Source organism: Macaca fascicularis, chromosome 14 (genome assembly GCF_037993035.2).
Source record: "Macaca fascicularis isolate 582-1 chromosome 14, T2T-MFA8v1.1".
NCBI lineage: Eukaryota > Metazoa > Chordata > Mammalia > Primates > Cercopithecidae > Macaca > Macaca fascicularis.
Window position 1 is genome coordinate 113,548,323 of NC_088388.1, and position 72,089 is coordinate 113,620,411.

At 37.4% G+C, this 72,089-nt stretch overlaps 1 protein-coding gene across 1 annotated transcript; it reads left to right on the plus strand.

Moving 5' to 3' along the window:
* Nucleotides 1-14,862: 14,862 nt before the first annotated feature.
* LOC102130781 (NXPE family member 2) lies at nucleotides 14,863-38,449 on the plus strand (the record flags this gene model as incomplete). Its single annotated transcript, XM_074015748.1, has 5 exons — nucleotides 14,863-14,988; nucleotides 29,127-29,860; nucleotides 35,047-35,119; nucleotides 37,175-37,382; nucleotides 37,767-38,449. Coding segments are annotated over 5 exons (1,677 nt in total), but the record flags the coding sequence as incomplete, so codon positions are not given.
* Nucleotides 38,450-72,089: the final 33,640 nt, after the last annotated feature.

Below are 72,089 nucleotides of genomic sequence, written 5' to 3' on the forward strand. Positions count from 1 at the left end.
AATTAGAATGTCGTGGTTATAAGCCCATCACATCTTGATGATCTATTAACAATGATGTTCTGAACTTGTCCAAAGTTTTAAAATTCTATGAACATAGCAAACCTGATTTCAATTCCACTTTCAGTCATACTTCGTGAAAACCATCCATATGCCAGTCCTTAATATATCATTTCTAAAAAGGAAGGAGTTTGAAAAGCCTGAGGTTCTCAAAGCACGCAAAGAGATATGTACCTTTTAAAGTATTTCAACAACTTCTCTGAAGCCCACGTAGTTAACATCAAATATTAGTAGGACAGGACGGCAAGAACTAGAACAGACTGCTAAGAGTCAATGTAGGTGGAAGATAGTTCAGCAGGTTAAATAATTTGTAATCTGGAGTCAGAAAGACAGTGCATAGGTGGCAAACATCCACAGATAAAGTCAAGGTCAGATTCCAGGGACTTGGAGAAGGGCTAAGACTGTTCAGGTTAAAAGTTTCTCCTTGGAACTGTCCTTTCCTATCACATTACTGTCACTACTTCAAGCTAATTAAAGGTGCCATTTATTGACCACCTACAATGCACTAGGACCTTTGCTTGCACTGAAACAGTTGTCTCCATGACAAATCTGTGTGCAGTTATTATCACTCTTATTTTACAAGTGAAGAGACTGAGGTAGGGGACAGGGGTAGGAGTTGAATCTACAGGTTTCTGATTCCAGTGCCCTTACTTCCAACTATCCTGCATCTTATGAGAATCCTTCCAGTATTCAGGTTCCTTTGGCCCTAACACACATTTTCCCAGACTTCTGATGACTCTCCACATCTTTAGACAGCCATGCCATCCTTTCCACTGACCCTCTCCTCTCTCTAAGGCTCTCACATTTTTCTCCATTTTGCTTTTTTGAAAGCTATATACCTTTGCTACCCTATAGCAGATTCATTCCTCTTTAAACCATCGTCTTCCTGGACACACAGCAGCATTTTCATTTTTACAACATTTCTTGCTAGCCTGGGGCCACTTCCAGGGCCTCCTTTAAAGTAAAGTAAAAGTCCCACACATCCAGAATTACCCCAGTTCGGGGGTGAAAGATTTTTTTCCCCTAAAGGTAATTCAATTTGATTATTACTATCAAAGTATAAAATGTGTATCCTCACATCAGTATTGATTTGTCTTAAAATATTATATATGAACTTTCAAACAAAAGATAATTCTCCTTTTTTCAGAAATGGTAAAATGGCATAACAAATTAACTGGATTGATAGTCAAGAGACCAGTTCTATCTTAAATCTGTTGTTTAATAGGATATATGGCCTTAAATCATATAAGCACTTAGTACTTTGGTTTTTTGATCTGAAATATTATTCAAGGCTTCACAAAATAATTTCTTCACAAAATAATTTTTAAAGAGGTATTAGGGTCTCAAATTGCTAGTGTATGCACATGAGAAGCTTTTATAAGCTAGAATACCAGGTTGTCTTGGAATGCTCTCTTAGAGTATTAGTCTTTTCCTTGTATTTGCAACATTTGAACTGAATTTTTATTTCAGTCATAATGGACAGAACTACCAAAGGTAAAACAAATATTACCCTTCAGTCACAATACACACACTTCTCTATAGCATATATACAAAAAAAAAAAAAAAAACCCTGCACACACCCACACACATATATCCATACCCATAGCCCTCAGAAACACAAACACAGGTTTGAACATTAATGAACATCTAACCTTCTCACTTTTAAAGTATGTTTCTATTTTTCTTTCATTCATGCAACAAAATTTTACATGTGCCAGGTGTTGTTCTACCTGTGCTGTGATGGCCATGAGGTCCAGTGAGTTATCTGTATACACGAAGATATTAACATGAAGATCCAGGTCCTGATTGACAGACAGTGATAAAACTGGTTTTGTTCTTTTAGAACGTATCTTTCTGAACTTTTTAAATTTATTCTTTTCACATTACAAATAGGAAGTTGAGAAAGAGTAGCAGAGTGAATTTAAAAAGGTGTTTTTAATAAATGTAGTTGTATTTAATCACTAGACAAATTTCTCTAAAAATGTCCATTTGAAGCTTAATTCTGAAGTAACAGACTTCTAAATGTTAATTCAGTTGGAGGTTACCATTAATTAAACATGCAACACCAAAGAGGTCCATAAATTCTTGGATACTCCACCCTCTAAGAAGTGGAACCCAATTGCCCTCCTCTTGAGTAATAATGGATTGGTCTTGCTTCTAACAAATATAATTTGGTGGAAGTTATGACATGTGAGAGTAGGTCATAGATGGCATTGTGATTTCCTCCTTGCTTTCTCTCTTGGATTACTTGCTTTGGGGAAAACCAGCTGCCACATCATGAGTACACTCAACAGTCCGTGGAAAGTGGCAAATAACTGAGACCTTGCTAACAGACGGCAAAGAACGGAGGCCTCCTGACAATAGCCATCTGAATCAGCCATCTTGGAAGTAAATCTTCCAGCCTCCGCCAGGCCTTCAGATGATGAGCGTATCTCCAGCTGCCATATGGACAGAGACCTCATTAGAGGTCTTGAGCCAGAACCACCCAAACAAGCCACTCCTAAGTTCTCAACTACACAAACTATGAGATAATAAATGTTTGTTGTTTTAAATTACTAAGTTATACAGCAGTAGATAACTAATACACAGAGGATACAGAAACAAGCAAACAAAAAATTGTGACAAGCACTATTTACAACAGTGAGGTTGAGGTTCTACAGGCACACACAGAAGGAACCTCAGCGTTTCTTAGGGAAAAGGATGTTCAGGAAGTGTTCTTGGAAAAGACTGAATACCTCTAGATAGATGGATAGTGTGCCTACTCTTAAGCTATTGGCCCTCAACTCCAAACTACTTTTCTGTGCTCTGTTTTGTGATTCTGTGGCTGGGACTCCGCAAACTTTAGCTGCTTTCCTATTAGGGTCTATGTTAATTAAGGGACACTAGAGGGAGACTTCTGGAGGAAGATAAGGGACAGGCTCCTGCTTGTCTCTTTCCTATTTCTGCTAGTGAATAGGCTAACGTACCAGTTAGAGTTCTCCAGCTAAACACAGCCATAAGGTATGTAAGGGCACATGGTATTCTAAGATCTGCCCAGAGCAAGTGGGGAAAAGGAACAAACTAGGAAGATAAATGGGAGTGGGCAGAGACCATGACTTATCTTTATATTTTCTTTATAAAATATTAATAAGTTGCTTGTTAATCTTTAGTGAATATTGTAAATATAGAAGCCGAGTATTAGGACAGCATTTTTGGAATGGTGAAATAAGAAGCTTGGCAAATCCTCTCCCTGAAATAACTGGACAAAATCATCAAAAACAATCATTGCAAAACTCTGAAAAGGAACCAAAGGTGTCCAATAAATCAGACAACACTTATTTAAGAACAATGACTGAATTTTGATGAGAAGAATGGAATCTCTGTGATTTTAACTTGGGGCTGCTCCCATTCCACTCCAAGCTCTACAGAGTGGTTTCCGTGAGGAATGGTAGCCTGCTGCAAGTGGAGGAGACTGATCAGATTTAGAGCGCCACAGAAAATTCCCATGCTCTGGAATGATTTCAAAAACAATAGAAATCGAGAGATGACTTCCAGCCAAAATGTGAGAAGCTCTGTGGACCCCTCTCCCCAGTGGAACACTCAAAATTGATACACATTATAAAACAAACAATGATTTAAAGTCTTTGGAAATTATCCCAAGGGCATACAGCAAATGAATAAACCTTTTTTAAAGAAAATCTTCTATATCTCAGTAAGAATAGAAAAAGACTGGAAACTGAGCCACCAAATCCTTCCATTCTCTCCCTCCAAGCCCACAAGTTAGCATGACAAAGCTCTACTCTGGTGGGTGCAATCAAGAAGACTTCATCTTCCCTGACCTGCCAGTCAAGAATATCTTACCTGAAGGGATAGTCCACTAGCATTTCTCATTCCTTCCAATTCTGTGTTGCAGAGGTTCTATTCTACCCAAGAATGACTGAGAAGTCCTGGACCCTCTTTCTCTACCCAGCCCCTACTTATAGAGCAGAAGCACTTTTCTAGGTTTGACGGACTGAGAATACGAAGCTCCAGTCATTCTCACTTCAGCTCACTGGCTGGGAGAGAAAGGCCAAGAAGACTTATGTGTAAAGCTAGAGTGTCACTCTGAGAAATGGGCCACTGTCACTGACTTCAGTTCTGGCAGAAGTTTTGCCCAGGAAGAGAGGCAAGTCATAGCAACAGAATGTTCCACAGATTTTTCCAAGGGTACTGACTTTATTTGGAGCAGACTGAAGGGAATTTCAGTCCTAAAGAAACTCTTCCAAAGATAATGGGGATACTGGTTGTAGGCAATTAATTATGCCTAGTGTTCCATTATTGGAACGCTAAGCATGTGGGAGTTATTTATATCCTACTGCTTGAGGTCATCCTCAAGGTCTGATTGCAAAAATTCAAAACGTTGCAACCTCAGGCATAAATGGGTTAAGAGCAAGCTGGCAGCTCCTTGAGAGCAACAAGCAAAACCATAAACCAACTAATTTACCAGAGGAAACTGCACAAAGACATAGCTAGGTAGAGCCCTATAAAATTAGAACAAACCTCAAAGACTGGTCTCAAAAACTGCCCCTCAAAGGAGCCTATATTTAATTTATTTAGACTATAGAGCAGTTTATGCCCCAGGACCTTGTGGGAAACAATGGAGCAATCAGCCAGGAATTAGTAGAGGCTAACAGCTAGGTATGATACCAACAGATGGAGAGAGCTTAGAGAAATCAAAATAAGACATGGTCAAAGAGAGCCTTGATAAAATCACGGTTATTCCAAGATGATTGTGTGCATGCCCAAGCCTTTACTTTCTGAGGAGCAACATCAGAGACTATGCACTTCTGGAGAAATAGACTTTACTAAAATAGTCCAGCCTAATTACAAACAAGCAGATGAAGCGCAGTGGCTCACATTCTGTAATCGTAGCACTAAAGTGGCCCTTGTGGTAGGATCCCTTGAAGCTAGGAGTTTGAAATCAGCCTGGGAAACATAGCAAGACCTCATCTCTACAAAAAATTAAAAAATTAGCCAGGCATGGTGGTGCACACCTAGTCCTAGCTACTTAGGAGGCTGAGGCAGGAGGATCACTTGAACCTAGGAGTTCAAAGTTACAGTGAGGTATGACTGTACCACTACACTCTAGCCTGGGAAACAGAGTGAGACTCTGTCTCTATAAATGAATAAATAAATAAATGTAAAGCAAGCAAACAACAATATCAAGTTCCATAGAGTGGAGACCAGTATATAAATTTGCTACAATATTTTATCTGAAATATTCAGTTTTCAACAAAAATTATAAGACATGCAAAGAAACAGGAGAGAATGACCCACAAACAAGAGAAAAAGCAGGCAACAGAAACTGCCTCTGAGAGGGCCAAGCTGTCAAACCAAGTCAGACAAAGACTGCAAAATAGTCAGTGTAAATATGTTCAAGGAATTAAAGGAAGGCCTGCTTAAAAAAAGAAAGGAAATTATTATGACAATATCTCATCAAGGAGAGATAGTAAGGACAAATATATATATATGGACAAATATGTATATAATATAATATATTATAATTATATATAATTTATATATATAACATAATTATATATATAAATTATATATATGTAAACATCATAAATTGAAATTCTGGAGTTGAAAAGTATAATAACTGATATGAAAAGTTAACTAGTGAGGCCGGGCGCGGTGGCTCAAGCCTGTAATCCCAGCACTTTGGGAGGCCGAGACGGGTGGATCACGAGGTCAGGAGATCGAGACCATCCTGGCGAACACCGTGAAACCCCGTCTCTACTAAAAAAAAATACAAAAAAAAAACTAGCCGGGCGAGGTGGCGGGCGCCTGTAGTCCCAGCTACTCGGGAGGCTGAGGCAGGAGAATGGCGTAAACCTGGGAGGTGGAGCTTGCAGTGAGCTGAGATCCAGCCACTGCACTCCAGCCCGGGCTACAGAGTGAGACTCCGTCTCAAAAAAAAAAAAAAAAAAAAAAAAAGAAAAGTTAACTAGTGATACTTAGCAGTAGATTTGAACTGTCAGAAGAAGAAATCAGCAAACTTGAAGGTAGATCAGTAGAGATTATGCAGTCTAGAGAGAAAAATAATAAAAAAATCAATAGATCCTTAGAGAAATATGGTAGAAATTTAGGCACAGCAGTAGAAACATAATGGAGGAATTAGAAGGAGAGTATAGGGAGAAAGGAGCAGAAAAACTGAAGAAATAATGGCTGAAAATTCCTCCAATTTAATGAAGAACATTAATCTATATATCCAAGATACTTAATAAAGTACAAGTATGATAGTGTAAAGAAATCCACACCCAGACACATCATAGCAAAAATGAAAGTCAAAGTCAAAGTGGAAATTTGGAAAGCAGCAAGAGGAAAATAATTTATCACATACCAGGTAACCACAATAAGATTAACAACTGACTTTTCTTTAGAAACAGTGGAACCAGAAGGCAGTAGGATGACATATTCAAAGTGCTGAGAGAAAAAAATAAAAGGAACCTGTCAACAGAATATTTTATCTAGCAAAACTGTCTTTAAAAGTGAAGGGGAAAAAGAGAAATTCTCAGATAAACAAAATTGAGAGCATCCATAACCAACAGATCTGTTTTACAGGAAATAGCAAGGAGAATTCCTCAGTTTGAAAGCAAGTGACCACAGACAGTAATTTGAATACACAAACAGACAAACACACTGTATTAGTCCATTCTCACACTGCTATAAAGACATACCTGAGACTGGGTAATTTATAAATAAAAGAGGTTTAATCAGCTTGTGTTTCTGCAGGCTGTATGGGCTTCTACTTCTGAGGAGGCCTCAGAAAACTTACAATCATGGTGAAGGCAAAGGCGAAGCAAGCACATCTTCACATGGCTGGTGGGAAAGACATAGAGAGAAGGAGGAGGTGCTACATACTTTGAAACAACCAGATCTCATGAGAACTCTATTATGAGAACAGCAAGGGGGACGTCCACCCCCATGATTCAATCACTTCCCACCAGATTCCTCCTCCAACACTGGGAATTACAATTCAACATGAAATTTGGGTGGGGACACAGAACCAAACCATATCATACACAAAAAGCAACTATAGAGCATAAAAACCATGAATAATAAGAATCTACTGTACAAGTTAATTGCTAGAACAATCCCTAATTTTTTTCAAAAAATACAGCAATAATGAAAGGAATTAAGATGTTACACTAGAAAATATTCACTTAATGCAAAAGAAATCAGTAAAGGAAGAACAGAGAAAAAAGATACTAGATGCATATTAAAAACAAAAGGTAAAATAACTATTTTAATGATAATACTTAATGTGAATAATGGATTAAACAATCCAATCAAAAGGCAGAAATTGCCAGACTGGTTAATGTGACAAGATCCAACTAGCATATGCTGCCTACAAGACACATACTTTACATTTAATGATACAAGCAGTTTGAAACTAAAAGGATGGAAAAAAGATATCATTCAAACAGTAATAATAAGAAAAATGAAGTGGACAAAATAGACTTTAAAACCCATAACGTCACCACAGATAATGAGGAACATTTTCTAACGATAAAAGTGTCAATACATCAGGAAGATATAATACCTAGAAAAATATAAGCATTTAACAATATAGACCTAACATATATAAACCAAAACCTACAGAAATGAAAAAAGGAATAGACAATTCAACAATAATAGTTAGAGACTTCAATATCATACTTTCAATAATGGTTAGAACAACTAGACAGAATAATAATAAGAAAACAGAAGACTCCAAAATTATAAGCCAACTAGACCACATAGATATCTATATAACATTCTACCCAACAACAACAGAAAACATATTCTTCTCAAGTACACATGGAATATTCTCTAGGATAGACCATATACTATGCCATAAAACAGCCTCTCTCTCTCTCTCTCTCTCTCTCTCTCTCTCTATATATATATATATATATATATAAAATATATAAAATAATTGAAATCATGCAAAATATACTCTGTGACTATATGAAATGAAATTAGAAATCGGTAATGAAAATAAATTTGGAAAATTCACAAATATATAAAATTAAACAACACACTACTAAATAATCAAGGTGTCAAAGAAGAAATCACAAGGGAAATCAGAATATACTTTCAGATGAATGAAAATGAAGGTATTAACAAACCAAAACTTATGGGATAAAGATAAACTAGTGACTAGATGGAAATTTGTGGCTGTTCACACCCATATTAAACAAGAAGAAAGATCTCAAATCAATAACCTGACATTTCACCTAAGGACACTGGAAAATGTAGAGCAAACTAAGCATAAAGCAAGCAAAATAAATAAAATATAAAAATCAGAGCAGAAATTAATAAAATAGAGAATAGAAAAACAGGACAGAAAAATCGTTGAAACCAAAAGAAGCCCTTTCAAAAGACCAATAAAATTGACAAACCTTTAGCTAGAATAACTCAGAATAAAAGAGAAGACTCAAATTACTAAAATCAGGAATAAAAGAGAAAAAATCCCTATTGTGAAAGAAAATAGAATCTTGGGACCCTTAACTCTCTATGCCAAGGAGAAAGTTAAGCTTGGGAACTGAGTCATGCAATACTGCCTTCCTTTTGTTCCCAAAGATCTATAATTTCACAACTCTATGTGAGAGCCTCATCCGTAAACTGGGTTCCCACAATGATAGGAAGCCACATATCTCCCCAGATAGCCTCCCTCAAATTGCTCATGAGGAAATTCTTTGTGAATTCCTAAATCCTTCAGGATACATATCGCTCCTATAAACTAGCCCGAAACCAGAATTCTGTTAAATCTCACCCTGACAATGTCATTTATCAGCTTATCTTCACAAGTGCAGGATAAAGACAAGACTAGAAATCATCCCAAAGATGATGATGGGATTAGATGATATTAAAAATTTCAAAGGGAGAGAAGGGGCCTCCAGGGGCTGGTGGACGTTGCTTAAAAACAAACAAAGAAACAAACAAGCAAGTAAACAAAACCTGCTAAGGGATTAAAATGCCTTGGTAGTCTTTTATTTTAAAAATTCATGCATATGTTGCATTTCCTAGCATGCTATGCTGAAGTTTAGACTAACAAAAATGTTTGAAATTATTTGCCAACCAAATAACCTTAATTTTCCCTCGAAAAATCATTAAATAAAAATAACACAATGGGAAAAATGTGCTTCAGTAATTATGATGTGGCTCAGACACACATTTATCATCAAGTGTTTATGGAGTTGAATAATTTCACTTAGCTACCTAAAGACTAGATTCCACATTAGGAGAGAATCCTATCGTATGTGGTCAAAGTTGTTATCACTTTAAAATGGATTTTAGAGCCATAGAATGTTTTATGCAAACCTCGTGGCAACCACAAAGAAAAAACTTGTAGTAGATAACATAAAAGATAAAGAGGAATCGAAACATACCACCCCCACCCCCAAAAAATCAAATCACAAAAGAATACAACAAGAGAGAAAGAATGGCACAAAGTAACTATAAAGCAGTTAGAAAACAATGAACAAAACTGTTTAACAAAGAAAAGCCAGCACCTGATGGCTTCTCTCGTGAATTCTAGCAAACATTAACGAAGAAATAATGCCAACTCTTCCAAACAATTGAAGTAAAGGGAATACTTTCAAATTCATTTTAGATGACCAGCATTGCTACAATATCAAAGCCAGACAAGGACACTAGGAGAAAAGATAATTATAGACTATCATCTCTAATGAACATAGATGCAAAAATCCACAAGAAAATACTAGCAAACTGAATTCAATAGCACACTGAAAGAATGAATCACCATAATCAAGTGAGATTTATCCCTAGGATGCAAGGATTGTTCAACATACACAAATCTATACGTGTAATCCATCACATTAACAGAATACAGGACAAAAATCATATCATCTCAAGAGATAAAGAAAAAGCATTTGATAATATTCAATGTCTTTTCATGAAGAAAAAATCTCTAAAAAATTGAGTATAGAAGGATTATTAGAAGGATTATACTCCAACACAATAAAGACTATATATGACAAACCCACAACTAACATCATACTCAGTGGTGAAAATCTAAAGGCTTTTCCTTTGAGACGAGGAATAAGAGGATACCCACTCTTGCTATTGCATTCAACATAGTACTGAAGTCCTAGTCAGAATGGTTGGGCAAGAGAAGGAAATAAAAGGCATCCAAATAAAAAATGAAGATGTAAAATGGTTTCTGTTTGCCGGCAACAGGAGCTTATATGTAGAAAACTCTAAAGACTCCACCAAAAAACTGTTAGAACTGTTGAACAAATTCCGTAAAGTTGCAGGATACAAAATTAACCACAGAAATACATAGATTTTCTATATGCTAACAATAAACTATCTGAAAAAGAAATCAAGAAAACAATCCAATTTACTATAGCATAAAAAACCCTTAGGAATTAATTTCATGAAGTAGGGAAAAGATCTGTTTGTAGAATAATATCCTGTGTTCATGGATTTGAAAAATTAATATTGTTAAAATGTCCATACTGCCCAAAACATTCTACAGATTTAATGTCATCTTTATCAAAATTCCAATGGACTTTCTAACAGAAATAAAAGTAATAATTCTGAAACTTACATGGAATCACAAAAGACCCCAAATAGCCAAACTAATCTTGACCAATAATATCAAAGCTGGAAATATTAAACTACCTGATTTCAAAATCTACTACAAGCTCTAGTAATCAAAACAGCATGGTAAGGACATAAAAACAGATACATAGAAGAATGGAACCAAATACAGACCCCAGAAATAAATCCACTTATTTACAGTCAACTGATTTTTCAACAAAAGTGCCAAGAACACACAATGGAGAAAAGACAGGCTTCTCAATAAATGGTGCTGAGATAACTGCATATCCACATGTGGAAGAATGAAACTAGACTCTTATCTCACAACATATTAAAAAAATCCAACTGAAAATGGATTAAAGACTTAAACATAGGACCTGAAATTGTAAAACTGCTAGAAGAAAACGTAGGGAAAAATCTCTTTGATATTGGTATGATCACTGAGGTTTTTCGTGATATGACCCCAAAAGCACAGGCAACAAAACAAAAAATAGACAAAATGGGATTACATCAAACTTAAAAACTTCTGTACTGCAAGGGTGACAACAGAATAAAGAGACAATCTATGAAATGGGAAAAAGATTTGCGAACCATACATCTGATAAGGAATTAATATTTAAATTAAATTTAAAAGAACTCAAATAAGTTAATAGTAAGAAAACGAATAATCCAATTAGAAAATGGGAAATGGGGCCCGGGCGTGATGGCTCACGCCTGTAATCCCAGCACTTTGGGAGGCTGAGGCAGGCGGATCACGAGGTCACCAGATCGACACCATCCTGGCTAACACGGTGAAAACCCGTCTCTACTAAAAATACAAAAAATTAGCCGGTGAAAACCCGTCTCTCCTAAAAATACAAAAAATTAGCCGGGCGTGGTGGCGGGCGCCTGTAGTCCCAGCTACTCAGGAGGCTGAGGCAGGAGAATGGCGTGAACCCGGGAGGCGGAGCTTGCAGTGAGCCGAGTTTGTGCCACTGCACTCCAGCCTGGGTGACAGAGTAAGACTCCATCTCAAAAAAAAAAAAAAAAAAAAAAAGAAAAAAAGAAAATGGGAAAAGGAGCTGAATAGATATTTCTCAAAGAAGACATTCTAATGGCCAAGAGGTATACAAAAAAAAAAAAATGTCCAGCCTCACTAATCATCATGAAAATGCAAATTAAAACTATAATGAGAGCTTACCTCATACCTGTTAGTATGATTATCATCAAGAAGACAAAAGATAAGTGATGGTGAGGAGGGGGAGAAAGGGAATACTTGTACACTGTTAATGGGAATGTAAGTTAGTACAGCCATTTTGGATAACAATATGGAGATTCCTCAAAAAATTTGAAATGGAAATACTGTGTGATCCAGCAATCCCACTAATGGGTATATATCCAAAGGAAAGAAAGTCAGTATTTAAGAAGATATCTGCATCCCATGTTAATTGCAGCAATATTCACAGTAGCAAAGACATGGAAACAATGTTAAGTATGCATCAACAGATGAACTGATAAAGCAATTGTGTCATATATACACATAAACAGTTGGGTGTTGTTCAGCCTTAGAAAATAAGGAAATCTTGTCATTTGCAACAACATGGGTGAACCTGGAGGACATTATGCTGGGTGAAATGGGCCAGTCACAGAACACGGAAAAAAAAATACTGCATTATCTCATTCACATGTGAAATCAAAAATGTCAAATTCATACAAATAGAGCAGAATCATGGTTGCTGAGGGGCTGGTCAGGGAGAGGGGCAAATAGGGGATGTTGGTCAGAAGACTCAAAGTTTCACTTTACACAGGATGAATAAGTTCTAGAGATTTATTGTACAGCATTGTGTCTATAATTAATACTTTTTTATTGCATACTTGAAAATTGCAGAGAGTAGATCTCAAGCGTTCTCACCACACAAATAAAAATAAGTATGTGAGGTGATGGATATGTTAATTAGCTTGATTGTAGTAGTCACTTCACAATGTCTGCATATATCAAAACGTCACATTATACACTGTAAATGTATACATTTTTTCTTTGTAACTGTACCTCAATAAAGTTGAAAAAAATTGTGGATGCACTATTATAACTGTCATAGCACTGCAGCACAAGGCAGAGGAGAAGAACATGCCTTATAAGGAGTGAGGAATAATTGGCAGGATCTATATCTTTTTTCTTTCAATAAATTTCTTTAAAAGTTATCTACTGGATCTCTGAGCCAATCTCCAATATGCTGTGATTTCAGTTCTGATATCCATGCTGTTATATAGACATGGAGGGATATGTGGTGGCTAGAGGCACTGGCTTAGATGCAAACAAACAAATGCTATGTGTATATAAATATATATATATATATGAAATATACACATGATATATCCATATTTATATCTAGATAGCTATCATCTCTCTATATCTGGATATAGAGATCTATATCTAGACACTCTCATGCAGAGCAATGCATACTGAGTGTGGCTCGTGTGATATGGTGGTACCAGGGCCACCTGGCTAGTAGTTGCACTGTGACCACTGAAGATCAGTGTCATACCCACATCCGCAGAATTTGCTCTTTTGGATTCTCTTACCTTGTTACATATTCAAGTTGCAGTGAGATTTAGACCTGTGGCTGTTCCTCTTGTGGCCTGAGATTTAACTTAAATCGTCACTGTTGGACTGCTTGATGTATGCAATGGTTTAGAGCAAGAGAAAGTTTACAAAGAAAGCACTCCAAAAATTGAGAGGACCCAGCTGAATCAATTCTCAGGCCTTCAAGAACTGTGGACTCGGGGCTTCTGTTTTTCTTCTTTCTGATTTTTCAGTTACTCCTCCTGCTACCTTGGAGGTGACTAATCCCACGTGGAAACCATACGAAGGCATGAGCAAGGGAAGTGCACTCTGTCTATAAATAAGTAAAACCTCAACCAGAGGTGACCCAGTGCTGCAATTAGTTGTCCAGTCTCTAAAAACAAACTTCAGAGCTTCCTCATGGCATTTTTCTTCTGGCTCTGTGGTGTGGGTTGGGCAGGAACAGATCATGAAAAGGAGGTGTATGATTCCAGCTGGCACGCTGTGGCCACAAATAGGATTTCAGCTTTTGATCAATGAAGCTCATAGGGAAACTCCAACCCTAAAATAAATGCAAAGACTGCTTTAATCAAGGAGAGTCTCTGGACAACTGTAATTCCTGTGAGAACATGAGAAGATGATGGAGAAAATATTCATCCATAGGTGTGGTACTTTCCAACTCTTACTGGCAAGCTAACGTCAGGGAAGGGAGGGGAGAACTATAGACCATTTGGTGTTTTTCAGATGGTGTGATGCAACCCTTTAGAGGATAGTAAAATCATTTTACTTGGACGTAAAAATACTTTTAAAATAGAATACAATTAAATGGAATAAAACAGTAACTAGAAAAAAATCATAGTGCATTGTAGATAAGTATTGTTTTATGAGTTTTTTGCGGGATGTGTGTGTGTGTGTGTGTTTGTGTGTATGCATTCATGTGTCCTAAATTGGGATTTGGTATGATGTGTTTTTTTTTTTTTTTGGAGAGGGGGTTGTTTGTTCTGGTTTTTTACTGTGGGTCCTGGTCAAAAACGTTCGGTAAAGATTGCCATACTTTAGCTCTTTGCCACATACTTTTGGCATTCTGGGTTTTAAAAACTAACACTAAAATTCTAACCACTCAACACTGAGCTTTTTTAAAGACTAACTTTTACTCTTTTTGGCAGTGTTAATCAACTGCATTGGCTTGAGGAGATAACTGAGGTGGCAACAAGCTGCCTAAAATAGTAAATGGGAGGTTTATAATGAAGCTCTTGGAAGCAGATAAGACCAGGGAGAGAGGACACTAGACAACACGTGTGTGCTTGTGTGTGTGTGTGTATCAGAGAAAGAGATTTAGAGACCACGATTCACTAGAGGACACGGCGGGGGTAGGATGGGGGTGGGGGTACTGTTTTTTCTGGTAAATAATCTAAAACCTTGCTGTCCATGCTGAGACCTCAACAAGAAAACAGGTTCCAGTATGTGATGTGACTCCAAACCCAAAGAATTAACCTGAGCATCAGAAACCAAGAGTCCTTCTGGGATTTTTGTTCCCTATCTCAGGGAAACACTTTGTTTCTGATTGACAATAGAAGATATAAAGGAACTTTTGGAAAATCCAGGATAACATCACCTTGTTCTGGAAATTACTGAAGAGGAACCAAAGTATATGGAGCTATGTCGTGCTTATTTGATTTAATGTGATTATTTCTCCTGTCCTCTCTTATAGGATACTCACTTTGTTTCCAAATGCCATAGCTCGAAAATTACTGCTGATGTTGATATTTATCTTAATTTTCTGGGTCATTTACTTGGCTTCAAAAGACCACACAAAGGTAGGAAGCTTCCTTTTTAAGAATTTCACAGAAGGTCACAGTGACTTCATTTGAATGACCCCCTTTATCATGGCAAGAAATAAAAGTTAAAGGCATATCATCTTAGCAGGAGAACGTGGATCGGGGGTTCACTGTTCAGCATAAATCCCTTTGGCAATGCATACTTTATCATGGCAAGAAATAAAAGTTAAAGGCATATCATCTTAGCAGGAGAACATGGATTGGGGGTTCACTGTTCAGCATAAATCCCTTTGGCAATGCATACTTTATCATGGCAAGAAATAAGTTAAAGGCATATCATCTTAGCAGGAGAATGTGGATCGGGGGTTCACTGTTCAGCATAAATCCCTTTGGCAATGCATACATTATTATTACTATTTTAAATGGCAATGTATAGATTATTATTGTTTCTCTTTAGAAAATGGCAGATGGATTTGTTCCATCTCCGTACTACTTGGCACTGTAAACATCCAGCCTCAAAATTCTCTCCTCCTCCCTTGGCCTCTGAGATTTCAAACTAATTAAGTTTCTGTTTCAGTCCTCTGCCTTTTTCACAGGGGTTTTCTTATTCTTTAAGTAGTTTAGTGTCTTTTGACTCTTCCCTTTGTAAGTTTTTCTTAACTCACCTTGCTTCCAGTTTCTTTTCTTCCCGACCATTTAGTACAAACATAATCTTTCAGAAATTCTGCTTTCATCATCTCCCGGTCCTGATCAAACGCTTTCACCAATGACAATATAAAGAACAAACTCCTTTGTTTAGCCATTTGAGGCCCGTTTACATTTGAACCCAGCTACCTTTAAAAGTGTCTCTCTAACCTTTGTCTAATGCAGACTTACCTCCAAGCTTCAAACAAGAAGCGCCACAGTCTAGGGCATTCAGCCAGTAATATGAACTGGTTAAAAAAAAAAAAAAAAAAAAAAAAGGCTTCAGAGCACAGCGCAGGAGGTTTCTTTTCCTGGGGCCTCTCTATAAATATGTATTCTCTAGATTTCTTCCTCTGATCCTCTTCTCTTCTATGCTTGTACCTTTTAGTTCATTTGCCCAGGTCCTATCCACTACCAATATTAGTGTTTCACAAAGTGAGGTCTGGGAGCCTTCTGCCCAGAACACCTGTGTTTATTCCTGTGCGTAAAATGCAGATTCCTGAGCCATACTCCAGAACTACTGTAATCTCAGTATTAACAAGCTCCTCAGCTTGTTCTTAAGCATGCTAACATTTGAGAATCTCTGCTATATCCTTCCAAGGCTGAAACCTTTTCCCAGCCCCACTCTTGAATATATACTATTCATTGGATATCTCCACCTAAGTCTTCCACTAGCACTACCAACACAAAAAACACACACACCAAATTTATAATCTGTCTCACCATCATCCCCTAATAAAAACAAAACAAGCATACAAAATCAAATAGAAACAAATTCTCTACTTTTATCTCTCCAGTCTTAATAATTGTTGCCATAGCCTGTGTAGTCAATCAAGCGAAAACTCCCTCCACAAGCTATCAGCCATCAAGTCTTATCAATCCTACCTCCAAAATGTCTCTCAAGTCTGTCCTTTTTTCTCCATCCACATTGTCTTTCTTTAGACCAATACTTTATCATTGCTCATCTAAATTGTTGAAATAGTTTTCCAATTAATTTCCCTGCCTCCAGTCTCAGCCTGCTCTAAGCATTCATTCAACAGACATTTGTTAAGTGTATATTGTGTGTCAGGCACTGGTCTAGGAATTAAAGATACAGAAATACAGGACATCATCTTTGTGTTCAAGAATCTGAAAATTTATTTCTAAAATGAAAATTTGAATATGGTACTCTACCTTCAGTGGCTCTTCATGCAGCATGTGTATGGCCCAAACTCCTTGGCACAGTGTTTTATTGGACTCATTTAAATAAAGGGCACAGAAACTCACTAGGCCTGGTCCAAGACATCCTTGCACTGGCTGTTTTCTTTTTCTTCCCTTTCTCCAGGTTTCCATGTAACTTCCACATAGTTCTTACTTCCTTCAAGTTTTTTTCATCTTCTTGATTTAACACCAGACACATCTCCACTCCCACCTCTTAGCATTCCCCTTACTCTGAATGTTTTTTAACATGGCAATTATAATTATTACTGATAACATACATTAAGTGATATCAGAATTATAGGAGTTTCCCATAATTTTGGAATACATACTAATAACATATTTACACAAATGCAGTGCAAAGAAAACTAAACACCATTTTATATTTGACAATGCTTCCTGTATAATTTTTATACCAAATAAGACAAACATGTCATTTTTGGACTTTAGGGGACCTATTAGTAATATCTTAAAGGATTAATAAGGTCAGAAAAAGACATAATTTATAATTTGAATTTGGAAAGTTTGTCAAATATCAAAGGTTTAAAACACTTGATATTACAAAATAGGATCACAGGTCATTGTAAAATAAATCATTCATTTACCAAACTGATAACTCAAGGATTTTTTAAAAAAGCAAAACCTTCATTCTTTGAGAGAGGAGACTTAATTTTCCAAACAACAAGCCCTAATAAAAACAGCAGGAAGCCAATTAAATTTATTTTCCAAAATTTTATAAACAATCTATAAAATTATCATCCTGATCATAAGATATAACTTCCATAAGTCTTTATAACCTTTATTAAGGAGTAGGTTAATGCTTCAAGAAAACCTTGTTAATCTGACATAGGGACCCACATGCTGGTCTTGCATCAGTGTGCCTTTGACATTAATGATTAATTTATAGAGAAACTGATCTTATTTTATCTTTTAAAATTGGCCCTTATAATCTCATATGCCCACCTCTTCCAAGATAGTCCCTGAGCCTTGAGGAGTTGAATAGCTTTAATTTCTAGCCCTATGTCTCAGGAATGCAGTTAATTTTGATTGGCATCTTCTACCAGGCCTGAAGATTTAATTGCTGTCAGAGCTTAAGTTTAGTGGGACTTAGTGTTCTTTTTAGACCCAGAAGTCAAAGCCCTGTAACTCAATGTCACAAGGACTTTAAAAGCACATACAGGAAGATACAAGGATGCAATAACATTAATTAAAATTTTTTTAATCTCAATTTTTTCCTGAGCAAACCAAACTTAATAATAGTGGCATAGGAATTATTTTGATAAAACTTAAAATCTGTTATCCAGTTACCAAAGGCAAAAGAAAAGACCTTTTGTAGTGCATAGAATATTATGGTGGAAGAAGACATTTCCTTTAAACCTTTAAGAAAACATTGCTAGCATCAGGCCAAAAGAAACAGAACCCGAGCAGGAAAATAAATAAATAAATAAATAAATAGAACCTTATATGAACTGAAAATGAGTTGAAGGGTAGTGTTACTATTTCATGTCTTTTAAAAGGGGAGAGAAAACCAAAACCTGTGAGATGCAATAAAAGTTGAACTTTGGGTTAAAATTAAAAAATTAAAATATCTTATAATTTATTAAGGGTGAATAAACCCTTAAGAAAGTTTCATTGTTCTAATCAATTCTATTCTTTAGTGTATAAGTGAGGTTTTTTTAACATCAAACCTGATCTATAGAAAGACCATCATATTTTCCCTTTAATCATAGAGAACTAGATCATTTAAAAGTTTTCAAGTTTTAAAAAATAAATCCTCTTATTGTCACTTACACAGGCTGTTCATGACATGCTTGGACTTTCTGATTTGTCCTGAACATCCCTTTTCCTTTAACAACCAATCATTTTACTCTAGGACTAAATTTACCATAAAATTCTTTCTTGTTTGAATTATTTTTTGTAGTAGTACTTTTCACTTTCTAAAATAATATATGATTTACTCATTTATTATGTTCATTGATTATTGTCTATCTTTATCTAGTATATAGTAACATTTATAGAGTCAAAGTTTTTTTTTTTTTTTGAGATGGAGTCTCACTCTGTCACCAGGCTGGAGTGCAGTGACGCAACCTCGGCTCACGGCAACCTCCGCCTCCCGGGTTCAAGTGATTCTCCTGCTTCAGCCTCCTGAGTAGCTGGGATTACAGGCACATGCCACCATGCCCAGCTAATTTTTGCATTTTTAGTACAGATGGAGTTTCACCATGTTGGCCAGGATGGTCTTGATCTCTTGACCTCATGATCCACCCGCCCTGGCCTCCCAAGAGTCAAAGATTCTTATAAGTGTTTATTGGTATCACAAGTGCCTAGAACAGTCTCTGGTACATAGTAGATACTTAATAAATAACTAGTAAATAACAAAATAAAGAAAGACTGTTCAGTTATCTGGGTGAGAGGTAATGGTGGCCTGAAATAAGCTATTAACAATAAGGATAGAGAAAAGTCAATGAATTTGGGCTATAATTGACAGTAATTGTGATTGACTATGGGAGGTAAAGAGGCAAGTTTAACCAGGAGTTACATTCCAAGTTTGTACAACTGCATGGCTGGTGATATAATTCACTGAAGTATTGACCAGAGTAGGAGAAATAGTTGGACGACAAAAGATGGATTTAGGTATGAACAGTCTAGGTTTGGTTCATTTTAGGTCAACCAAGTGGAGATGTTGTAAATATAGATCTGAAGCTGGGAAAGACCTGGCTTAGAAAAACAGATTTAAGAAACATCAGAATACAAATGGCAGCTGAAGTCATTGTAGTCTGTGACATTTCCTTGGATGAGCTATAAAGTGAGAAGAAAAAGTTGCTAGTGATATAATCCTGAGAAACAAAATAAGCACTGGGCTGAGGAGTTAGTGTTAGTGGAGAAGGTACACATGGGATGGAAGAGGACCCTTGAGAAACTTAATTGGTAGAGGTGAGGAACTGATGAAGGTTAGAATAGCAATTAAAGGGGGAATCAGAGGCTCAAAAAAATTTCCTTTTTGTAATGTGGGAGATACTTGAATACATTTTAATTCATATGGAAAAAGGCTAATAGAAGAAAGTAGGAAGTAGAAAAGAAAAAGTGTGATTACACATGTTCGGCAGTGTGACAGGAAGTTGAATTGCTAAGTGATTACTCTTACAGTTCTCTAAAGCCAAGAAGCTTCAAGAGCAAAGAAATTTAGGTATTGGAGGAACTGCCTCCGGGGATATTGAAGTCTACCTGGAAGATGTCAAGACTTCTCGTGATTAAGACTAGGAGTCAAGTTCTTCATGATCTTCTGTAAATGAGTAAAAGAATCCAGTTGGTCAAAAAATGACAGAGAAGAGGAGGATTAGGTAGTAATTGGTGACAGTTGGTCAGATATATCATGGAGAACAAGATATCTTAGGGTCTTCTGAAAAAATGTATATCCCTTAATGTATATAAATCTTTGAAATATCTATGTATTTGAAATGTGTGTGCATATGTGTGTGAAACCCTGGTTTTAGTCCATTCAAGCTGTTCTAAAAGAATGCCACTGACGGAATGGCTTACAAGCAATATAAATTTACTGCTCACAGTTCTGGAAGCTGCAGAGTCCAAGATCAAGGCACCAACATATTTGGTGTCTGATGAGGGCCTGCTTCCTTGTTCATAGATGGGTATCTTTTCACATGTACTCAAATGGTGGAATGGGCAAAGGAACTCTCTGGGGTCCTTTTTGTAAAGTCACTAACTTTATTAATGAGGGCTCCATCCCCATGATCTAATCACCTCTCCAGAAGTCCCATCTCTTAATACCATCACATTGAAAGTTCAGTTGTAACATACAAATTTGGGGGAACCACAAATATTCTATCTATAGCAACATTGGAGATTAGGTTACAACATGAATTTTGGGGAGATGCAAGCATTTAGTCTATGGCAATTCTAGTGTGTGCATATGTGTGTGTGTGTTTAACAGGTTATTAAATAATGAAACAACTGGGCCTCACATGAAATTGAGCACTAAATGATGATCCTGGCCCTGCTACTACTATTTTAAAGAGACTTTCCTCCTTCTGTGCCTAATTTTAAGGGTCTAGCACAAAACTTTTTGTTTTTCCTTGCTCATATTTGTGGCTCATATGTTGCATAATTCTACTACATAATATTCATGACATGACAAAAATCATAGAAATAAATAACAGATACATGGTTGCCAGAGATTAAGGAATGGGAGAGGGTGAGGGAAAAGTAAGCATGGTAAAAAAACAGCAACATGAAGGAGAGGAAATGTTCTGTATCTCGACTATATCAGTTTCAATATGCTGGTAGCAATATTTTACTAGTTTTGCAAGATGTTACCATTGAAAAAAACTCAGTAAAGGGCACATGAGATTTCTCTATAATTTATTTTTTTCTAAATACTTTTATAATTTTTAAAATTTTAGATTCAGGGAGTACATGTGCAGGTTTCTTATATGGTTATATTGCATGATGATGTGGTTTAGGCTTCTAATGCTCCCATTGCCCAGTAGCAAACATAGTACTCAATAGGTAGTTTTTCAATCCTCACCATCCTCCCTCCCTGCTTTTGGAATCCCCAGTGTTTATTGTTCTCATCTTGGGTCCATATATACCCAACGTTTAACTCTCACTCATAAGTGAGAACATGTGGTATTTGGTTTTCTGTTTCTGTGTTAATTCATTTAGGATAATGGCCCCCAGCTGCATCCATATTGCTACAAAGGACATGATTTTGTGCTTTGTTTTGGCTGTGTAGTATTCCATGGTGTATATGTACCACATTTTTTTATTCAGTCCACCATTGATGGGCACCTGGGTTGATTCTATGTCTTTGCTATTGTGATTAGCACTACAATAAACATACAAGTACAAATGTCTTTTTGGTAGAACAATTTCTTTTCCATTGGGTACATACCCAGTAATGAGATTGCTGGGTTGAATGGCAATTATATTTTTAGTTATTTGAGAAATCTTCAAACTGCTTTTCACAATACCTGAACTAATTTACAGTCCCACCAACATTGTGTAAGCAATTATTTTTCTCCGCAACACTGCCAACATGTGTTATTTTTTGACTGTTTAATAGTGGCCATTCTGACTGGTGTGAGATGGTATCTCTCTGGAGTTTTGATTTGCATATCTTTGATGATTAGTGATGTTGAGCATTTTTTATGTTTGTTGGCCAACTGTATGTCTTCTTTTGAGAAGTATCTGTTTGTGTCCTTTTTACTGGGACTATGTGTTTTTCCTGTTGATTTATGCTCCTTATAGATTCTTGACAGTAGTCCTTTGTTGAATACATTGTTTGTAAATATCTTCTACCATTCTGTAGCTTGTCTGTTTGCTCTGTTGATTGTTTTGCTGTGGAGAAGTTCTTTAGTTTAATTCTGTCCCAATTATCAATTTTTGTTTTTGTTACATTTGCTTTTGAGAGCTTAGCTATAAATTCTTTGCCTAGGCCAATGTCTAGAAGAGTACTTCCCAAGTTTTCTTCTAGGATTTTTGTAGTTTGAGGTCTTATATTTAAGTCTTTAACCCATTTTGAGTTAATTTTTCTATATGGTAAGAGGTGGAGGTCCAGTTTTATTCTTCTGCACATGGTTAACCAGTTTTCCTGCACCGTTTATTGAATTCCCCAGTGTTTATTTTTGTTGACTATATTGAATATTAGTTGGTTATAGGTGTGTGGCTTTATTCCAGGGGTCTCAATTCTGTTCCATTAGTCTATGTGCCTGTTTTTGTACAAGTACCATGGTGTTTTGTTTACTGTAGCCTTGTAGTGAAGTATAAAGTTGAACAATGTGATGCCACTAGCTGCATTCTTTTTCATTTAGGATTGCCTTGACTATTTGGGCTCTCTTTTGGTTCCATATGAATTTTAGAATAGTTTTTTCTAATTTGGTGAATACTGATGTTGGAATAGCATTGAATCTGTACATTGCTTTGGGCAGTATGGACATTTAAATGATATAGATTTTTCTAATCCATGAGCATGGGATGTTTTTCCATTTGTGTTGTCTATGATTTTTCTCATCGTTGTTTTGTAGTTCTCCTTGTAGAGATCTTTCACCTCCTTGGTTAGATGTATTCCTAGGTATTTTTTGTAGCTATTGTACATAGGATTGGATTCTTGATATTTTCTTAGCTTGAACATTATTGGTTTATAAAAATGCTCCTAATTTTTGTACGTAAGTTTTGTATTCTGAGACTTTGCTAAAGACCTGTTTATCAGGTCTAGGAGTCTTTTGGCATAATCTTTAAGGTTTTCTAGGTATAGAATAATATCATCAATGAAGAGAGATAATTTGACTTCCTATTTTCCTATTTTGATGCTTTTTATGTTTTTCTCCTGCCTGATTACTCTGGTTAGGACTTCCAGTATGTTGAATAGGAGTGGTGAGAATGGACATCCTTGTTCCAGCTCTTAAGGACAATGCTTTCAGTTTTTGCCTGTTAATTATGATACTGGCTATGAGTTTGTCACAGATAGCCATGATTATTCTGAGGTGTGTTCCTTTGATGCCTAGTTTGTTGAAGGTTTTTATCATAAAGGGATGTTGCATTTTTATTGAATGCCTTTTCTACATCTATTGAAATGATGATATAGTTTTTGTTTTTAATTCTGTTTACATGGTGAATCACATTTATTGATTTGCATATGTTAAACCATCCTTGCATCACTGGAATAAAGCCCACTTAATTGTGGTGAATCAACTTTTGATGTGCTGCTGAATTCAGTTTGCTAGTGTTTTATCAAGGAGTTTTGCATCTATATTCATCAGAAATATTGGCCTGTAAGTTTGTTGTTGGTGTTGTGTCTTTGCCAGATTTTGGTATCAGAATGATACTGGCTTTGTAGAATGAGTTAGAGAAGAGTTCTTTCTCCTCGATTTTTTGGAATAGTTTTAGTAGGATTGGTACCACTCTTCTTTGTACGTCTGGTAGAATTCAGCTGTGAATCTATGTAGTCCAGGCCTTTTTCTGTTTTTAAACAGTTATTATTATGATTATTATGATTTCTCAAAGGCTTTGTTCATTTTTAAAAATTATTTTCATTTTTAATTTTTTTTTTTGAGATGGAGTCTCTTCATTTTTATTTTTATCTGAGTGGTTCATTCAAAAAACTGGTCTTTGATCTCTAAAATTCCTTCTGCTTAGTCTTTTGTTAAGGTTTCCAACTGTATTTTAAAATTCCTTTAGTAAATTTTTTAATTCCAGAAGTTCTGTTTGGTTCTTTCTTAGTACACCTATGTCATCTTCCAAATCTTGGATCATTTTTTCTGGCGCCTTGTGTTGAACTTCAAATTTCTCTTGAATCTTGGTTAGTTTCCTTGCCGTGCACATGCTGAATTATATACCTGTCATTTTAGATATTTCATTCTAGTTAATATACATTGTTTGTGAGTGAATGGCATCCTTTGGAGGTGATGAAATGCTCTGGTTTTTTGTATTGCCAGAGTTCTTACACTGGTTCCTTCTCATCTGAGAAAGTTGACACTTCTTTTCTTTCCTTTGAATTTGCTATCATTTGGATAGGGATTCTTGATTTTTTCTTTTGTTTTTTTCTCGGGGGTATGGCTATGGTGTATGTTGTGTATGATAAAATGGCTTTGTTTCTTGGTGCTTTCAGGGTGCCTAGGCTCTTTATGGGCTCATTGGTTACAGATAGGTTGCAGTGGCTTTCTCAGATATTGCTTTTTGTAGCAATGTAATTTTGTTTGGTGGTGTAATTCAAGCAGCAATTTAGTGTGTGGCATTTAAGAGTAACAGCTGGAAGCTAGGGGCAGCAACAGAGACAAATTGGGAAGTGTGAAACACGCCCTCTCCTAGCACACATGCACCTTCAGTGGTGGTGGAGACACTGGGGAAGCTGTCTCTTTCAGTCCATGCTCCCCATGCCCTGATAGGAAGAGCTGCTGCTAAGTCTACAACAGTACACTGAGAAGAAAGGTGGGGGTGAGCGATGACCTCCTCTCCACATGCACTCCTGGGCTTTGGTGATGCCACCTTCAGCAGCTGGTACCATGCTTGCATTTTCTTTGGCCCAAGGGGGGCTTTGGTGAGCTGTGCTCCCCCTTCCCTTAGGGGCAGATAGTGCTGAGGGTTAGATCTAGGGAAAGTGAGGTCTGCCTCCCTTCTACTTCTTGGAGCTGATGGGCACTATCCCCTAAATGGCCAAGGGAGCAGGCTGGAACACCAGGATTGACACACACAGACTGGTTCCAGATTGCAAAGCTGTCCCTGGCTATAAGCCTCACCACCCAGGAGAAACCCTGGTTTCAGAAACTCTCCTCCTGCTCCAGGCCTGTGACAGGAAAAAGACTAATTCCAGTGCCTACTGCTGGGGAACTCTCCGCATTCACCACTCAATTCTCACTGTGGGTACCCTTCTGCCTTTCCAGAGCAAATGCTGTAAACTCCGGCCTGAGCCCAAAATGCCTGCTGTGGTCACCACTGCCAAGTGGCCAAACAATGTCTTTAAATGCTCAAAATGGATCTATGGCTTGGTTTCTGTTATTAGTTTTGGAAAAATTTCAGTCATTATTTCTTCAAATATTTCTTCTGTTCCTTTCTCTTTATTTCTCTTTATTCTCCTTTTGGTATTCCCATTATGTGTATTCATGCCTATTGTGTTTGTCCCACGGTTCTTGGATATTCTGTTCTTTCTTCATGCTTTTTCTCTTGTTTTTAGTTTGGGAAGTTTCTGTTGACATACCTTCAAGCTCTCTTATTTTTCACATGACTATGTTCAGTCTGTTCATGAGATCATCAAAGATGTTCTTTATTCTGATGCAGTGTTTTTTTATTTCAGCATTTCCTTTTGATTGTTTCTTAGAGTTGCCACATCTCTACATGCATTACCCATCTGTTTCCACTTGTCGTGTATTTTTTTTTTTATTAGAGCCCTAAGTATTAATACCTCAATCATAGTTATTTTAAATTTCCGGTCTGATAATTTCAAAATCTCTATTATAACTAAGTTTGGTTCTGATGCTTGCATTGTTCCTTTAGACTGTATTTTTTTTTTCTTCTTGTGTGCCCTGTAATTTTTATCAAAATCTGGATATGACATAGTTGGTCAACTGGAACTGAGATAGGCCTTTAGTGTGAGCTTTTATGTTTATGTGGTTAGGAGTTAGGCTGTGTTTACTGTTTACTGTAGATATTGTCTCAGAGGCTACAATTTCCTCCAGTTTCCATCTTTATGTCTCTCCTAGAGACTTCATCCTTGGGTGTTTCTAGGGACCCCTTTTTAAATAGGGTCTGAGACTTGCAGTGCTTTTCGCTATCATCTTCTGTTTCTATACAGAATTCCTATTGAGTTGGTTGTAAGATGTGCAGGAGGGGAAGCATTCTGTAGTACTGTGATTTATTCTCAGTATTTTAGTTAGCTTATGCCCTTAAATGGTGACCTTCACAAGTGCTTGTCAGCTTCCCGTTTTCCTATACCCACGTCAATCCTTAGGTGAAATAAGAAGGCCAGATGGGGGCTGGGTTTGGGTATTTTCCTTACCCCAGGTTGATCAGGTTTTGGCAAAACCCAACTTGGTTAGGCTCTAGTAACCTAGTTCCCCTTGTTCTCCTTGTTAAGGAGAACAGAGAGTTCTGGTACATTTAAAAATAGTGGCATTGGAATTAGAAAAAGAGAACAAAGAGAAAACAATTATTAAAATGGTAGACTTAAATCAAAGCATATCAATAAGAACACTAAATATAAATAGTCCAAACACATCAGTGAAAACACAGTGACTGTCAGAATGTATAAAAAGAAGAAATCGGCCAGGCACGGTGGCTCATGCCTGTAATCCCAGCAGTTTGGGAGGCCAAGGCAGGCAGATCACGAGGTCAGAAATTCAAGACCAGCCTGACTAACATGGTGAAAGAACGTCTCTACTAAAATACAAAAAAAAAAAAAAATTGCCGGGTGTGGTGGGGCACACCTGTAATCCCAGCTACTTAGGAGGCTGAGGCAAGAGAATTGCTTGAAGCCGGGAGGTGGAGGTTGCAGTGAGCCGAGATTGCACCACTGCACTCCCCTGGGTGACAGAGTGAGACTCCATCTCAATTTAAAAGAAGAAGGAGAAGGAGAAGGAGAAGGAGAAAGAAGAGGAAGAAAGAAGAAGGAGAAGGAGAAGGAGAAGGGGAAGGGGAAGAGGAAGAAGAGGAAGAGGAGGAGGAAGAGGAGGAGGAGGAGGAGAAGGAGAAGAGGAAGAGGAAGAAGAAAGAAGAAGAAGAAGAAGAAGAAGAAGAAGAAGAAGAAGAAGAAGAAGAAGAAGAAGAAGAAGAAGAAGAAGAAGAAGAAATAATAATAATAATAATTAGGTGGGGCTCAGTGGCTCAGATCTATAATCCTAGCACTTTGGGAGACTGAGACTGGCAGATTCCTTGAGCCCAAGAGTTTAAGACCAGCCTGGACAACGTGGTGAAAATACAAAATTTACAAAAAACTTTGTACAAAAAATACAAAATTTACCCAGATGCTGGTGGCTCACACTACCTGGGAAGCTGAGGTGGGAGGATCACCTAAGCCTGGTAGATCAAAGATCCAGTGAGCTGTGATCATGCCACTGCAATCCAGCCTAGATGACAGAGTGAGACTCCATATCCAAAAAAAAAAAAAAAAAGAAAAGAAAAGAAACCAACCATAAGCTAACATCCATTTTAAATATAAAGATATAGGTAGGCTAAAAGTAAAATGACAAAAATAGATATACCATGCAAAACCTAACCAAAATAATGCTTGCATGAATTTATTAATATCAGACAAAGTAGATTTCAGAACCAGGAAAATTACTAAGAATAAATAAGATCACTATATAATGATAAAAGTGACAATTCACCCCAAATACGTAACAAGCAATACATGTGTGTACATCTAATAGCAGAGCTACAAAATATTTGAAGAAAAGCATATATCAATAAAAAGAAAAGGAAAGATTCGGAATCATAGTCAAAAACATTAACATTGTTCTTAGTAATTGATGAAATATGTAGAGAGAAAGTCAGTTGAGCAGGTTGAATGATGGCCCCCTAAAAATGTGTCTACTTGAAACCCCTGAATATGACCTACAGTAGTCCTCTTTAAATCTACTAAATATATATTCCAAGACCCCAGTGGATGCCTGAAACTGCAGATAGCACCAAACCCTATACAGTGTAAATGCTGCTTTTTCTTATACATAGATACCTACGATGAAGTTTAATTTATAAATTAGGCACAGTAAGACATTAATAAAAGTAACTAATATTAAAATAGAATAATTATAACAACATACTGTAATAAAAGTTACATAAATATGGTTTCTCTCTCTCTCTGTCTCTTTCTCTCTCTCAAAATATCTTATTGTACTATACCCATCTATTTTTGGACCATGGTTGACCATGGGTAACTAAAACCATGAATAAGAAAGTGCTGCTATATTTAGAAAAACACTCTTTGATGATGTAAGTAAGTGAAAGGGCTCAAGATGAGATCATCCTGGATTCAGGGGGATCCTAAATCCAGTGACAAATGTCCTTTTAAGAGAAGAAAAGGGGAAAACAGGCACAGAGGGGAAGGTTACATAAACATGGAGGCAGAGATTGAAGTAAACTATCTACAAGCCAAGGAACACCAAGGATTACTGGAAATCACCAGGGGTTAGGAGAGATGTATGGAATATATTCCTCCGCAAAGCCTCCATAAGGAACCAACCCTGTTGACATCTTGATCTCAGACTTCTGGCCTCCAGAACTATGAGCGAATAAATTTATGTTGTTTTAAGTCACTAAATTTGTGATGCTTTGTGATGTCAGCCCAATGAAACTAATATAGTCAGTAAAAATGTAGAAGAACTAGAGAACACAACCCTTCAACTAAATCTGATTGACCTTCATAAAACACTTCCTCCAACAGCAGTGGAATATACATTCTTTCCCAGTGTACCTGAAACATGTACCACATTGTGCTCTGTTGTCTGCATTGTCGATATAGAAAATGATAATATGATTTTTCAAAAGAAAAGTCGAGGGGATAGCAAAAGGAAAAACTCTAAAATTGAATCATGAAATGATATGTATTGATTATATCTAGTTAATTTTTAAGCCAGTGACTCCTAAAGAAAACCATCTGCTGGCAGCAGAGGAAGTCATACTACATGGAAACCAATTCTGATGATTCCATAACTGAAAACCAGTTAGTATTGATTTTTGATATTTAATTTATCACACTGAAAGGTGTAAAATAAGCCATAGTAATTTATATAGAAAAGCAAGCACTATTATTTGCTGATGATATTTTCTTTTCCCTTTCAATATTTCAGTTCTTGTTCAGCTTGGAAAACCATATTACCCTGAACCAAGGGAATATCTTCAAAAAATCTTCACACTCCGAAGCACCACTGTGTCCAGCAGTTTCACCAAAAGAGACGGAACTTAGAATAAAGGACATTATGGAGAAACTAGACCAGCAGATCCCACCCAGACCATTCACTCATGTGAACACCACCACCAGCGCCACACACAGCACAGCCACCATCCTTAACCCTCAAGATACGTACTGCAGGGGGGATCAGCTGGACATCCTTCTGGAAGTGAGGGACCACTTGGGACGCAGGAAGCAATATGGTGGGGATTTCCTGAGGGCCAGGATGTCCTCCCCAGCCCTAATGGCAGGTGCTTCAGGAAAGGTGACTGACTTCAACAACGGCACCTACCTGGTCAGCTTCACTTTGTTCTGGGAGGGCCAGGTCTCCCTGTCTCTGCTGCTCATCCATCCCAGTGAAGGGGTGTCAGCCCTCTGGAGGGCAAGGAACCAAGGATGTGATAAGATCATCTTCATTGGCCTGTTTGCCAATAGAACTTCCAATGTCTTCACTGAATGTGGCCTGACCCTAAACACAAATGCTGAACTGTGCCAGTACATGGATGACAGAGACCATGAAGCCTTCTACTGTGTGAGGCCTCAACATAGGCCCTGTGAGTCCTTGACCCACGTGACCACTAGGACAAGAAATATTTCCTGTCTTAGCAAGGAAGAATGGAGCCTTTTCCACAGGTAAAGAGGCTTCCAAATACAATAATAGACAAAATGAGGTATTTGACTAAACTCTGCCTAGTAGTTTTGCCTAATCAAACTTTTGTATCATGTCAATTATGTTGACTAAATTATAATTAGGTCCTCAGAGTCCGTTCAGCTTGGAGTGTGTTCACAGGGATCCATACAAGTCACCTCTAGAACTATTTGCTGACAGGAATATAATCAGTGAAGCACTTAATGTAGACCTATAGTTCTCCATGGTTTGCAGTACTTCCAGGTTCAGTAATTTTTTATAGACCAGTATTTTCTATAATGTGTTCCAAGGAATACTAATCCTATAGAGTATTAATAGATGCTGTACAATAAAAAAGTGGTGAATGATATCATTGTTCAGTCAAGCTTTACCCCTTACATCCAGTGAATCATCAAGTTCTATACATTATACCTCCCAATTATCTCCTGAACCCAGCCATTTCTGTCTACCACGATTGCCTCTATCCTTGTATAATCTGCCATCATACCTCAGATCATGCAACAATCCCCAGAGCTGATTTCTCTGCCCTCAGTCTTGTTTCTTCCAATCTATTCTCCACACTGCACCTAGACTAATGTTTTTGAAACGCAGTTATATCTTTTACTATTTCCTCCTTAAAAGTTTTAAGATGACCCCATGACACTAAGGGTGAAATTGAAACTCTTTAATATGTTTACAAAGACTTTTCTCCCTTGGCAGCCCCTTGTCTCACCTTGATGCTGCCTTGCTCTCTGTCGGTCAGTGGGACTCCTTTTATTTCACAAATGGACCATGTCCTCTCACCTCTGGCATTTCACAGGCTTTGGTTTAGACATCATTTCCTCTAGGAAACTTTCCATCTCCCTGAGTGAAGTTCTAGTCCTATATTCTTCCTTAGCATTTTGTTCTTCCCCAACATAATTCTTATTACATTATTAATTTTCCAATTTATTTTTAATATCCTCTGTTAAGTTGTAAGCTCTGCAGAGCATTAAGTGTTAACTACTTTTCACCATTCATTCTTTTTTTTTTTTTTTTTGAGACTGAGTCTCGCTCTGTCACCCAGGCTGGAGTGCAGTGGCACGATCTCAACTCACTGCACCCTCCACCTCCTGGGTACAAGCAATTCTCCTGCCTCAGTCTCCAGAGTAGCTGGGACCACAGGCACCTGTTACCACGCCTGGCTAATTTTTGTATCTTTAGTAGAGACGGGGTTTCACCATGTTGGCCAGGCTAGTCTTGAACTCCCCACCTCAGGTGATCCACCCACTTCATCTTCCCAAAGTGCTGGAATTATAGGCATAAGCCATCATGCCTAGACCATTCTTTCAGTTTATAAGTAGTCAGCACCTTCTGTATTCCAGACACAGCCCTAGGTGTTGGGAATTAACATTCTAGTGGGCTAGAAGGACAAAAAGTAAATAAACAGATTTTTCTTTTACTATTTCCTCCTTAAAAGCTTTAAGATGACCCCACGGCTCTAAGGGTGAAATTTAAGCTCTTTTAATATTAAAACTCTTTACTATGAAGGTCATAAGAGTAAGGGTTTGAAACGTGATGGTTGATGCTATTTTAAAATGGTGTCAGGTAAGGCTTGTCTTGAGCAGCAACCTGAGTGAAGTGAGGGAGTAAGCCATGTCAATTTTCGGGAAATAGCATTTTCAAGAGAATGAATAGGACCTGAGGCAAGAGCATGTTGGAATGTTCCAGGAACCATGGTGGGGGTGGAGTGCAGTGAGGCTGGAATGCAGGAAGTGAGGGAGACAGAAGATGAGATAGGTAGGCAGGGCCTTAGAAATCATCTATCTGCGTCTCTCAGGAAGTCAGTCAGGGCCAGTATTTTGTCTCACAGGCCCAGCACAATGCCTGACACTGAGAAAGTTCTGAATAACTATTTGTTGAATGAAAAAATAAGTGAAATAATGCAATCTGGAGAAATAATTAAAGTTAAGTTGGTTTCTTTGCGGCAGGACTTCTCAGAAACTTTAATATGGATCCCTTCAAGCAAGAATAGAGCACACAGCATTTCCCAAATTTATTTGGCCACAGACCACTTATTTTATGGATCATTTAAAGAGACTTTGGTTCCCCAGTTTGGGAGCTGCTGCCATAGAAAGGCTTTAGTTTTCTGATATGTGTTCAGAAGGGCAAATTTCCAGGATAGCACAATATCCTGGAAATTCAAATTCGAATCCAATTTAAGCATTATGATGACACAGAGAGTTGGGTACAACTGACCCTACATCACTTCAGGCTCTCCCTTTCACCCCTACGTCACCTTCACTTCTTTACATTTTCCTGATCAAGGTATGGAAAAATCTCTTCATCCCCTCTGGCTCAGTTAAAAGAAGCTGGGATTTTTAAAATAAATTTTTATGAAGCAAAGGAAAAATGATCATGGAGACATAAAGTTCTTCCTGTTTTGAAGGTCTCAGAATTATGTCTTAAGTGTAAGGGTGGACTTAAGTTTCTATATTCTATATGTTCTATGTGTGCCTGACTCTATATTCCCTTTTGGCTACAGCTGGATCCCTCTTGAGTTAGTCCTCACTGAAAGCCCAGGTTGGAGGTACCATTCTTGCTCAGTTGCTGGCTGTATCTCAGGAAATCCGAAGTCCCTAGTCTGGCAGACTGGCACACATTTTGGGTCCTAATCAGGCTTCTCAAGGGGGCTGTGCTCATCACAGTAATCATGATAGTAACCTGCTTTATTTCCAAATGGACATAAGTCCTTCCCAGATGCCCTGCTCTATTCAAGCTATTAAGTTTTTTTCCCCTGCTGCATGGAAATAGATATTTCAGTCTCCTTACGGGTGATGTAGTGCATATGCAAGGAACAGCTGATTACACATTCAAGAAGTCTCATGGACCATTCTATTGCTAAGCTCTAGGGCCCCTTCTTAGACCCAAGCCCAGTTCTTTGACATCTTTCCTTCTCACAAACACAGGGACTAAGCCAGTTCCTGTTTCATTTGTAACATAGTACCATTAATTCTTGAACAACCCAGATTTGGACTGCACAAATCCACCTGTATTCAAAGAATTTTCAACCAAATGTGGATCAAAAATATAACATTCACAGGATGCAAAACCTACACATAAGGAAAGCTGACTTTTCACATGCTTAGGTTCCATGGGGCTGAATGCAGGACTTGAGCACATGCTGATTTTTGTAGATGCAGTGGGGGTCCTGGAACCAATCTCCCACATCTACTGAGGGATGACTGTAAATATATTTTCCAACTTGGGTTCTCTCTCCCAACCCCGGCTGAAGAATCAGAAATGTTACTTCCTAGGACATTTATTTCTTCAAATTAAAAAAGTCTTTTTCTTTTTAATTTAAGAGTTTTATGGATAATCGTGATAAAAAAATAAATGAGGGGCTACCACAGGAGAAGACATCACATAGGTAACACAGTTGTTCACTATTCTGTTAGTTTATATTATGGTCTAATTAATTATAGACCCCTTCTTAAAATTTAATGCACATACACAATTACAAAAACAGGAGGCATTAAAATGAATTCCTTTATAACGTTAATACATGGTTTTAATCCTAATTTTAATGTAGCATCAAAGTTTTCTTTGGTAACCAAATTTACAAGGTAGCCAGGTCTTGATCTCTTTTGTTATCCTCAGGCTTACCTAAGATAGGTATGGGAGAATAGAGGTTTGGTCAGGTTCAAATTTCTTAGAGACAAATCTTAATCTTGTGCCAAAAATAAGTCTGATGGGATCCTCAGTAGGTCAGTAATAATAATTGCAATGATTATCCTCAGTAATAATAATTGCAATGATTGTTGAGCACCTACTATATGTCAACCTTTATGTTAGATGCCTCCCTTATATTATACCATTAATCCTCAGTAATATACTCTGGAGTGACTATTATTATGCTCATTTTAAAGATGAGGAAATTTAGGCATATTAAATAGGTTGGCCAAAGTCACATATCCAGTTGAATTACAGAGTCAGAACAGGATAACCAGTCATTCTTATTCTAAAGTCAATGGGCCATAGTGCTGTCTCCCATGACTCCACCACTCCATGCAACCATCACCTCCAGCCACTCTGACCTCTCTTCAGTCCTCTGGCCTTCTTGATGAAGGGGATATTATCTTCACTTGACCCAAAAACTCATTTCCTGAGATTCAGGCAATTCTTCTCAATATTAGAAAGTGCTTTCTCCATCCTTCTTGAAGGTTTCTGTGGCTCTGGCTCTGAAAGGGCCTACCTTCCCCCAGACGGTTTTCATTCTGATAGAGTGAATTCAGTTTGGCCAGACATAGTCAACATAGTCGTTGGGACTGATACATGGTTAATACATTGTTTTAATCCTAATTTTAATGTAGCATCATTAAGATGAAGCTCACTGTGCTGGGCACTGGAAATATTATAGTGAGTAATATTGACTTGATTCCTATCTGAGGGAGATAACAGACTATGAAAAATAGATTCCTGGGAACTCAAAAAGATGAAGAGTAGATGAAGATGAAGCTGACAATGTAGACACTCATAGGAGATTTTTATACCAGTTAGGGAGCTTTTCCTGTAGGTTAGGACAGAAAGTCATGGGAACATTTTACATAGGGGAATAAAACAGGTAGCATAGAGGTTGTATTTCGGTGGGATAAACCAAAAGGGCAGAAAGATAGTATTATAATAATTTAGGACAGGGTTCTCAAAGTAATGTCACTGGACCATTGGCTTTGGGTTTGCCCAAGAGCTTGTTATTATAGAAATCCAAATTCTTGAAAATTTGCCCCATAACTATTGAAACAGAAATTCTGGGTGTGAGGCTCAGCAATCAGAGTTGTAATAGGTACTGCAGGTAATTCTGATGCAAGCTCAAGTTTGAGAAGCACTGGCCTACGAAAAGGTTGATGAAGGCCTGAATTACTACAGGTGGAAAAGGTGGAGAGGGTAGTTTGTGGTAGAGAGCCATTTAGAAGGTAAAATTAAAAGGAGGATAGACAGATAGATAGACAGATAGATGTTAGATAGATTTGATGGATTGCATATGGAGGGTGAGTGACTTTTCTGGATCTCCAGATTTCCTGCTATTAGCAGAGGAACAGCTTTCCAGAATCCTGACCCATTTACTTTCCCAGGATATCTTAAATATATCAAAATAATGGGGGGAAAGGCATTTGGCAGATATTAAGCTAATTTATTTTCCCATTTCTTGCAGGTCCAACATAGGAGTTGAAATGATGAAGAACTTTACCCCCGTTGAGGTCGTACCATGTAACAGTAAGTCTGGAGTGTTGTTGCCTGCCATGATCACAATTTATCTGTGGAAAGGACATGCTTACTTAGAGATATTTATTCCACATTAACCATTTGATCTCTCATTTCCTGGGCCAAATTACATCAACCACCTTGGGTTTTAGAAGGGATTTTATTCTTGGAAATTATTTTCATATTGATTTAAACCAATTTTCATCCCAAGTCAGATATAAAAGGCTAGGGAAACTGTTAACTTCAGTGGCACCATCTCAGAATGTACAGACTATTTGTATTTAAATTTGAGATTCATTCCTCCAGAGCCAATGATCAGGTGCTGGTGCCATGTGAAAAATGAATCAGGTGAGCTGCACAGATTCAGAGTTAGGATGTTTCTTTGGTGGTTTCTAATTTCTTTTTTTTTTTTTTTTTTTTTTTTTTTGTGAGACGGAGTCTCGCTCTGTCGCCCGGGCTGGAGTGCAGTGGCCGGATCTCGGCTCACTGCAAGCTCTGCCTCCCGGGTTTACGCCATTCTCCTGCCTCAGCCTCCCGTGTAGCTGGGACTACAGGCGCCCGCCACCTCGCCCGGCTAGTTTTTTGTATTTTTTTTTTTAGTAGAGACGGGGTTTCACCGTGTCAGCCAGGATGGTCTTGATCTCCTGACCTCGTGATCCGCCCGTCTCTGCCTCCCAAAGTGCTGGGATTACAGGCTTGAGCCACCGCGCCCGGCCGGTTTCTAATTTCTCATTTAGCCAAGCCATCTTACTTTAAGTTCTATGAACTAGAAATTTCTGTGAATTTTTTCTCAGTTTAATCACATGAACTTTAGTGGTCAACACAAAACCATTTCCCTCTAGAAGTGATATTTGTGCTATACTGGAAATGAAGTGAATTTCAAAATTAAAGTAAAGCAAAGGACTTCCATTTTAACAATCAACGGGGTATACAGTTACTCATTACCCCTTTTTCATGCATTTAGCAAATGTTTACTGAGGACCTACTATACACAAAGAACTTTGCTAAACCCTGTGGAGAACATAAATACAAATAAATCATGAACCCAGATGTAAAGCTCACAATCTATGAAGAAGACAGATCCCTTCTCTGCTAGGGCAACTATCATTCACACCCAACTTTTACACTGAAGAAAGTTCTTAGATTCTTGAGGCAACTTGAATGCTCATAGCACCTCTTTTGTTTCCCTCTTGCCTGAACAGTAATTTCTAGTAAAGTCAGTCAGTTTCTTGGAAGATAGTACCAGACTGTAATTTTTGGAGCCACTTACAAATCTGATGTAATTCGATACGAATAAATATAAGTTCCTAAATATGTACCCCATACCCCAACAATGCAGGTAAATGACAAAGAAGATGTGCATATTAAGTGTTGAATATAAAAGTGACCTCAGACACTTACCTGGGGGAAAACTCAATAGGAGTCAGTAAATACAATTTAGGCTATTTTAATAGAAGAGCATTCAGAAAAGGGAGGTCATGATCCTACTTTTTTCTATGTTAGATCACACTGAGAATATTACATTCAGTTCTAGACACAACAATTAAGATTTAAGGATTTTAGAAAAATTATTAGCCAGAGAAGATGATTCTGGGACACACAAAATAAACAATGTGTGACACTCATTTCATAAACACGTTCAAGCTTCTTTTCCTGGATAAGTAGTTTGAGGAAGATGAGATTTAAAATTCAGCGAGGCCAATGTCATTGGTGTAATATTTGGCAGGGCCACTGCACCCTGCTATTTCACGGCCCCACATTTCCTCCTGACTCTGGCTGACTGTTCCACAGCAGAGTGGCTCTGGGGACAAGGTGGAGCCCAGGGAGACATTGCAAATTCACGAGAGCCAACAGATCCCCACTCCAAGAAAAACTATTCAAGAAAAACTATTTAATTCACCCTTTTAACATGATCTTACTAAATAAATATTTGTGGAAGAGAGGAGGGCAAAACAGCGCTGAAGAGAAAGGGGGAGGAAAAAGAGGAGAAGGAAGGCAAAAATGAGAAACATTTTTCCAAAATAATTTGTGGTAATAAAAATTACTTAGTCTGGAAATTTGTATTGCCAGAGAGCGAGAATATAAAAAAGAACTGCCAGATTGGAATGAAGACTCCTTTCCCCAGTGGTTATACTTTGAAAAAAATGTGGATTACAGCATTTTGTAAACAGATCAAGTTCAATGAAACACAAAATATAAATGACTGCTTGGAAAGAAAACTTATTTATCTCATGGGAGATTCAACACTGCGTCAGTGGATTTACTACTTACAAAAAGCTGTAAAAAGTATGTATTTAATTTATATTTTGAAATTCTATTTGACTTTTGAGGGTTTTGAAATAATAATTAGAATTATTTGCTTTTCTTTTCTAATATTTATTTTATTATTTTTTAAAATTTGCCTAACTTTTGGCTTTGGGCTTTTAATAAAAAGTTAAATTTTATATTTTCATTCACAAATGTTAATATTTTTCTTCCTCTTCATGTATTCTCATAAAAAGTTCAAGATTTTGTTAAGATTGTAATGCACCTGGTAAAATTATCCAGCCTACATAGGCAACAATGCTTAGTTAGAAGTGATCTTGGTTAGAATTTTGTACATGTTGTGTGCAGTTTAAAGTTGTATCATTTTCCTTTTGTTAAAAGATTTATTGATTTGTCTTTCATTAGCCCTAAAATATTTTGATCATCATGGAGCTGGGATCTTTAAAACACACGTTCTTCTGGATGTTGAAAGACATATTTTGATTCAGTGGAAAAAACATGGTCATCCATTTGTTACCAAAAAGTTATTCTCAGTGAAAGATGAAAACTATATCCCACGGGAAATTGACCGGGTAGCAGGAGACAAAAACACAGTCATTGTCATTACCCTTGGCCAACACTTCAGACCTTTTCCCATCAACATTTTCATCCGTAGGGCCATCAATATTCAAAAGGCCATTGAACGTCTATTCTTGCGAAGCCCAGAGACCAAGGTGATACTTAAAACTGAAAACACCAGAGAGATACATCAAAATGCAGAGATGTTTAGTGACTTTCATGGCTATATTCAGAATCTTATCATAAGAGATATTTTTGTGGATCTTAATGTGGGTATTATTGATGCCTGGGACATGACAATTGCATATTGCACCAACAATGCCCATCCACCGGATTATGTGATTCAAAATCAGATTGGCATGTTCTTAAACTACATTTGTTAGAGGAAAAATACGAAAATAGCACTAGCCACTTTCTATAGATGATCTCGCACATACAGTGAGGATAGTTTAATGCAATCCAAGTTTTGAGGAAACTAAATTTGAAAAAGTTTTATTATAGTTAAATATATGTAACATAACATTTACCATTTAAGCTATTTTATTATTTTATTTTTGAGATGGAGTTTTGCTCTTGTTGCCCAGACTGGAGTGCAATGATGTGATCTCAGCTCACTACAACCTCCACCTCCAAGGTTCAAGTGATTCTCCTGCCTCAGCCTCCCAAGTAGCTGGGATTACAGGTGCCCACCACCACGCCCAGCTAATTTTTATATTTTTTAGTAGAGATGGGGTTTCACTATGTTGGCCAGGCTGGTCTCGAACTCCTGACCTTAGGTGATCTGCCCACCTCGGCTTCCCAAAGTGCTGGGATTACAGGCATGAGCCACCATGCCCGGGATTATTTTAATTTTTTGAGACAGAGTCTCACTCTGTCACCAAGACTAGAGTGCAGTGGCACAATGTCAGCTCACTGCAACCTCTGCCTCCTGGGTTCAAGTGATTCTCCTGACTCAGTCTCCCACGTAGCTGGGATCACCAGCGTGCAGCACCACTCCTGGCTATAAACCATTTTTAAGCATACAATTCAGTGGTATTAAGTAATTTACAATGTTGTGAAACCATCATCATGATCCATCTCTGGCACATTTTTAACATTCCAAAAAGAAACTCGGTACCTATTAAACAATAACTCCCCATTCGCTCCTGTCCTTGGCCCATGGAAACTGCCATTGTATTTTCTGTCCTTCTGAATTTGACTATTTTAGGTAGCTCATACAAGTGGGAACATGCAGCATTTGTCCTTTTCTGTCTGACTCATTTCACTTAGCATAATGCCTTTAAGGTTCATCCATGTTGTAGCATTTGTCAGAATTTTCCTTCATTTTTAAGACTGAATAATATTCCATTGTATGTATGTGCCACATTTTGTTTATCCATTCATTTGTTGGTCAACATTTGGGTTGTTTCCCTTTTTGGCTACTGTAAATAGTACTTACTAGGAAGAGAAAACCAAATTTAAAGGCATGTCTCCAGTGCGGAGCATGATGATTGAATAGCAAATGATCATCACCCATAATTTGAAGACATGTGCAGCCCAAAAATGCATAGATTAAATGATTCAAGTTTAGAGAAAGTATGATGTATACAGGAAAACTCAGTGGGATCATAATAGCAGTTTTCTTGCTTAGGAAAATTATTTGGAACTTAGTAACCAGTTGTTCTCTAGATTCCAGTAAGAATCGTGGGTCACAATCCAAAACCCACAGGCTCATTGAGAGAAACCAACTTAGTATTATGTTAATGTACAGACCCCAAAACCCTGATTCTTGGATATCCTAAAATATGATTTGGGATCTCCTCCAGAGGGCCTCAAATGACAAATTTTGTCTCTAAATCGTCCTCTTATTAGAAAGATACACTCCCTTTCTATTAATATACTCTAGGTCTCAAGAGTGGGAATATTGTTATCAAGGATACTTCCCCTGTTAGGACTGTGTTTCTTAGTGAAAGAAAGTGAAGTTATAATGCTGTAACATGAGTACAAAGTCTGGGTCATCGGGAGGTGGAGGTTGCAGTGAGCCAAGATCGCACCACTGTACTCCAGCCTGGGTGACAGAGCGAGACCCCATCTCAAAAAAAAAAAAAAAAAAAAAAAAAAAAAAAAAAAAAAACCAAGAAAAGTCTAGGTCATACACCTTAACACTAGACTCCTCTAAATAAGGGAACTCACGTTAGAAGTTCCTTCCTTGTATCAAGCTACTTATCGGTTCTAATTCGTCCTTTAGGAAACTTTGAAAGTAAATTTAATTATTCTTCCAACCATTGCACTGTTAATTGCTTAAATGAGTTATCATTTTCCCATCACGACCACCTCAAATTCCTTCAACCTAGTTCTGATATGATAGTTTCTAGTTTTCTTACCTTCTCTTCACATGTACTGGTTTGTCTATATCACTCTACAACTCACTCTATAATGTGCCTTCTCCCCCATCTCTCACCTCAACAAATTGAATGTTTTAATTTAAATGTGATCCATTAACCCCTATAAAAGAGGGTCTATTATTTCTGTTGTTCTAGAATTGCACTGTACAACACAACAGTCATTAGTTGCATAGGGCTATTTAAATTTAAATTAAATTAAGTAAAAAATTAGTTCCTCGGTTGCACTATTCACATTTCAAGTGTTCAATAGCCACATGGAGGTAGTGGTACTGTACATATAGCACAATATTTGCTTGCATTCTTCTCTAGAAAGTATTTTTTAATATTTTGTCATTGTAATTGGTCGTATTTTTAAAAGCAAATTCCATCATGCCTTATAATTTTTCGTGGTGAGTAAAAAACAAACAAAATTCACCAAATGTTGGTAAGTGTCAAGTCTCTGATTTTTAAGCCATTTACTTCTTGTTTATTTTTTAAAGAAATTGTGGTATCTGAATATTTCATAATGTTTTGCCTTAAAGTGAGAGCTTCAGGTTATTGCAGATATTGACTATATTGCTAATATACAAGACTTGGAAAGCCATTTGAAATAATTGAAATGTTCTCTATTGTTATTATCAAACCTCTTTCAAAAACCCATTTCTGCACAATGGAATGAAACAAAACTAGAAATCAATATCAGAGGCCAGGCATGGTGGCTCACACCTGTAATTCCAGCACTCTGGGAGCCAAGATGGGCGGATCATGAGGTCAAGAGTTTGAGACCAGCTTGGCCAACATGGTGAAACCCTGTCTCTACTAATAATACAAAATAGCTGGGCATGGTGGCACATGCCTGTAGTCCCAGCTACTAGGGAGGCTGAGGCAGGAGAACTGCTTGAACCCAGGAGGCAGAGGTTGCAGTGAGTCAAGATCACAACACTTCACTCCAGCCTGGGTGACAGAGTGAGACTCTGTCTCAAAAAAAAAAAAGAAAGAAAGAAAGAAAGAAATCAATAGCAGAAGGAAAATAGAAGAATCCATAAATATTTAGAAATTAAACATTGCACTGTTAAACAGCCTATGGGTCAAAGAAGAACACACAAGGGGATTTAGGAAATATCTGGAGACAAGTGAAAACAAAGATACAACACATTAAAACATATGGGATGCAGTAAAAGTGACACTAACAGGGAAGTTCAGGCAGTAAATGCTTACATGAAAAAAGAAAAATGTTTGCAAATCAACAGCCTAACTCTGCCCTTCAAGGAACTAGATAAAGAGAAACAAATCAAGCCCAAAGTCAGCAGAAGGAAGGGAATAATAAATATTAGAACAGAAATAAAGGAAATAAAGTAAAGCATAAACCATAGAAAAGATCAACAAAACTAAGAGTTGGTTTTTCAAAAAGATCAAAAATTTAACAAACTCATAGCTAGACTAACAAAAAATAGAGAAGAATAAAATAGTTAAAATTATAAATGGGCAATAAGACATTACAATGGATGTCAGAGAAATAAAAAACATTTCAAGAGACTGCTATGAACAATTGTATGCTAACAAATTGTATAACCTAGAAGAAATTGATAAATTCATAGAAGCATACAACCTACAATGACTGATTTATAAAGAAATAAGAAATTTGAACAGACCTATAACTGAGAGGACATTGAAACAGTAATCAAAAACCTTTCAATAATAACAACAACAATAAAAAGCCTAGGCCCAGATGGCTTCAGTGGAGAATTCTACTAAACATTTAAAGAAGAATTAACACCAATCCTCAAACTCTCCCAAATAATAAGAGAAAGGAATTCCCCAAACTCATTCTGTGAGGCAAGCATTGCCCTGACACCAAAACAAAGACAAGAAAAGAAAACTACAGGCTAATATCTCTGATAAGCATAGATGCAAAAACCCTAAAAAGAAGGAATACTAGCAAACCAAATTCAATAGCACATTAAAAGCATCATACACCATGATCAAATGACAATTATACCTAGAATACAAGGATGGCTCAACATATGAAAATCAGTCAATATAATATGCCACATTCACAAAATGAGGAACACAAACCACATGATCATCTCAACTGATGCAGAAAAAGCATTTGACAAAAGTTAACATCCTTTCATGATAAAAACATTCAATAAACTCTGAACAGAGGGAAACTGTCTCAACATAATAAAAGCCACATATGAAAAGCCCAGTGTTAACACCATATGCAACTAGGAACAACTGTTTTTCTTCTATGATCAGGAACAAAGTAAAGGTGCCCATCCTTACCACTGCTATTCAACATAGTCCTGAAATTTCCAGCCAGAGCAATTAAGACAAAACAAAACAAAAAAGAAATAAAAGACATACAATTGGAAAAGCAGAAGTAAATTCCCTCTGTTCACAGATGACATGATCTTATATTTAGAAAATCTTAAAGATTCTGCACAGAACCTGTTAGAACTAGGAAATGGACTCAGCAAAGTTTCAGCACACAAAATCAACACTTAAAAATCAGTTGCATTTCTATACCAATAACCAATTCAAAAAGGAGATTCAGAAAACAATCCCATTTCTTATAGCACCAAAAAAGATCAAATAGCTAGCAATATACTTAATCAAGGAGATGAAAGACCAAAAAATATAAAACATTGCTAAAAGAAATAGAATATAAATAAATGGAAAGATATCCCATGCTTGTGGATTGAAAGACCTAATATTTTTAAAATGTACTATCGAAAGCAACCTACAGCTTCAGTGCAATCTCTGTCAAAACCCAATGGCATTTTTTGTAGAATTAGAAAATCATAAAATTCATGTGGAATCTCAAGGGATGTTGAGTAGCCTAAATAATATTGAAAGAGAAGAACAAAGTTGTAGGCCTCACACTCCTTGATTTTAAAACATGCTTCAAAGCAACAATAATTAAGATGGTGTGGTACCAATATAAAGATAGCTATGTAGACCAATGGAACAGAACAAAAAACCCAGAAATAAACCCTGGCATGTCTGGCTACATGATTTTCAGGAAGTGTGCCAAAACTACACAGTCAGGAAAAAAAAGAACAGTCTCTTTAACAAATAGTATTGGGAAAACTGAATATTCACATGCAAAAGAATGAAGCTGGACTCTTACTTTATAGCATATACAAAAATTAACTCAAAATGGATTAAAAACCTAAATGTATCACTTCTCGGCCTTTTGTCTAAGATAAAGTGAAGACCTAAATGTAAGATCCAAAACTATTAAACTTTTAGAAGAAAATAGAAGGAAAAAGCTTTAGGACAGTAATTTTTTGGCTATGACACCAAATGCACAGGCAAAAAAATTTAAAAAAAAAGCAAACAAATGGGACTACATCAAACTTAAAAACTTCTGCATAGCCATAGAAACAGTCAACAGAATGAAAAGGCAACCTACAGTATGGGAAGAAATAATTGCAAATATTATATCTGATAAGGTGTTAATACCCAGAATGTAAAAAACAAACAGATTTAAAAATGGGCAAAGAAGTTGAATAGATATTTCTTCACAAAAGATATACAAATGGCCAATAAACACATACAAAAATGCTCAATGTCACTAATCATTAGGGAACTGCAAATCAAAATCACAATGAGGTATCACCTCCCACCCATCAGGATGGCCACTATTAAAAGAACACAAAACAACAAGTGTTGGTGAGGATGTGAAGAAGTTGGAACCTTTGTGCACTGTTAGTGGGAATGTAAAATAGTGCAACCATTCTGGAAAACAGTATGGAGGTTCCTCACAAATTAAAAGTAGAATTGCCATACAATCCAACAATCCTATTGTGGCTAGATATTCACAAAGCAAATTGAATTATTTCCAAATAATTCAAGGAGATACTTGCACAACCATGTTCATCACAGGATTATTTCCAATAGCCAAGAGGTGAAGCAATGTCCATCAACAGGTGAATGGATAATGAAAACGTGGCATATACATACAGTGAAAAACCATGTAACCTTAGGAAAGGAAGGAAATCCTGTCACATGCACACATGGATGAACCTTGAGGACATTATGCTAAATGGAAGAAGCAAGTCAGTGACAAAAGGATAAATACTGTAGGATTCCACTCCTTTGATGTATTCACAGCAGTCAAAATCAGAAACAGAAAGTAGAAAGGTGGTGATCAAGGGCTGCTAGGAAGGGAGTTAGTGTTTAGTGGTATAGAGTTTTAGTGTTGCCAGGTAAAAATGTTCTAGAGATCTGTTGCAACCATGTGAATATATTTAACACTACTGTACTGTACACTGAAAAAATGGTTAAGAGGATAAATTTAATGTTGTTTTGTTACCAAAATAGTAATTTTTTAAAACCCTCATGTATGTTCTTTTCCTTTCATGGTAAATAAACTTAAATGTGGAAATCAAGAGTATGTCATTTCTTTGTCCAACTTGCTGAAATGAAATATGAAATACAATTGTCCCTCTATGTATGCAGGGAATTGGTTGCAGGACACCTATGTAGATCAAAATTCCCTCATGCTCAAGCCCCGAACCTGAGTATATGAAAAGTTGGTCTTCTGTATACATGGGTTTAACATCCTGCAAATACTTATTTCAATATTTTGATCCACATTTGTTTGAAAAAAAAAAGTCAGATATAGGTGGACCAGCGCAGTTCAAACCCCTGTTGTTCAAGGGTCGACTGTTGTCTCAGTTGTTCAGCATCCATTAATGACTTGAATTCTGTATTTCCTTCAATACTGAATCAACGTTAGGAGGCATATGATTAAAAACAGTTATCTGTTAATAACGGAGCAGGTGAGTTGGCATTCAGGTACAGGTCTTGCTGCACGCATAGCTGCTGCTCTCATAGGAATAATCCCAATGTTCTTTTCCAGTCTACACCATGGATCGCAAAATAATTTATATAAAAATTCTTCCTGTACAGCATGAGTTTTCAATGACAACCAGATGCAAAAAGCCATCAAGTGCTTCAAGCTCTTATATATGCTGCACAGATGCCAAGAACATATTCTTGTTCCGCATATAAATCATTTCCATCTACTATAAAGCAAAATGTGTTCTGGTACCTACTTTTTCATTCACATTATGTGCTATTGACAGTATGTTTGTATAACAGTATCATTTGATATAGGAATTTTGCTGACTGACTTCTGATTTAGCATCAACTATATGTATCATTAGCTTGTGGTTGGCTTTATAAGCTCCTTGCCAGTGCTTTGCATTGTACCTTTTTTACTATCAGGAGTGCAATGACAAATGATACCTTGGTAATTCTAGTCTTTTTTCTTTTTACTTTATTGACAAAACTCATCAAGTTGGTACTGGAAACCAGTATCTTGTTCTTGTTCATTCTTGTTCTGAAGAAAAGTAGATTGCCTTAGCAGAGAGGTGAGTGTGCTTTGCCTGATAATTATATAAAAGTCTTTGATGGCTTTTGTCCTCTATAGTAGCTAAGACTTTTATACAGGTAATAAAAATCTACCTCAAAGTAGCCTACGGAGGCATGGGAAGCACTGAATTAACTCATGACTGAGAAGGCAGGAAAAGTGCGAAATAATTGAGGGATGTTGTATCCACATTCTTAAAGGACATGGCCATGCCTCTGTGTCTCCCATGCCACCTCTTGGCTCTGCATTTTTCTGTTGGCTTCATTTTCAGGCAGGTTCTTTACATGTGGCAGCTGAAAAGTTGTATGATCCTTGTGATTTGTGACCCCACAGTAATAGAACACTTTCCTAGCACTTGTATAGAAATAAAAATAATAGGGAAGGCTGGACGCAGTGGCTCATGCCTAGAATCCCAGCACTTTGGGAGGTTGAGGCAGGCAGATCATAAGGTCAGGAGTTTGAGGCCAGCCTGGCCAATATGGTGAAACCCCATCTCTACTAAAAATACAAAAATTAGTCGGACGTGGTGGCACACACCTGTAATCCCAGCTACTTGGGAGGCTGAGGCAGAAGAATCGCTTGAACCCGGGAGGCGGAGGTTGTAGTGAGCCGAGATCATGCCACTGCACTCCAGCCTGGGCGACTCTGTGTCAATCAATCAATCAATCAATCAATCAATAGGGAAGACTCTGGTTGTCCCAGTTTGGAGTACATGTCCATGCTGAAATCAATAACACTGGTTGAGAATAGATTATTTTGATTATCAAGCCTATACAATATGCCCACTCATGTGGACAGATTTTATTGCTAGAAGTGAAGGAAAGAATATACACATAAAATATTTTTCTTCTATTGCAGACACTACTTAAGAAAGTTTCATCAAAAATAACACCCAAAAGGCAAATAGACTAATGATCCAATAAAATTCAATTTTCAGAGATTCATGCTTTTATTTCTTTTTAGCACATTTTGTTTTATGTAATTGTGCAAAATCAACACATTCACAGATAATTTGAAAAGAAGCTCTTCTCTGTATGTTTAAAAAGTTATTTTGAGTTGAAGCATTTCTGTTACTAATGTTTTCAACCTCTTTTACACTCAACAATTCACTCTTAAGCCTTTGATTTATTTATTTTATGGTGAAGATATAAAATTACATAAGAGAAACCAATAAATTGTAAACCAAAACCCATAGTAATGTAAAATAAAAACATGTTTATGAAGACCAAAGTGCTCCAGGTTAACTGAATATTAGTCAAGATTAACTGATCAGATGAACTTTATGATTCATGTACCATTTTTAAGAAAGCAATTTTTATAAAAAATATGAACTGTGGAAAAATCATAATTAAAGTACAATTTAAATTTATGAAGTATAAATAAACAAAATGTTTAAATACTTTTCTTTGAGAACTACCAAAACACCTCCTGAGCCTTCCATAGATGACCTCAGACCACACTCTGAGAACTGGCTCTTTTGCTTCTCAGAGCATATTCAGAGTCAACTTTTCCACATGCCTGTGTACCACAACTGCCGAAGGAGCTTTTTAAAAACATGCATTTCCACATCTAGCTTCTAACCGATCAAATCAGACTTTTCTTGGGTGGTGCCTAGGAATCTGTATATTTTAGTCTTTTAATGTAATTCTAATACATCTATGTTGGCACCTGGGAATACGACCAATTTAGGAATCACAACATAGAGTATCCTCTTTCCAGTCCATTTCCCCACTGTCGAACAACTTACACGTGCCCATTCACCCTGTCCATGTATCCCCTCGATTTTCATTTAAACCTATCACCTGGCTGGGTTTTTACCAAAGGGTGCTATTGGAAGAGCAGGGAAGCAGCTACCAAGATAGGCAACTCGTAATCCTTATGGAAGTTTCATCAGCAGCCTGATTACCTGGCAGCTTGTTTCTCCCTTCACCTACTCTGGATCCAAAGAAACTAGGTCTTTCTGCCTCTTCTACATTTCATGAAAAAAGGGGATTCTGGTGCTCAGTGGAGATCACTCCATTTCCTGCACATTGATTACCCCAGGAAGACAGGAGGAGTGATGAGGCATGAAATAAAAATGCTCTGGAATATAGGTGGGTATGTTTTCTGTATCCTCCTTTTCTGTATCCTTACTCACGTCTGTCATAATTACCTGGATCTCAGAGATATTTATATGTCCTTCTTGCATGGCGGGACCTGGGCAGAGAAATTATTGTGTGCCCGTTTTCAAATATTTGGTCAGTGTGTATGGAGAGGGCAAGATGAAGACTGTATGGTGATACAGCAGAGAAAGCTCAGCGATGCCCCTAATGTCTTGAGCAATGTAGCTGTGACCTCAATGTTGCACATTCCACTAAGCCAAATAAAAGCTCTGCGATCAGGAGACCTGCCCTACGCAGAAGGTAGTTTGGTATCAGTCCATTGCCACTTGATTATGTTTTTTAAGGGGCAGGCAGGTGCTGTTTTAATGTCCCATACTCTAAGCAGTTTATCAATTTTTTTTTCCAATGACAAAGAACACTGTCTCTGAGAACAATTGTAATGAGTAGTTTCTGTCTTTCTATATATTTGGTGCTAGTTTATAGCAGGGGTCAGCAAACTAACAGCTGCCAGCCAAATCCAGCCTGCAGCCTGTGAGCTAAGAATAATTTTTTAAAAATCTTTTTACAGATTTGTAAAAATAAAACAAAGATTAATATGTGGCCTGCAATGCCTAAATTATTTACTATCTGACCCTTTACAGGAAAATTTGCTGATCCCTGAGTTAGAGCCCTTTTAGACTGATGTACCTGGTTACTATCTGGCTGACCTTCTTAATTTAACTCTTCTTGGCTCCACCATGAAGACCAGTTAAGAGTCATTTCTGACCTAGTTCTAATATTTGTCTTGCAGTTTACCAGATCCCAGTGGTGTGCAGATAAACAGTGGTGTGCAGAACCTGCTCTCTGGACATAAAAGTCCTGATTTGTAGCATCTGCCAATTTCTGTTGTGTAAATACTCCCTTCCATGGCTGATTTTAAGCTGCCAAAATTATGCCCCTGAACATGGAATTGGGAATAGATGCATACATTCAGATCTTGCTAGATGATACAAGTCATCTCCAGCACACCATAGCCTGATCTCAAATGTTTTGAAGTATCTGACATGTGGAAAGAACATCATCTGCAACTGGTTAAATACTCGTAAATTCAAACCCAATCTTCACCACTTAATGAACTGCATGATCTTTGATAAGTCATTTAACTTTCGTGAATTTGTTTTACATTTGTAAACCTAAGATAATGCCACATACCTTTCAGGGAAAAGAGTTTGGGAACAGTAAGAGCACGTACTGTTGAATACACTACACAGTTCCTGGTACGCACCTTCCCACTTCCCCCGACCAAGAGGAGGTTTCTCATTCCCTCCTCCCTCATCTTCTCGACAGCTCTCTGTGTAAGCCACAACTGGATGTGAGCCCAGTAAATCTTCCTTGTAGGTCTGTTGGGGGAGAGTGAGGGTTACCAGAAGTGTTTGGGCCCTAGGAAAAGTTTGAGGTCTGAGAGAGTTAGCTGGGGCCTGCTACTAAGCAGGACAAACTTGGAAGAATAAATTAGATAGCATGTCCTGAGGATGTTTGTCAAGGGAGAATGTCCATTTGATTCCATTTTAAGGGCTGAGTTCTGCTATTATTTTTTTCTGTGTCTACAATGCCAGGCTCAGTTGTGTAGTCTATAGAGCAACTCAATATATAATTGCTGAATGAATGAATGAATAATAAATACATCAGCAATAATTTAATGGAATCATGATCATCCCAGCGATTAGGAAACTGAGCTCTGAACAGCCTGGATTCAAATCCCAACATGGGCCCTTACTATGAGATCTGTGTCTTTGGACAAGTTATTTAACTTCTCTGTATTTTGATTTCTTAACTTGTAAAATGAATACTATTAGCAACTACCTCGTAGAGTGGAGTTAAAGTGGAGTTAAAATCAGCCTGGCACATTGCAGGTACCCAATAATATAAACTATTATTATCATTATCATCAAAGTCAACATTAACAACAAACACACATTGATATCTACTATACATCATGCTTTTAGTTTAATCTATTCATCCAATCATTTCAAGGAGAGAAAACATGCAACAACATGAGTACCACTCTAATGTGTCACAATGCCTAATTTTAATAAACCAAATTTATTGCAACTAAATATTTACATTCTTTTGATCTCTTGTGCTCATCAAACCAAAAGAGCAAAATTTTCAATAATTGTGGGATAAAAGCTGACGTTCTCTTACGCTTGAAGCGTCTGAAAAGAAACTCCAGGAGGCTCCCAGAGTTAAACTGTGGGACAATTTGAGCACCAAAAAGGAAAGAATGATTGTAAGTGTTTAAAACACATTGAATTATACTTGATGTGTGTATGTTTGAGGCAGAGAGAGGGAGGAGACCTTATTTATCATCAATGGAGGTAGCTAGTGTAGACATACTGCTATGCTCTGGATGTTGGTGTCCCCCTAAAATTCATATGGTGAAACTGAACCCCCAAAGTAATTGTATTAAGAAGTGGGGCTCGCTCTACTCTCTCCTTACAAAGAGTTAATCATTTCTGTTTTAGTCCATCGTAAACTTAAGTTTGTACTCCTACTTAATGATTATACTAACATTAGAAGAAATCCACTGAGTCATTGGGAAGGATGAGGAATTTAGATCACTTCCAGCTTCTCTCCTCCACTGTAAGATCTGTTCCTTGTATTATTAGTTTCAGTTCTTCTGGTTTTTTTTTTTTTTTATTAGTTTCAGTTATATCCTCAAACCTCTACTTCATGTTAGACGTCCTGTAGTCGGTATATCTTTACTGCCAACATGTGAGATAAATAATAGTGCCCCTCCACTACTTCCTCCTTCCTTTTACCTGCCTCCTAATCCAAACCCAGGAAATGACCGAAATAATATGTTTAAAGAACAAATTAATAACCATTCTAGGAAACAAGAGAAAGTAACAACACCAGATGAGAAATATGAGCAATCTGAAAGTCAGAAAACAGTGTTCGTCCTGGGGGATATGAGGAGGCAGCAGCCTAATGTGGCAGAGGATTGGGTGCCACAGGCTCAGGAGGGCAGGGGAGCTGCTTGATTGTGCCTTGGTTTCTCATCACCTTGTCCTTGGTGGATGTTTGCCTGTTCTGTTGTCATTGGGGGCACCTGATATGAATCAGAGGTAATCATTAGAGCCATTGAATGCATATGGGTAGAGAAAGAGTTTATAACAGTCACAGACTTTGCTTCTCTAGGCCTGATGGACAATCTGCAGAAGCAGCTGTTGCCAGCCTCGTGCGCTCACCCGGACCAGGCCCTCAGCCTGCTTCTAAAGGCTGCGGTGACGAGGGTCAGGCCACAGGGTGAGTGTCGTGTGGCTCCTCTGAAGCAGTTTCCTGGTCATGCTCGGGGGCTGGGAGCCTTGAGAGGTGAGTGGGGCCTGAACGGGTATGGTACTTTGGCTAGTGTACAGGGCCCCGAAGACCCTGTCCTGATTCTCTTCCATCAGCCTTTCTTAGACCTGCTGCCTCCTAACATTTGCTTGTTTCCCATTCTCATGCTGTCATGCTTCTTTGAAAGCCAGCTCAAGTGCCTGGACGTTTCTCCCTCAGTCTGCAGCTGAATATGGACAGTGTTTGCTGCCCTGGCTGGGGCACAGTCGGGATTGTCTCTGACCTCCACAATGATCAAGTTTCGGTTCTTTTCTTACCTATCAGCAACATTTAATGATTTAATGCAATCTCCTCCTTGAAACCGTTTCACTTGTTTCTAGAGAGGCTGCTTCTATAGTGTTCTGTTTTTAAGAACCCCTTCAGGAAAATAAAGCCAGAGCAGTGCAAGTAGAATGAATGATTTCTCATGAATATTCTCACCAGTTGGCATGGAGGGCACTGAGCTGTTGGATCTGAGCAGCACACTCCATATTAACAGAGGGGCGACTCAGCTAGGGGAAGACCCACTACAGGGGAGAGAGTCTCATCTGAGTCCAGCCCCAGCCTTCTGTATCCCTTGATGTATCTGAAGACCTGCTTCTTTGTAAAGCAAATGTGTCCTCTGAAATTAACAACAGACATTTTGCTGTTTCTGCTGTTCATATGGTTCGGGGTAGCACAGGCCACACATTCGGGTTCATACCTTAGAAAGCTTCTGGGTCAAAAGCTGCGCTGTCCAATTCAGTAACCACTTGCCATGTGTGGCTGCTAAACACTTGAAATGTTGCTGGTGCAAGTGCAGATGTGCTCTAAGTGTAAAGTGATCACCACATTTCAAAGCAAAAAACACCAGAATATAAAATATCTCATTAATAATCTTTATGTTGATGATGTGTTGAAATGATTATAGGTTGAATATACTAAGTTAAATAAAATGTTATCAAAATATTTATTTCCTTATACCTTTAAAATAGATTTACTAGGAAATTTCAAAATACTTGTCTGGGTTACATTTCTATTTTTAATGCATTCAGGTCCAGGCACAGTTGAGCTCATGATTTTGTACTGAGGTCACTCTCAGAGATGGTTTAGGAGGATCTGATAAAGGGCTTCTTATTCTCTAAAGAGCAGATACCCCTTTTTTCCCTTGGGTGATGAGCAGAAGGGACGCCTTGACCCAGGTGAACTTGATGAGATAGATCCCATTGTTAAGTTGGTTACCCTTACTCAAGCACCTGCCTGCAGTCCTAGCTTATAGGAAATCCCCTTCTCCTGCCCCCACATACACCTTTTCCTTTCCCGCAGGAGTTCTCTCATCTTCAGCAGGATATTGAGATGACTGAGATGACCCCTCTGAGGACCATTCTGGGGGTTGAGGGTTGTGAGTGTACTGAGGTCTGAGTTCATGTGGGATCATCTGGTTTGGCTTATTCGGGTTTTCTTTCTTTCGGTTTTTTGTTTGTTTGTTTTGTTTTGTTTTTTTGATATTCAAATCAGCCTCTGCTGCTCTTTGCGCCTCAGGGAGCAATACGTGATCCTTTAGAGTGGGACCATAATGGAATGACAAAGAGCATACTTTAGTGATTGAGCAAATCACAAAACCTGTTTCTGCCTGATCATCCATGTTGGTGGGTTTGTAACTATATGGATACAACCTGCTGCTGATTCTTGTCAGGACTCTACTCCATTTCTGGATCCTCTCTGTTAGAGAAAGGGAGCTTGAGCACACCTGCATTAAGATCCAAGGAGTTAGAGGAGGTGAGGTGAATAAAGGCATGTGGAGGATTAGCTGACAAGAAATCAGAGAGAATGGAAAATACAGAGGAAAGAGATGGTGATGATTGTAATAGCTTTGGGGAATTGACTCTGGGTCAGGCACTGTGCCCAGTGTGTTAGTATTTATATTATTTTATCTACTTCTCATAGTAATCCCCAAGGCAGGTAGTAAAATTATCCCATTTTATAGATGAAAAAACTGGAACAGAGAGAGGATAAATAATCTGTCAAAATCATAACAATGGCCAGTGGCAGGAGGAGGATTTGAGCATGGGTCTCAGTCTGGAGCACGTGTCTTTAGTTACTGTATTCTACTACCCATAGATAGAAATAGAATAGGGGAATGTAAGTGGAAAAGAAAAAGGCACATCAAAAGGAAAAAACAAATAGAAAAAGAGTAAAACAAATGTGCACTAGAAATGTAAGTTGTGATGTTTGACTTGAAGGAGATGAGTTTAAAAAGAGGAGGCAGTAAAAAGGAAATTGGAAAGAAAATGGAGTGTCAACCTTTTCTTCATATATCTAGAAGATTCTTATTCTCATATTTACCAGAAAATTCCTATTTGATAAGGTTTGACTCTGTGTCCCCCCCCAAATCTCATCTCGAACTGTAATCCCCACATGTCGAGGGAGGGACCTGATGGGAAGTGATTGGATCATGGGAGCAGTTTCCCCCATGCTGTTCTCATGATAGTGAGGGGATTCTCATGAGATCTAATGGTTTTATAAGCATCTGGCATTTCCCCTGCTCACTCTTTCTTGGCTGCTGCCATGTAATACATGCCTGCTTCCCCTTCCACCATGACAGTAAATATCCTGAGGTCTCCCCAGCCATGTGGAACTGTGAGTCAATTAAACCTCTTTTTTTTTTTTTTTTTAAATACCCAGTCTCAGGGAATTTATTTATAGCAATGTGAAAATGAACTAATACACTATTTAATTTTAATTTCCTTATATAGTTAGGGAGCTTGGTTTTTGGTACATGTGTACATGGTAACAAAATGTGGGCAGAGACAAAACGTACCTTTGAAGTTAACTCAAAGCCAGGACCCTAAGATATCCTGGTTTTCTTGCTAAGGATTCTTCACAGATCCCTGAAAGAATGCATAGACTCAGAGATGCCACTAAAGAGGTCAGCAGTGCTGCATATGAGCATTGCTGTCCTGTACACTGTTTTTGGCTTGGAATGACATTTTCACCAAGTTTAGATAGAATAACAAAACCAAGGCAGTACCTTCTATAAACATAAATGTGTACAGTTTAACAAAGGATTGTTCTTTGTTGTGAGATTATTTCTAAGTTGGGGTATTGAAGTGCCACTTCTTATAAATGATAGAAGCATCTTCTAGCTTTTAAAATGTCATTTAGCAAACAAAAAAATGAAAGCTCTTTCTCAAAAACAAAATGTTGAGAAAAAAGAGGAACTTGCAGGATTTAAACGGTATGAAACTATGCATATAAAGTTTGAAAACCTTCAAAACATTACTATGTTGTGCATGGTTACATACATACGTGATAAAATTTTAATTTCATACATAATAATGATTAACATCAAAATTCAGGGTAGTGGATGCCTCTGGTAGGGAGGAGGAGAGGAACTGGATTGGAGACGGTAACCAGGGAGCTTATTTTTGTTTGTAAAATTGTATTTCTTAAACTGAGCAGTCAGTACATGGAAGTTCAATTCATCTTTTCACAAACTATACTGAAAGTTTGCAATACACTGCAAAATTACAAGGAAGGAGTGAAGGAAGGAAGTTAGAAGAGAAGGGGGAGGTAAAGAAGGAGAGAGGAAGGAAAGGATGAAAGGAAGAGAAGGGAGGAAAGATCACATTTTATTAATCCAAGGTGTGGAAAGTAGAGTTAGAAGTGATGTCAAAAACACCAATATCCATTTTGGGCAGGAAGAAGGAGAAAAACTGAAGGTTAAGTCATAAAGCAAAATTTCCTGAGGAATTCAGAAGGAAAGACGCTCAAGATAAGATTTATATTTGTGTGCAGCTACAAATTCCCCTGAGCATGCTCTAGCTGTATCCCCAAATCTAAGTTACTTTCCTAAAGAGATAGATTTACCTTGGCCTGCCTGGACAGGTGGATTTTCAAATGAAACCACTCTTTTGACTAGCGCAGTGCGTGAGAAAACACTTCTTAGCTTTACAAAGTCCCTGGTGGGGTTGGTGTCACAAAAATGATCCTGGCAACTAGTACAAGCACTGATTCTGAAAATGATGTATGTTTTTCCTTCAAACACAAAAACTGCAGTGTGAATTCTGTGATAGGTAAGCACAGAAGAAGGAAGGACATATGGAATCACAAGCAATGTGGCCGCCTTGGTGCTCTTCACTAATCTTTTGTGTGCCCCGAACCGAACCCTCTCCTATTTTGCTTCAAGTTCTTCCCAGCTGTCATCTCTGTGTACCTCAGAATTTATCAATAATGCCTTCTAGAGAAGAGGAGAATCACAGACTAAGAAACTTTCTGTTTCCTTTTAGAAAATAAAATGTCAAACTGGTTGGAGAGAATAGCAGCAACAATCATATCCTATCAGTGGAGACCGTTATAGTCTCCATTGGACAGATGAGGAAACTGAAGGCCAAAGAGGATAAGTAAATTTCTCAGGGTCACCTGAAGGGTGAGCCAGTAATCTGAGACTTAATTCCAGATCTGTGCAATTCTTCCACCGGGTTCTAACTGCCACTCCTGCCATCACAGTGACTCACGTTCCAGTGAGGTTCTTATCCCTCACCCCTGAGTGGACTGCAGAAGGGAAATTTCTTTCCTCGCACTCCACAAGAATGAATAAAGACATGGGACTTCAACATATTGATGTTGAAACCATGATATTCACTTCTGTCCTATAATGAGCAATGTAATAGCCAGTAGCCAGTGTGTCCACATCTGTTTTTAAAAATAACATTGTCAGCCTTTATATATTGTTTTTGCCATCTATTTTTCCCACCACTAGACCAGTCCTTTGCAGAGTTTTTAAACCTCCATGGCAATTGGCTATGCTAAATGAAGACACTTTTTGCCCTTATTGCCATATTTTAAGTCACTCCAAAGTTTTCTAGTAGCTCAAGCAGGAACTTAATCATCCTCCATTGCACACCAACCCCCCAACACCAAAAGGTTCTGTTGGTAATCATCCCCAAATGGATGTCTCAAGTATGCCTCTGAACCAGTCTGTTGACCTCACTGTCTCTGCCTCTTCCACCCCTCTCTGCTTTGGTTGACAAGCAATTCTTGCAAAGCTACTTGAGGGAGTATTGCTGTGGCTTCCATGGCTTTTTTTCCCCCCTCCACTTAATATTGCCTTCAGAAATGATTATTTTTTAACAATAACAAACCTAATAATCCTTAGGGTGCCAGAATAGTGCTAGGCTTTAGGTGGAGTCTGGGAATTTTGGGAGACCCTCTACTGTGCTTTTTCACTTGAACCCAGGAGCAGCAGCATTTGTATCCATGGTTCATAAAAGTATATTTCCCACACTAACAATAGCTGAAGTCTAGCTCAGCCAGCCAAACTTCCTTCTTGCATGTCATTAAATCATGCAGTTATAGAACTTTAAGTTAAAAAGGACAGAGAAGACATTCTATATTAACGTTGTATATGGTACTAAATTTCCCTTTATATCAGTTGTTTCCTAACATTAGCATGTATCAGAATCACATGAAAGGCTTGTTGACAAGTGTGTCATAAATTTGTTTATATAGTTGCTGCCTTGACATCGATGTTTAGACCTGATAGAAGTTGTTGAAAGCAGTTATACTCCATTGCCTTTGGCCTAGTTAAAGCTTCCTTTCCCTGTGTGGTTGTTTATTATATAGCCGCCTCCTTCCTCATCTCACTGACCCCAAGCCCAACACACTCCATAGCTGCTGACCATGATAAAACCTATGGTTAACACCAGAGTCATATAAATAAGTTTCCCCCTTTCCTGTGTGTTTTTTTTTTTAACTAGACTGTAGCAGGATGAGCCACAGAAAAAATTCCTCAGACACTGGATTAATCAAGGAAGAGGTTTATTTGGCCAGGAGCATTGGCAGACTTGCATCTTAAGAGCCGAGCTCCCTGAAAAAGAAATTCTTGGCCTTTTTAAAGGCTTACAACTTTAAGGGGTCCACATGAAAGGGTAGTGATAAATCGAGCAAGTGTGGGGAACATGACTGGGGGCTACATGCATCAGCTAACAGAACAGAAAGTTTTGTAATGCTTTATCATACAATATCTGGAATTTATAGATAACACAAGTAGCTTAGGTCAGGGGTTGATGTTATTGTTGTTATTATTATTTAACTCCTAGGGCTGGGTGGTGGTACCAAGGTTGTCTGGCTATTTATCTTACTTTTGTTTCTTTCTAACTTCTTGCTTTCTCTCTTTTCTTCTGTCTTGTGAACTAGGCAAGGTGGGGGGAGGAGGGCAGCAGGAGTAGAAGTAGTCTCCTTCCTTAAGACGATCCATAGCCCCCTCAGGAAAGCATAAATGATAATGCCTATGGATCTTAATAATGGCATAGCCCCACAGGTTCTCTCTCACCCTTTCTCTCTCACTCCCCACCCTCTGGTTGAGATCCTTGATATCTATAGCCTTCTTGTCAGTCTCTCATCAGCACCCCAATCTCTCTCGGTCCTCTGAATAATAAAGTTTACTTGATAGAGCTCAAACTGCAAATTCATGGGAAGGAGATCAAATCTCAGTTCAATGTTCTTCGGTTTCATGCATTTTGGTTTCATATCCTCATTGTGTCTCCCCTGACACAGACAACTGAACCTAACTTTCTTCCCCAGTTAGATTCTCCTAGAGAGTGGCTATCTTGGCGTATGGCCCATCTGGACAGAGAGATCTCAAGACAAAATTAGAAAACCATAACAGTAAAAACCACAATAAAGTGTTTCTTGCAGTGTGAATGCACTGACAAAAATTCTTTTAACTTATTTTATCAGAAACTGCTATATTTTATCTCATTCTGGAAATTAATTTTGTTGGATATAGAATTCTGTGTTGACAGTTATTTTCCTTAAGGACTTGAAAGATACTGTTCTTCTGTTTTCTGGCCTCCATTATTCCAAAAAGAAGTCAGCTGCCATTTAAATCATGCTCCTCTTTTATGTTCTATGCCAGTCTTTCCTGGCTGCTTTCAAGATATTCTGTTTATCTTTAGTTTTCAGTAGTTTGACTATAATGTGCTTAGGAAATTTTCTTCAAATTTATCCTGCTTGGGGTTCTATGAAGTTCTTGAATTTATAAATTTATGTCTCTCCTTCCTGTGTTGCCCAGGCTGGTCTCAAACTCCTGGTCTCGTATAATCTTCCCACCTCAGCCTCCGAAAGCACTGGGATTACAGGAATGAGCCACTGCACCCAGCCTAATATCCTTACTAAGTGCCCTGTCTGTCACATCTTTATTGTTGTGTCTCAAATATACTTTCTTATTTTTTGTATAATGGACAGGCTGAGAATTTCAAAATCTTTAATTTTGGCTCCTTTTTGCTTGCTTAACTTTCATGTTCAATTAATTTATTTCCCCTTGTATTTTCCTATAAGATGTCAGGAGGAACAAAGCCACTCTTTCGACACTTTGCTTAGGAATCTGTTTAGCTAAATATCTGATTTCATTGCTCAGAGGTTCTATCTCTCATAAAACACTAGAACTCAAACACCGTTTATCCAAGTTCTTTGCCACTGTATAACAAGAAGTGCCTTTTTTCCCATTTCCAATAACATGTTCCTCATTTCCATCTGAGATATAATCCGAATGGTCTTTACCATCCATATTTCTACCAATATTCTGGTCGTTGTATTGTCTAAGAAGACAGAAGCTTTCTCTACAGCTCTCCTCTTTCTGAGATCTCACCAGAATTGCCTTCAAATGGCCATTCATGATAATCTAGGCTTTTTCTAGCATATACATAAAAACTCTTTCAGCCTCCACTCATTACTCAGTTCCAAAGCCACCTCCACATTTTTGGATGTTTGTTACAGCAACACCTTCACTTCTTGGTACCAATTTTTGTCTTAATTTGGACTGCTGTAACAAAACACTATATACTTGGTGGCTTATAAACAACAAATCTATCTGTCACTGCTTTGGTGGCTAGAAGTCTGAGATCAGGGGGTCAGCATGGTCAGGTTTTGGTGAAGCCCTCTTCTGCATTACAGATTGCTGAACTCTCATTTTTCACGAGTAAGAAAAAGCAAAAGTCTCTGGGGTTCATTTTTATTAAAAAGAGCATTAATTCCATTCGTGAGGGCTCTGTCCTCATGATCTGATCATGTCTCAAAAGCCTCACTTCCTAATATCACCACATTGGGGATTAGGATTTCAAGATATGAAGATGGGGGCAACACAAATATTCAGTCTACAACAATAACCTTTGAAGTTACTTTTATTTTATATTTTTAATGAAAACAATATAGGAACATAGATTAATGGCATGTTAATCTGACACAACTTATAATAAAAATTGGCAATCCCCTACATCCTTCTTCTCCTTACTCAAGTTTTGCTTTTAGATATACTTATTAGCTGTTTTGATATTTCTATTTCATAAATTACTGGCTTACTATTTAGGAAGATAAGTGATTATTTCTCTTACTCTATCCCCCACCCATGTATACACACACACACACACACACACACACACACACACACACACACACACACACTCACACATCTTTCCCCTTCTCTTCCATTTGGAAGATCACAATTTTGGTCAATTATAGGGTTTTACATTAACAAATTACCACAAATTAATGGCTCAGTTAACACAAATTTATTATTTTATAGTTTTAGGTCAAAAGTAAAAATTAGTCCATAGGGATAAAGTCAAGGTGTTAGCAAGGCTGGTTCCTTCTGGAGACTGTAGGGGAGAATCTGTTTCCTTTGACTTCTAAATGTCTTCTGTTTTCCTTGGCTATGGCCCTGTCTTCTATGTTCAGTCAGCAATGTAACATCCTCAAATCTCTCTCTGATTATTTGGCTTCTGTTTTAATTGCACACCTCTCACTATAAGCCTTCTGCCTGTCTCTTTTAGAAGAGCCCTTGAAATTACATCAGCCGCAACTGGATAATCAAGAATAGTTTCTCATTTCAAGATTCTTAGTTATATCTGCAAATCCCCTTTGCTACAAAGGGTAGCATATTTACAGATTCTGGGGATTAGGGCATGGACATCTTTGGAGGAAGAGGAGCATCATTCTGCCTTCCACACTAGGATCATGTAAATGTTTCTCACAGATGAATCACATGGTATACTATGATTTGTTTTTCATTTCTAATACCATTTTCGTTGGTGTTAATAGTTAACTTTCGTTGTTTGCTTAATTTTTTATGTACTTGCACAAATTCTTCTAACCATTAAACTCTTCTTAATATGACAAAACACATCAGTTAAACTGTTAGTCCATTTTCTTTCTGGAGATTTCTCTCCTAAAACCCTTTGTCCTCCTGCTTCTGTTTGGTGCAATTGTTCTTTAAACCAGAGGCCAACGGATATTCTGTAAAGGACAAGATATTAAATACTTCAGGCTTTATGGGACAGGTAGTCTCTGTCTCAACTACTCAACTCCGCCTTTGTATACAAAAACAGACACGGACAATATATAAATAAATAGGCAGGTTATATTCCAATAAAACTTTACTCACAAAAGCCAGTAAATTGAGGAAGATAGTTGGAAAGAGACACATATAGATCAATGAGATACAATAAAAAACCCAGAAATAGGTTTATACAAATATGCCCAACTAATTTATTTTTTAATTTTTTATAATCTTAAAATATTTTCATTTTTTATTTTAGATTCAGGGGGTACATGTACAGATTTGTTACATGGGTATAGTAAGTGATGCTCAGGTTTGGGGTATGATTTATCCCATCACCCAGAGTGAGCATGGTACCTAATAATTTTTCAACCCTTACCCCCTCCCTTCCTCCCTATTCTAGTAGTCCCCACTATTGTTGCCATTTTTATGTCCATGAGTACCCAAGGTTTAGCTCCCACTTATAAGTGAGAACATGTGGTATTTGGTTTTCTGTTCTTATGTTCAGTTGCTTAGGGTAACGGCCTCCAGTTCATTCATGTTGCTGCAAAGGAAATGATTTCATTCTTTTTTATGGTTGCATAGTATTCCATAGTGTATATGTACCACATTTTCTTTGTCCAATCTATCATTGATGGGTTGATTCCATGTCTTTGCTATTGGGAATAGTACTGTGATGAACATACAAGTGCATGTGTCTTTTCGGTAGAATAATTTATTTTCTTTCAGATATATACCCAGTAATGGCATTGCTGGGTCAAATGGTAGTTCTGTTTTAAGTTCTTTGAGAAATCTCCAAACTGCTTTCCACAGTGGCTAAACTAATTTACAATCCCACCAACAGTGTATAAACATTCCATTTTCTCCACAGCCTTTCTAGCATCAGTTGCTTTTTGACTTTTAATAATAGTCACTCTAACTGGTGTGAGATGCTATCTCACTGTGGTTTTGATTTGCACTTCCTTATTAGTGATGTTGAGCATTTTTTTATGTTTGTTGGCCATGCATATGTCTTCTTTACAGAAGTGTATGTTCATGTTTTTTATCAGCTTTTAATGAGGTTTTATGTATATTTGCTTGTTAAATTGTTTAAGTTTCCAACAAATTCTCAATATTGGATCTTTGTCAGATTATAGTGCAAAATATTTTCTGCCATTCTGTAGGTTATCTGTGTACTCTGTTGACAGTTTCTTTTGCTGTGCAGAAGCTATTTAGTTTAACTAGGTCCCACTTGTCAGTTTTTATTTTTGTTGTAATTGCTTTTGAGGACTTAGTCAAAAATTCTTTCCCAAGGTCAATATCCAGAATGGTGCTTCATAGGTTTTCTTCTAGGATCCTTATAGTTTGAGGTGTTACATTTAAGTCCGTAATCCATGTTGATTTAATTCTTGTACATGGTGAAAGGTATGGGTCCAGCTTCATTCTTCGGCATGTGGCCAGCCAGTTATCCCAGCACCATTTATTAAATAGGGAGTTTTTTTTCCCTGTTCCTTTTTTTGTTGACTTTGTCAAAGATCACATGACTGTAGGAGTATGCCTTTATTTCTGGGTTCTCTATTCTATTCTGTTGCCTTATGTGTTTATTTTTGTACCAGTACCATGTTGTTTTAGTTACTGTAGCTTATATGATAGTTAGAAGTCGGGTAATGTATGCTCTGGCTTTGTTCTTTTTCTTTAGGATTGCTTTGGCTATTTGGGCTCTTTCTTGGTTCCGTACAAAATTTAGAATCGTTTTTTCTAATTCTGTGAGAAATGATGTTGGTACCTTGATAGGAATAGCGTTGAATATGTAGATTGCTTTGGGCAGTATGGTCATTTTAACAATATTGATTCTTCCAATCTGTGAGCATGGACTGTTTTTCTATTTGTTTGTGTCATCTATGATTTCTTTCATTAGTGTTTTGTAGTTCTTCTTGTAGAGGTCTTTCACTTCCTTTGTTAGATGTATTCCTAGGTATTTCATTTTTTTGGCTATTATAAATAGAATTGTGTTCTTGATTTGGCTCTCAGCTTGAATGTTATTGGTGTATAGAAACGTTACTGATTTTTGTACATTGATTTTGTATCCTGAAACTTTACCGAAGTCATTTATCAGTTCCAAGAGCCATCTTGCAGAGTCTCTGGTGATTTCTAGGTATAGAATTATGTTATCAGCAAAGAGAGAGAGGTTGACTTCCTATTTTCCTATTTGGATAATTTTTATTTATTTCTCTTGCCTGGTTGCTCTGGCTAGGACTTCCAGTACCATGTTGATAGGAGTGGTGAGAGTGGGCATCCTTGCCTTGTTCCAGTTCTTAAGAAGAATGCTTCCGTCAGCTTTTGCCTGGTTAGTATGTTGTTGGCTGTGGGTTTGTCATAGATGGCTCTTACTATTTTGAGGTATGTTTCTTCAAATCCTAGTTTGATGAGTGCTTTTATCATGAAGTCATATTGGATTTTATCAAAAGCTTTTTCTGCATCTATTGAGATGAACATAAGGTTTTTGTTTTAAATTCTGTCCAACACACCTATCAGAATATTTAGAATTAGAAAAATAGAAATAACACCAAATGCTGGTGAGGATGTAAAGAAACTGGATTACTTATACATTGCTAATGGAAATATAAAAAGGTACGCTCTGGAAAACAGTTTGGCAGTTTCTTAGGAGACAAAACATGCAGTTAACCATATGAACCAGCAACTGTATGCTTGGGCAATTATCTCAGAAAAATGAAAACTTATGTTTATACAAATACCTCTACATGAAAGTTTTCATGCAGCTTTATTTAACCCAAACTGGAAATAATGTAGATGTTCTTAAGTGGATAAAGAGTGAAATACTTCATGGTACATCCATACTATGGAATAATACTCAACAATAAAAAGTAAAAAGCTGCTGATACACAGGACTTGAATAAATCTCAAGAGGATGATGTTGATTTTTAAAAAGCCTATCCTAAAAGTTTACATACAATGTTGTTTAATTGATATAGCACTCATGAGATGACAAAATTATTGAAATGGAAAACAGACAAGTGATTGTGGTGGTAGATACATAAATCAGTGCATATAATACAATTTTATAGAACTAAATACACATGCACACACACACATAAGTAAGTACAAATAAAACTAAGATTGGTGGATTATGTCAATGTCAGTATTCTAGTTGTAAAAGTGTACTATAGTTTTATATTATGTTACCATTGGGGGAAACTGGGTAAAGAATACACAGGATCTTTGTATCTTTATCACAACTGCATGTGAATCTTGGTGTAATCTGCTAACCCACTCTAAACCAACTGCATAACTCTCATCTTGGGGTTTCTGTGTCCTTCTGAAATGCCTGTTAATTGGATAATGAGTCTCCTGGATTGATCCTCCAATGTTCTTATATTTTTATTTTTCAGAACTCATTTTCTTTTTAGAATAAACTTTAGGTGTGATTTACACACAATAAAATGTATTAAATTAATGTATATTATTAAATACATTTTGGCAAATATATATAATCGTAATATAGGACAATTCCCATCATCCCTAAAATGTTCCCTTATCTCCTTTGTAGTCAGTTCTCTCCCTTGCAACAAATAATCTGCTTTCTGACACTATAGTTTTTTTCTTTCCAATAATTTTGTTAAAATGTAGTTGTATTTCTGAAGGGCCTTCTATTACCTTCAGAGCTCCCTGTGAGATCTGCTGAGGCCACTTTTGCAACTGCATTTCTGTTCAACTTCTCTCTCTGCTTAGTCCTGCTTCCCTTGCCTTCTCACAAGTGTCCCTAAGAGCAATCTCCAGAAAACATACTACTTGAACATCTCAGATTCTGAATTTGCTGCCTTGGAAACCCAACCTGTGACACTGGTTTTTGACAATTTTATTTTTAGGTACCTAGGCATGGTATCTTTATTTATCTTGATAGTGTTCACTGTGCCTATTCAATCTGAAAAGACTTGTCATTGTTCAGTCCTTGGACTTAAAATTTTTTTTTTAATTCTCTATTTCCTTTAAATTTTTCTTTAAAAATTCTCTGTTTTCTCCTATTGAATGGATTTCAAAATATCTGCATTAATTTTCCCTTTCCATTAATTCTCCTTTCATACTCTCTAATTATACCTTTGCACTGCATTCTGAGAGAAGTCCTCAGCTAGGTCTTCAAATTCATTCATTCACTCTTCCAGTGATTCAAACTGATGGACTATCTGGCCCATCAATTGGGTCTCTATAGCAGTTGCATAACCTACTTTCTTAGTTCTTCATTTATAACCTGTTCTTATTTAATTCACATGATATTCTGTCGTAACACTCTGAGGCTATTACTTTGATTTATTTTAATTAATTGTTCAGTTTGCTCTTTTAACTAGTTTTTTAGTATTCTATTTGTTGAATTAGAGCTGTTTTTTATAATGAATTTCCACAATATTGGGTGTTTCTTGCTTGTGCATTCATTTTTATATAAGACTCTCCTTATTCTATTTTTAGTGGATGTGGTTTTCTTTGGGGAAACAATCCTGCTTCAGGTGATTTGGGGTCCTGAAACCATAAATCTGCTTCAAGGAGGTATAGCTATTTTGGAGGCTATGGGTTTCCTTCTTCTTCTTGGGTGCTGTAAGTTATCTAATACATTACCCTTCCTTGCTTCCCCCAATACCTATATTCATAATTTTAGCCTGAAGATTGATGTTCTGCTGGCTACTTCTTGATACAAATGAACATGGGATGTGATCATCTTATGGGGTCAACCCATGTGGAAAGTTAAAATATATTTCTTTAACCACTCACCTAGATGTTTTGCCAGGGGTCTTTCTAACCCCCTATATCCTTACCTTTAATTTTTAAGCACCTCCAGAGCCATGGCACCTTTCCTAACAGTCCTCTCATGTGCTTTGGACAGTGGTTTCTTCTGTTAACCCAGTCCCATGTTATGTTTCTTTCATGGACCTCTTCATGATCACTGGTGTGCCTTTTTTCTTTCCAAGTCTTTTATGAAATAATTCCTTAAACAATATCTTTTCTAAGGGGTTGAGTCAGTAAATGTCAGCAGGAATTTGAGTCAGCAGGAATTTGTATTCAGTTCATTCTCCAACTCTTAAAAAAGTGTTTGGGATAGTTTAAATACCACCAGAATTATTATTTTAAGTTTCAATAGAACTTATCTTTTAAAAAATCCTCTGGGCTTGAGTTAGGTGTAAATTTTGACTACTGATAGCATTTCTTCCATAAAATATAGTCTTTCTAGGTTTCCTATATCTTGGTAATTTTGATCAGTTGTATTTTGCTTAAAAAAATCCATTCCTTTTATTTAGATACTTTAATCTGATATAAATTTGGCATAGTAAATTCTTATAATTTAAAAGCTCTACTATTTTCTATATGTCTTAGAAAATATATTTTACAAATGCTTTGTGTGTGTGTGTAATGAACAACTTTTAGGGGAAAGATGATTATTATTATTTTCTCTACAGTGTGTGAGCACAGTGCTTTTTATAATACTGGTTTACTTTTCTTTGTAATCCCTTTGAAAGTATTCATTGTACTGCTGTTGGTTACGGTTCAGAGAACCAAGACTTTTTGCCTATGCCAGGTGTATGGCTAATAATTTGCTTTATTATACACCATTTATCTTGAAAGCTATGGCTATCAACAGAAAGTAATGAAAATTAGCATGACTTCTAATTTACTTAGGTTCACAATGATAAATCTCCTGGATATGTTATTTGAATTGTTGTGAATTAGCAGGTTTGGTAATCTTGGTAGACTCTCCAGCTTCTCTTAGATACATGCTCAAGGAAAAATAAGCACGTGTCCCCAGGCGACTCCATGGCCATTTCTGTGAGTATAGTAGGGAGATATTAATAACCATTGGACATCTCTTATTCCTGTGGTGTTTGGGATTTTTCTTAGCATTTCTAAAAGCAGGAATAGTTTTCTTTTCTCAGCATGTTCAAAATAATCTACAAAAGTACTTCAAATCAATCTGTAATTCTGAGTATAAAGCTTTCTCTCTTTTTCTCTGTTGTTGAGACCTTTCAAAATCCACTTCTTATTAGTGGTTTCCTTCTACCACTGTATTTTTACAGAATAATCTCTTATATCTTATCTAAGAATTTTTCTCCCTCTCCAATAAACCAGGTTGAGAGCTCAAATCTAGAAGTCACTAGCTATGAGAATGTGGCAAGTCACTTAACCTCTCTGAGTATAGTTGTCTCAATTGCAAAACAGGGGAGTTAAGATTGTATCCATGTCATAAGATCGTTATGAAGATAAAACAAGATAAGGAATGTATGTTGTTTAGCTTAGTACATAGGAATCAATAAATATTAGTTGGTATTGTCAGATATCATAATCGTCGTCATCATTCACGTGTGCTAACTGCTTTTCCTCAACTTCATGTAAAAAACTTCTAGCTTAACCTTGCAGGAACTATTTGGGGTGATCATCTATAATAGGAAAGTAGCTATGGCACCCTATCCAACAGGTCTTTGTTACAAATATCTGTCTCCGTCTACTAGATCTGTAGCCGAGCGTTCCTACATGGGCACCATCTGTGCTTGTTTGTGGTGTTCCTGGAAAGCACACTTCTAAAGCCTGCTCATTCTCTCCTCTCTCTCTGGAAGCGATAACCTGCCAACCTCTGAGTGCTGGCAATTTGCAAGGTATTGATTTACCTGACTCTTGCACTCCCTTCTAGAACACACACACACATTGTAAAACTCGTTTCTTCCTTTATACAATTGGATTTCTCTTATTTTCTATGTTCTGACAATAGTCCAATTTCGATCTTTGCCCTAGAATTTTAGTGCTGTGTTTTCCTTTTAAACCAGTTCTTTCAGCACTGATATCAGCTAATGCCCCCAACTCATCTCTACTGATATCAGTAATACCCCAATCCCATTTCTACTGACCTCAGCTAATACCCAAACCCATCTTCACCAATATCAGCTAATGCCTCAAATCCCTTTCCACAGAGATTGGGGTAGAGATGGGTTGGGGCATTAGCCGATGTCAGTGCTGAAAGAATGGGTTTAAAAAAGAAACAGAGCAATCATTTTTTGCAGCAAAGATTAAAATTATAACAATAAAGTATAAAAATGAATTTAAAATATTTAGTTATAAATATAATAAGCAACATTTCTTGAGTACTTACAGTGTGCCAGTCACTCAGCAAGAACATTCCTTAGGCTATAACATGTCTTCCTGCCAAACAATTGTAGAGGTAGTTTGTGCTATTATCCTCATTTTGTGGATGAGAAAACAGACCCTTGGAATGAATCACTGACTCATGGTCACAGACATCTATTGAGCAGTGAACCGGGACACAAGTCTAGGGTTTGAGGGGGTTCTCCCCTTGAATCTAAACCAATTGAGAGAAACAAAATAGTCAGAAGGTTCAGGATCAAAAGACTGGCTCTTTTGCTGACTTAAGTTAGAATGAAGAGGCCAGGCGCAGTGGCTCACACCTGTAATCCCAGCACTTTGGGAGGCCGAGGCGGGCGGATCCCCTGATCTCAGGAGTTTGACACCACTTTGGGCAACATGGTGAAACCCCATCTCTACTAAAAAATTAAAGTGTTTCATAAAGGTGTGAAGTGAGCCCTCAGCCTGCAGTGATGCTGCCACACCAGCAGATGGCACTGAATAGCTTCTCAGGTGCCGCAGGAAAACCATTTACCAATGGTGGTTGCAACCTCTTAATTAGCTTGGACTGAGGAATTCATATTAGAATTTGTTTTATTCATTATTTTTACTGCTTATTGCCATTATTTTCCTTCCTTCCTTCCTTCCTTCCTTTCTTCCTTCCCTTTCCTTTCCTTTTTTCCTTCCTTCCTCCCTCCCTCCCTCCCTTGTTCTTTTCTTCCTGCCTTCCTCCTTCCCTTCCTCCTTCTTCAGTAAAATTGACTAATAAAATTTGTATATATTTAAGGTACACAATGCAATGTTTTAATGTATGTACACATTGTGAAATGATTACCCCAATCAAGCTAATTAACACAACCATTACCTCACATAGGTACCATTGTGTGTATGTGTGTGTGGTGAGAATACTTAAGATTTACTCTATTAGCAAATTTAGTATTTAATAAAATTATTATTAACTGTAATCACAATCCTGTACATTAGGTCTCCAGAACTGACTCATCTCACAACTGGAGGTTTGTACCCTTTGACCAGCAGCTCCTTATTTCCTCTACGACTTGACCACTGGTAGGTAACCATTCTTCTACTCTCTATTTCTATTATATTCTGTTTTTTAAGATTCCATATATGAGTGAGATCATTCAGTATTTGTCTCTTTGTGTCTGGATTATTTCACTTAGCCTAATGTTCTTCAGATTCATTCACGTTGTTGCAAATGGCAGGATTTTTTCTTTTGTTAAGGCTGAATAATATTCCATTATATATACAGTAGTCCTCTTTTATCCATGGGGATGTGTTACAAGATCTCCAGTGGATGTCAGAAACCACAGATAGTACCAAACCATATATATATATATATATATACACACACACACACACACACACATATATATATACACACACACACACTATGTTTTTTTCTACACATAATTACCTATGATAAAGTTTAATATATAAATTAGACACTGTAAGAAATCGAGAACAATAAGAATAAAATAAAGCAATTATAACAATAGACTGTAATTAAAGTTAGGTATATGTAGTCTTTCTCTCTATATATATAAATATCTTATTGTACTTTACTCATCTATTTTTAGAGCATGGATGACTAGGGGTAACTGAAACCCTAGAAAGTAAAGCTGTGAATAAGAGGGGGTAAGCAGAGACTATAGTGTGTGTATCACATTTTCTTTATATAGCCTTCCATTGGCAGACACGTAGGTTGTTTCTGTATCTTGGTTATTGTGAATAATAATATGATGAACAGGAAAGTGCATGTTCTTTGACATGCAAGTGCAAGTTCTTCGACATACTGTTTTCATTTTCTCTGTATATATACTCAGAAGTGGGATTGTTGGGTCATATTGTATTTCTATTTTTAATTTTTTGATCACTCTCTATACTTTTTTAAAAAAATAATGACTATACCAATTTACCTTCCCACTAACAATGTATAAGGGTTTCCATCTTTCCATGTGTGATTAAAAAGAATGTGCATTCTGCTGCTGTTGAATCAACTGTTTTGCATATCCTGTTAGGTCCATTTGATCTAAGGAGTAGTTCAAGTGTTCTATTTCCTTATCAATATTCTGTCTGGATGAGCTATCTGTTGTCAATAGTAAGGTATTCAGCTCCACTGCTATAATTATATTGCTGTCTAGTTCTCCCTTCAGAACTGATAATATTTGCTTGATATAGTGTTTCTGATATTGGGTGCATATGTATTTAGAATTGTAATATCCTTTTGATGGATGACTCCTTAATCATCAAATAATGACGCTGTCTCTTGTGATAGTTTTTAACTTAAAGTCTATTTTGTCTCATATAAATATATCTATTCCTTGTTTATTCCTTCATTTCTTGAAGAAGAAATGAACTTCTTCAGCTTTTGTTTGTCGGGAAAGTCTTTATCTCTTCCTCATTTCTGTAGGACAGATTTTCTGAGTACAGTATTATGGGTTGGCAGGTTTTTGTGTTTTCTTTCAACACTTTAAATATGTCATCCTACTCCTACTGTCTCCTGGCTTGCATGGTTTCTGCTGATGTATCTGCTGATACAGTTATCGGAAATTCTCATGTATTTGATGAGCTTCTCTTGTTGCTTTCAAAATACTCTGTCTTTGATTTTTGACAGTTTGATTACAATGTATCCTTGTGAAGTCTTCTTTGGGTTGAAACTATTTGAAGACTTCAAGCTTCCTATACCTGTATGTCCATATCCTCTCCAGATTTGTGGAGTTTTCAGTCATTGTTACCTTAAATTAGCTTTCTTCTCCTTTTTCTCTTCTTTTGCTGAGAGTACTGTAATGCTAATGTGAGCTCTCTTGGTGGTGTCCTATAAATCCCATAGGCTTTCTTCACTACTTTTTATTTTTTTTTCTCCTGTAACTGGACCATTTCAAATGATTTGTCTTCAAATTCACAGATTCTTTCTTTTGCTTGACCAAGTCTACCATTGACTCTCTCTATTGCATTTTTCCATTTCATTCATTATATTCTTCAGCCCCCGGATTTCTATTTGGTTCTTTCTATGATTTCTAAGTCTGTCAAACTTCTTGTTTTGCTCACGTGTTGTGTTCCTAAATTTGGTGAGTTGTCTGTGTTCTCTTGTAGTTCACCGAGATGTCTTGAAGCAATTATTTTTCATTCTTTGTTAGGCAATTAATAGATCATGATTTCTTTGGGGTCACTTACTAGAATATTTTAGGGTTCCATTGATGATGTCCTGTTTTCTTGAATTTTTGTGTACCCTGAAGTCCAGTGTTGCTGTCTTCACTTTTGCAGAAGCAGTCACTTCCTACAGTCTTTACTGACTGGCTTTGGAAAAGAAAGACCTTTTGACAATCAGCCCAACTATAGATTTTCAGACTCTCTCAGATTTTTTTCTATGGACGTGCCCACTTCCTACCTCTTGTTCCCTCTTGGTGGGAATTCTAAGATTGTATGCCTTCTCTCAATCCTGCAAAGCCAGGCTGCGTGATGAAAGCCTCCCATTTGTTTTCTCTAGGATGGCGCTCTGAAACGGTGAAGTTTGTGTACCTTCTCACAGCACTTGTTGTCCATGAGGTTGTGCAGGAAGTCAGCATTTGGAGAGGGACTCAGTGCATTTGTAGTGCTCCTGGGCCAGTTGTTGTTGTTCTGCAGGTAAAGCCTGGCCCCAAGCAGCTCACGGATAGGCTTCCTGATGGAGTCCATGGAGTGGTTAGTAAGGTCTGTGGCCTTTCTTCCTTGCTCCCAGCTTCTTCCAAGCACTCAGCCACACAGATCACATTAGTATTCTGGGTGAAATGAGAAAGAAGTGGGCCTCTTGGGAGCCATCCCACAAGGCCGGGAAAGCTGAGTGCTCACTCATATCACTCTCACTTTCCAACTTGGGAGAAATTATGGGCCAACAGGGTCTCTTAACTGTGCTTCCTTGAGAAGGGGTGACATGGGTAAAGTGAAATTTTTCTTACTTTCTTCAATGTGTTTATTCTTGGATTTTTTGTTGTTGTTGTTTTTTGCCCTAACACTGTACTAGAACTTCTTTACTGGACTCTCAAACTTCCATGATGGTATTTTTGTTTATGGGTATTGGTCAAAATGGATGTTTCTGTAGGCAGATGATAGTAGAAATCTCTTATTCTACTATTTTGCTAATGTCATTCTGCAGTGAATTCTTGAATGTAACCATCCTTCCAGTTGGTCCCAAGCATGGCTCTGGGGTAGTGAGAGTTATCTCTGATGTTTATGTGGGTTTGACCAATTCCAGCAGGCTTCTTTTGTTGAGTCAAGTAAGTCAACTCACTTTGAACCCACTGTGGCTGCTTTTATTTGGGGTTGTTAAGACTGAGTTTTGGCACCTTTTGAGGCATGCAAATGGGTTATCTGTTTTGTCTTAGGGGTAGCCCTGGTTTTGCAATAAATATTCAGGCAACTTAAATAAAAATATTTTAAGCAACAGGCTTCATTTTCTACTATTTAAACAAACTGTCTTTTAAATTTTGGCAACTTATATTAATAGAATGGAAAGATTCAATATTGAGTTCAGGG